Raw genomic sequence first — 72,089 nt, 5'->3', positions numbered from 1 at the left:
TTGGCTCACACGTTTTAACCATGTAGAATTACACCATATGTTATTTTTATAGACTATGTAACCACTGCGAACGTTTCAATTATGAATTCTAATTTTGTGTTATTTAGAACTACCATATAAGTATATATATTTAAATTAATTACCTAAATCTTTCAAAATAATTAATTGTAAGCCCCAGCCACGCACGAGCGATATGCTCATGTGGTAATGGGGTATTGCGTTACCAAATATAACAAAATGTTGTAACAAATTTGTCATCAATAAATTAATAATAATAATTAAGAGGTAGGTATTCAAAATCTGCACCGCCTAGTCAACTTCTCTAGTCCAAGGTTCTATGCTAGACCTTTACTTATGGGGATCTTATGATAGGCTTATGACTCGCTTATGATACTGTATATTACAATATTTTGCTACTAAAACCAAACATTCAGCTTTCTCCACTAATTAAAATCAGTTTCCACTACTAAACCAAAGAAAAACCCGTTACGACTTCCTACGTCTAGCAGACGAAATTATATGTACACGCTGTAAGATGGCGCTACAGGCTTAGGTTAAAGTCTTAGCTCGTGCTAAGCCTACGTTACCGTAGGGGTGACGGGGAGCCCGTATAGACGCTTCAATAAATCATCCGAAAGCCAGAACCGGCAAGTTACTGTTTATATAGTGCTAGTTATTAACATTAAAAGTGCCATTATGAGTTGAGTCGCAACTACTTCACTTATATCCAATAAAATGTCCAGCCCTATTTACGGATCTTGGAGAAAATAGTAAAATTCGGGTGCCACTGTGTCCCTTTAAACACTAATAACTTTTAATCAACTTTTTCATGTCTGGTAGTGTTTTACACGGAGAACGTCCACGAGAGAACTTGGCTATCTGGGCTGCTGGTGGTTATGGTTAGAAGCACCTTCAGCGTACTCTTGTTACGCGACTGAAAGCCTACGAAAACTAAAAAGGTAGCCTATTAGCGTTTATAGTACGCAATATAGTACTCGTAGAAGTATGGAGAAAATAGTGACTTTTAAAAGGTTAAAAATAGATTTTAATAATAAAACCAGGTATCTATAGATGTATACACTTGAATTGTTTAAAGATCCGTTGCCACCATAATGCGATAGCGGATCGAGAAACGACGTCGAATGTAGCACGCTACTCGATTTTACATTTGCGTTTATTAGCCAAAGCCGCCGTGTCGTTTATACCCGGGGGGCTATTCCATATGCATTCACCGAAGCATGCCACCATGGGCTGGCTGATCTTTATGAAATTTTACACGCTTGTTTGAACTACATTATGTTATGGACCATAGTATCGGAATCCCCGCCAAATATTCCAATATTCTTAACAAAACACGTAAAATAATTAGCCAATTTTTAACTGCACCTTCGTAGAACATTTGTCCTTTTTTTTGGGCAATTTAAATATGAAAGAATTTTCTTCAGTTACCATAAAATCTATTAGAAAGTCTTTTTCATCGTGATTCTTCGGTACGACTATACCTTCAATCGACTCTAGATCGTAATCGATATATTGTCTCACTGAATTATCATTAAAAGATACTGCGGTCAATGTTTTACTGTTTAACTAAACTCGTCTAAGGACAGCCTATAGATATTTAATTCTGTATTTGTTTGAGATGAAAATCTGTGATGAGATCTTATACCGACCATTTGTAGTCTTTCTGAAATTTGTGTTTTTGGACATCGACTTTAGAAACGTAGATTAATTTCACTGCTTTTACATTTTCATCAGCCCATTGAAACAATTGCAGTGGCGTTAATATTTCGTTGGCTTGGTAACTCTAACTTAGTCGTAACTCTACTGAGGACATTTTCTAATATGTAAAAACGGACGATCTTTCGCCTAATTCAGTTAAAAATTAAATATAATTTCTAGTTATGGAGATATTACAATTTAAAAAATATCGTATCTTGGTTACGATATTATTAATCCAGAAAAATGTTTAAAATTAATTTAGTAACTTCCAATTACGATATTATTGATCTAAACAACTGGGTTTAAAAAAGTAGTAACTATAAGTTACAATATTATTGATCTAAACAACTTGGTTTAAAAAAGTAGTAACTTCAAGTTACGATTTTATTAATCTAAACAACTGGGTTGAAAAATGTATTAACTTGATATTTTCTATTTTAACATTAGATTTTAGTTTTCTAACTCATTGCAACTTGTTTTTCATATATATTATACTCTAAAATAGTTTCTATTTTATACTTTTCTAAAATATCTGATTTAGTATAAGGTTCTAAAACTTTAAAGTTGAATTTCTCAAAAGTAAATTTTTCAAGTTACGACTTTTTTAAACCAAGCCAACGATTTGATCATTTTCCGGTTTTTGTAATGATGTTTTGGTCACTAGACGTTTTAATGAGCCACCGACACCGTCTCGCGGACTTTTTCCATGACTAGTATAACAAAAAAAGTTCCATTCTGCTGATAAGTCGAAATCAATCTGATGGTTATAAAGATTTCACAAGTTTTTACAATTTTTGAATTGCGACGCTGCGCCATCGCTAAAATAGTGAATTTGCTCCAAATTGAGCTAATTCGGCCAATATAAATTAAATAAGAAGGACGAACTAGCAATAAAGAAATCATTTCCTTTTTTTTCTAAATACACCTATTAAGATTTCAATCAAAATTAATTTTATTAATCTTAAAGGAATTAAAAAGCGATTTATCAACTCTTCTTATCAAGTATACTATATCAAAAGACAGTTCTGTAGTAAAAATACGCTGTTGGTCATTTCAAATCATATTAATAAAATACCCTAGAAAATATTTTTTGGTCGACACATCGCAATTTCGTATTTTTTATGCCAATGGACGCTTCAATAAAAGATACTCGGTTTTTACCAGGGTTGGCAAAATCCTTGTTTTTTTCAAAAAGAACAAAAACAATGTTTTCTATTGTTTTAAACAAGATTCATTGTTTTTAACTGTTTTTAAATCAAACAATAAAAAACAAATAATAAACAATAAAAACTATGTTTAAAACACGTTTTAAACTATTCATTATACTTATGTATCAGAATCACGAGAAAACTCATTTAAATAAATATTACGTATCATAAACGTATTATCATAAGTAGCATAAATACCCTCAGTGTGTCAATAAGATGAATTTTTCAATGATACCTTGTTTAACGAAGGTGACGTAAATTACGTAAATTTCGTCACTGGAAAAAATTACGTCATGTTTTTGCGAAGCAGCGTCTGCGGCGCGTGCATTAAAAATACCATACAGGGTACTTGAACGGAATTCGTGAGTCCTACGTTTCTTTCGTCTGTTTAGAACAAGCTCAAATTGAAGATTTTCTGCGGGAAAGGCTAGTTATCCACACATTGTTTTTAGTTTTGGTTTATTGAAATGTGCACGTCTGCAGTCATAAATCATCACAAATAAACAATGTTATAAAAAATAAGAACTTAGATACCTCTATAATCTTAAAACTTCCATCACGTCATAAAATTTCTAAAAAATTGAGAAAGGGGACCGAAATCCCTTGATTTTTATTTAGGAGTGCCGCCTAGTCGGTTTTAACCCGATCTGTCCACACCGGCCGTGTTTCTTGTTACTTAAAACCCGGCAGAACCCGACTAAACAGCAACCCTACTTTTATCTCGTGCATAGGTAGTGTCCCAAATAGATGTTTATTGGCAGCTATATACATTCTATTTAAACAAAAAGACAATATTCAATGCGTTCGTAGGATTTTTGCACTGGTAGGAAATTTATAAAATCATATCGAGCCCTTTCAGTAGCTCTTTTCAGAGAATCTTAAAATCAAACTACCCGTTATCAATAGAGTGTTGTCGTCTGAAACCCTGCGACGTCACCATTGTAATTTGCCTATTGATAAAAAACGGTAATTGTCATGGCGGCCACTATTAACACTACAGCTGTGACGTTACAAGTTTTCAAAATCGTATCAGACGACAACACTCTATACAATTCACCTTGGCTATTTTTAAGAATAGCACCTTTTGTTTTTTTTTGGTTTTGTTTATTTTTTTAGGTGTATTATTTGTCAAGGATTACAGAAATGCCAAAAGTTTTAAGCGCAATTTATTATTTAGAAAGAAATGATAAATATAAAATTGTTACTTACCGCCAATATTTATCTCGGAAAATACATAATATTTCGACATTTTTGTACGTATTGGGTGAGGTAGGACAGATGAAGAATTAGATTTAACGGCAAGATAACTACTAAATTAAAAAAAAAAGTGCTAAGTGAAATGTGTTTTTTTACGGCGAATTCAATTCGCTAGATACTAGGTACGTTTTCACTGGATATGATGTCCGTATGTGGAGTTAATAGAAGGAGAAAGTGCTAAGTGAAATGTGTTTTTTACGGCGAATTCAATTCGCTAGATACTAGGTACGTTTTCACTGGATATGATGTCCGTATGTGGAGTTAATAGAAGGAGGGAAAACTCCTTCGTGTGGGATCTATTCATCTCTCAGTCGCTATCCCTTGTTTAATTCGCACCACAAGAGACTATACTAGGTACTGTCCTCTAGGTTGCGTTATAGATGGCACAGCTTGATTAGCAAGAATGGGGCTGGGGTGGCGCCGCGCGCCCCCAGCGCTCGAGCGAAGCGAGTGCGCGGCGCCAATACGAGTCCAGTTTCACTTTTAGTTAGGAACTGCGCCCAAAGAATAATTCCCATTTTTCACATTTTCTAATTTTATCCTTCATCAGTCCTACTTTACCCAAAAGCTTTGTATAATGCAGTACCATTAAAAAGCCCATTTTTTCAAGATTCCAATTTTTTGGCTTCTTTTTTTTCTTGTAAAAACATGTTTCCGCAAAATAATTTTATTTTTTTAGATTCCTTGACCACTAATTAACAATTAGAAAAAAATAATAAAAAAAAACAAATTGAATTCGCCGTAAAAAAAACCTTTCACTTGGCACTTTTTTTTAAAAAAATTAGTAGTATCTTGCCGTTAAATCTAATTCTTCATCAGTCCTACCTCACCCAATAAGTACAAAAATGTCGAAATATTATGTATTTTCCGAGATAAATATTGGCGGTAAGTAACAATTTTATATTTATCATATCTTTCTAAATAATAAATTGCGCTTAAAACTTTCTGTAATCCTTGACAAATAATACACCTAAAACAATAAACAAAACCCAAAAAAAACAAAAGGTGCTATTCTTAAAAATTCCCTTTACCTTTCTTAGAGCCTTGGAATGGTTTTTCTACCTTTTCCCTAATATTAATTAACCAAAATCTTACAAAAAAAAACAATGAAAATTTACCTTATAAAAAACATGTTTAAAACAGATAGTTTAAAACGTTTAAAACAAATTGGTGTTTGTTTAAAATATTTGTTTTAAACATTTGTTTTAAAACTTGCCAACCCTGGTTTTTACTCCCCTCTCCAAATTCATCTGGGAAGGAACTATTTCCGGGGTCATTCCATGACAAAACGACCTTGTTTTTTTTAATTTTAACACCCGACCCCTTTCGATTTCGCCAAAATTTTGTATACAAGGTTTTTTGGGCCTAGGAAAACGATTTTGACAGTTTCATAACGATCGGTTCAGCCGTTTACGAGATACAGCATACGCGTTTTTTCAAAAGTTCGCCTTGACCCCATAAATGTTTTCTAGTATATCTTATGACATAATTATCGCAAAATCACATGTAATACCTCATTTTAAAGACAATGCGCACCCTAATATGAATATTTAATCAGAGTTGTCATTTGACGTAAATGTCATTAAAATCTGGGCCTTTGTATAATTTGACCTTTGACCTTGCCCAGACACCTCAGTCGTAGGTCAACGATTTTAGCATTTTTAAAATTCCCACTATCGAATACATAATAATCACTCAAAATCTCAAAGTAATATTTGTAGTTTTCGAGATATTAATTTTTGAAATTTACCCCACCACACACAAAATGAAATACCAAAACCATTTATTTTTATAGTTTACACACCAATTAATTTTTTATTTACACAAAACAGCTTAAACTTCTTTATACATGGAAAAGGCTTTGGTAATTTTATTTTTATCGTGTTCTTTGATTTGATAGCCTTTCGAATTTGGTAAACCTACAAGAATTTCAATTGCACATAGAACATTTTCACTTGACACCCAACTGCTATCGATCCTTCTGGGCCATGTGTATTTGTCCGAAATACCAGGGGGACGCAAAAAGTTTACAAAGAAGTCTCCAAACTCTTCTGATACTTCCTCAATTAATCCAACGTAAAGTTGGCCTTTGTAGACGCTGGCTACCAAATTTCCCACTTTAAAGTTTTCAGCCTCTTGATTTCGAGTATCTGACAATTCTAAAGTCGAAACCTTAACTGTGGTTAGCGAATCGTCATTAGATAACGGAGAAACCATGATTTCATTTAACGATTTCGGAACGAATTTATGAAACCCTCGAGTTCCTTTTACTGTTATGGCTTTAGAAAACCTTTCTTTTAAAAGTTCCTTTTGTCGCTCAATTTCTTCGTTTTTAACATAGATGAACTTGATATTTTCGAAGTTTGATAGGCAGAAATTAAACATATCTGTTGGAGTCAAAATCTGTCCAGTCACTGGTCGCTGAAGACTGACTCTTGCTGTTTTACGCTTCACTGTTCCGCCAATTCCGTCACAAGGTCCCTTGCCATGAGATGTGGCAAAAAAATGCCATTCAGCGTCCAAACCAAAATCTTGTTTGTGGCAACAGAGATTAGAAAAGTTGTATTTGTTTTTATACTGTCCAGCACATCCATCCGTAAAATAAATTAGCTTTCTAACATTAGGAACATGTGTTTTTATATTTGGAATTAGATAAGTTAAAAAACTGTGAACAGTATTGGTTGTATGTGTTCTGGTATCACTGATAATACAAAAATTTAAGTGGTTAAGTTCTCCGTTTTCGACTACCCTGAAGTAGATTACGAAGGGATGCACTGTCGCTTGAGAATTGTCCCAATGGAACCCTTGTGCTTCGTCTTGAATTACGAAGGAATAGTTCTCCGCAAAATCACCGAGAACAATTACGTCACCAGGTTTTAGAGTTTTTTTGAGGTTTTTAAGATAATTAGATTGCGACTTAGATGTGTAATGATGACGCGTTAGTTCAAGTAGTTTAATGGCCAAAGAGTCGAAAAAGTTTTCAACACTCTCGCTCAAGGTCATGAGCTTTGTGCTGTCAGTTGTCACCCATTGCATGAACTTTATATTTTCAAAATCTTCTAAAAGGTTCGTTAAATATTCATTTTCAAGTAGACCATTTTTCCCAGGACAGTCCTTGCACACCCTCATCATACAATTCCTGTTTTGAGTGTCACACACGGTGAGCGCCATGAAATCGATATCACATTTTAAAGGACAAGGAGACGGTAGAGCTGATATCATTAGCTTGACATTTTGGTGATAGGTGCAGACACACACTGAATGTGTACCTGACGAACCTGCTAATACACACCAAGGTGGTCGTAGATAACAAAATGACGAAAATCCTAACGTCAAATCATGCTCTTCCTTGAATTTGTTATAGAGCTCTCTCAGGTTCAGCAGTACAAGCCTCTTTTGATGATGTTCTTTTTGACCTGTCTCGTGGTTTCTAACTGACACAAACTCCTTTTGTCCAGGTGTCATACGACTGTTATCGTCATTTTCGTAAAATTCAACGACCTTTGATTTAACGTCTTCGGTCAATATTAATCCCTTCGATTGTTTCTCTGGTAGCGAAAGAATTCCTTGACTAGATTTAAGATTCCTGCTTCGTTTGACCATGTATTCTGGTGCTCCAAATTCCTCCATTGTGCGTTGTATTCCAAATGGTGACAAGGTCAGGATCTGAAGCTTTTCGCCGTATGATGTCTTGGAGTTATTGAATTTCTCTCTCAGTTCGTTCAAAATATTCTCATATAATCGATGTTCTTCGAGCTTTCTAAAAACATCGTCCGTAACCATATTATCGTCTGTTTCATCAAGAGAAATTTCCATTGACTCTTCTAATTTGCGTTTCAATGAATTGTTCACAGCGTTTAACTTAGTCCTGCTTAGAATTGTTTTTTGGCGAGATGACAAACCTTCTGTACAAAAGTTAAAAAATATATGTATTTATATATGTATACATATATAAATTCTTTCAAATTGAATATATTTCTTACTTCTTTTAACAGGAGATTCTCCCAAGTTTATTAGAGTTTCGTTAACTGCCACTAAAGCTATAGCTTTGTCGTCTTGCGTCGCATCTCCCGATGAACAAGGTTGAATAAATGAAAAAGAATCGCTTTCTTGTGATTCTTGTGCAGTGTGAACTTCTGAAACGTCCAACTGTATTTGGAGTTCATCCTTTACTTTTTTTCCAGCAGACATAAAACACTGGATGCACAACTTATTTCCAGCGATAACTTCAATTCCTCGTAACTTTAATTTTTTGAACAAATCCAATGAAATAGTTTTTAGTCCACTCTTTCTTTCAGCGTCGTGAGTCCCAAAAGGATTCATACACTTCTTTTGACTCGTTGAATACCTTTTCATAAAAAGTTCTTCATGGTGACGACATATGTTTCTTATTTTGGACATAGGTATAGCTGTTCGGCTGCTAAGAACTAATTTGTCATCCTCGGACAGATGGTTGTTGATACCAACTGTTTTCGAAAGTGTTTGCAAATGACATTTACTACTGTCTCTCCAAAACGAACAATTTCGATCCATTTCAGGGCTTTGTTCGAGAATATACAGTTAAATAAATTCTATTTCGCTACTCAATTATCGCTGTTAATATATTTAACTACTCAATTATAACTATTATATATTAAAAAGATATTAAAACATTTTTACGTTATTAAAAACGTAATCGATATGACTAAGAGCAATATTGGGTTTTCTTGAGATATCTAGCACATTTCCATTTTAGGGTGCAGTAAGATACGCTACAATAATATTGAACGCCAGACTATACTAAGGACAAGCAATTTAGTGATGTCTTCTGTCTACAGATAACATGCAAAACTAAAAATAATATGTAAATAACTCAACTTAATTTAAGAATTAGTGTATTTGATATTCTAAACTCAAAATTACCAAAATAATAATATTTTTAATTTATTTAGTAGGTCAACTAGTTTCGTGTATAAAATAGCATTTTCATTAATTTGAGGGGTAAATTTCAAAAATTAATATCTCGAAAACTACAAATATTACTTTGAGATTTTGAGTGATTATTATGTATTCGATAGTGGGAATTTTAAAAATGCTAAAATCGTTGACCTACGACTGAGGTGTCTGGGCAAGGTCAAAGGTCAAATTATTTAAAGGCCCAGATTTTAATGACATTTACGTCAAATGACAACTCTGATTAAATATTCATATTAGGGTGCGCATTGTCTTTAAAATGAGGTATTACATGTGATTTTGCGATAATTATGTCTTAAGATATAGTAGAAAACATTTAGGGGGTCAAGGCGTACTTTTGAAAAAACGCGTATGCTGTATCTCGTAAACGGCTGAACCGATCGTTATGAAACTGTCAAAATCGTTTTCCTAGGCCCAAAAAACCCTGTATACAAAATTTGGGCAAAATCGAAAGGGGTCGGGTGTTCTGTGGCAGGCGTTTTGTCATGGAATGACCCTCCGGTCAGTCGGTTAAACGGTTAGAATGGCTAGCCAAAAAAATGTCATATTTAAGCCAATTGGAGACGCGTTTTTGCCCTCATGAGAATTATGCGTCGCCTCGCGTGTATAAGGAACATACTTATGTTAATTTTCGATAATATATTTTAAGGTAAAATATATAATGTTACTAAATCTAAGTATAAGAAGATAATAATATTATTATTATTATCATCCTCTTATGGTATAAATAATTAAAATTATACAGAATATTTTTATATTACCAGGCAATTTTAAGGCTTCTCATGGAGGCAGAGTTAATTCACTTCGTATAAAATTATCTTTCGGAAAAAAGTTGAAAACTAATTCATTTAGAACTAAACGTATTACTTTTGCAGTACGGTATGCAAAAAGTCTTTCCTTTCAACCAGGTAACCTTTTTTGTTAAGGCTTAGCAAAAAACCGATGTTACGTTCGAGAAAGGTTTCCAGCTTTCTAATATTTCAACAAGCACTATATAAATAGTAACTTATGAGTCCTGGCTGTCGGAAATATTACTTCTTGGCAATTTCTGGGAAGATGTTTTATTTAAGCGCCTATTAAATACAAACCATCAACCAGAAAGGAAACGTATATCGTTTGAAAGATCTGTTTGTAGGTATTCCAAACCTTTCAAAAAATATTTTTTTAACTTTGGACTACATTATTTTATGGACCATAGTGTCGGACCCCATGCACGCTAAAAAAATTCAAATATTCATAACAAAACACGTAAAATTAGCCAATTTTTAGTTGCACCATCGTATTTCCCGCCTATTGTTTCATAAAAGTGAATGGTTTCAATAGATTTAATTGAAAAGAACGCGACTTATTACTTATAGGTCATTCAGTAAAGAGGCGCAAACGGTTTGCGAAAATCATAAAATTTGGGGGTTTACTTCAAAATTCACTCAAAAATTCATTTTTTAATATTTTTGCCTCAAAATCTAGCAATCGTGATATTTTGAACATGCATGCCCAGGGGCTAAAATAAGAATTTTTTTAGAACTGTAAAAGAAAAATATATACATTATACAAACTAAACCCCCAAAACATTATTTCTACGAGCTAAAAAAGCAGTTGGAATTAAATTTTATAAGAACTTAATAAATGAAATAGCTACAATTATTTTACAAAAATAGCACTGCCCAAATCCGATTTTAGAACTCCCCACTATATTAGGCCCTGCTAACCGTTGGGGCTATAAAGGTCAACGATATCTCGTTCGACGGTACATTTACGGGCCTCAGCCGGGAGTAGTTTCGTACTCCTGTAATCCCAAGCGTCTGGGAGGCAGAGTTTGTGGATGGCCATGTGAGGACGACCACCAATCCCCCAACGGGTGCCGCGTGGTAGGAATAGTTCTTTGTTTATATTTAAAGGGAACGAGAAATGCAATATTTTCATTTCAAGGGATCCGCCACTTACGTTGCGGCATTTCAAATTATCAGTCTGATAATGATGTTTCATATACAGCTTCTTCACTTTCCACCCATGGAAACAGTCGCAAACTTCGTATTCCTCACTCCAAAGTCAAACGCGATTCTTCTAAATTATCGTTCTTTCATCGCACAATTATTCCATGGAACAACCTATCTGAAGAGATTGTGTCTGTGGGGAAACACGAAATATACAAAAAAGAGAAAACAATATGAAGGAAAGTGACATACAATATGGGTATACAGCAGATATAAAAGTATATACAGAGAAGATTATATAGATATATACATTTTTGTTTTTTTTTTATTTATTTAACAGCCACAATGGATTTAAAACCTCAATTTGTTATCGTACTTAATATTTTGAAGTAATTATAATGTTCTTCGCGAAAGAAGTGTAGTGATACCTAATTTCAAGTATTTGTATGATTATAAAAGAGATAATCAGCTCAAGCTAAATAGCTAATAATAATATAATAACCATGACAAGGCTTAATGACGAGTTTTCGTCGAATCAGAGGTGGGCAAAAAGTTGCGAGCGTTCGGAAAAATGAGCATATAGAGTTTTAAACACGGCTTGCTCAAGTGAGCGAGTACTCAAGGCAAACGAGTTTATTTTCTCTATCTCTAATTGAGAAGCCTCTGGGCGAGCGCCGAATAGTTCGCTCCGGCGTTGATGGCTGACGGCGCGCTGAGGGAGATTCCCCCCTCGACGGGTTAGTTCCCTCACTTTTAAGCGCTCACCGCGCGCTGAGCGAGATCTCCCGATCGTCGGAATAGCCCCCTCACAGTAGAAAGCGCTGACGCAGCGTTGAGGGAAAATTACCGAGAGAAGGAATAGTTCGCTCAGATTTGAGCGCTAGCTACGCGCGGATTTTGATCACGGTGAGCGACGGTAAAGTTCGTTTACGCAAATCGCTCACAGCGCGGCGAGCAAAAATTTCAAAAATCAAACATTAAACTATTACTCGGCTATGGGTTTATTATTTACTTTTTTTATTAATAAAATGAAGGGTACTCTAAACGTCGGGAGTTAATGATATCTCCGATTGAATAAAATTCAAAGGTTCTTCCGAATTTATCCAACGATAAACTAGACTGCAAATATTCCGTTTAGTGTTAAAAGAGCTTTATTAAATATTAAAAGCCACAAATTATAACAATAGGCGTTAGTATACATTCTTTTGGTCTTGACAAACTTGGCAGGTGAAATGGGCAACGCGGTACGCGTTTCTTCATTTTTAGGGGATTGTGGCTCGCGCTACTTTAAAGGAAAATATTAGCGCGCTCTCAACTTAAATTAATGATCGGTACCATAAAAACAAGTGGACATTTACTAACCCCTAATCCAACTCATTTGTAAATCTCCAGAATTTAATAGACAGTTTTAGCAACTACCTACAGGGGCGGTGCCAGAAGATTCTTAGGTGTAGGCTAATAATGTTTATCATTTGTGGGCCCCCTGTTCCTCAATATTGGACTTAAAATTAAATTTTGCAAATTCAGGTAATTTATTTATTATTTGATATTAGTGCGGTTTTTAAAATTTTACAGTATTAACTATCATCACATATTTTATTTGAATTTAAAAATCGACTTGATGTGGCCCCATCAGATCGATTTGTGGGCCCCTATTTGAACACAAAAGTAGGCTATAGCTCGTGTTGCCTACCCCTAACGCCGCTCCTGACTACCTACACCGGGATTTTATTCACAGTGAACGACGACAGAGTTCGTTTACGGTAAATCGCGAAGAGCAAACATTTCAAAAATTAAACTTCACATTTGACGGTATGAACAAGTTAATAATAAGATTATTTTTAATGTATATATAAAATATAATACAATATCTTTGCATATAACCATCTTCGATTTTGTCCATTGTTTATGACATCGACAAAAATAACCATATCATCAAATGATCAAGCTAATTGCGAAGATTCACGGTTTTTAAATAATAATTTTTTTCAGAAAAAAAGGGAGGGGTTGGAATTAATATAATGGCCAGCCTGTGCCAATATTAAAACTGTTTTAGTTCCAAATTGAGGTAACTCGATTTACGCGAATTTTCTTTTTTGCCGTTTTTCAAACTTCCTTTACACTAAAAATATAAATATTACAAATAGCGGCCAATGTATAGTTACAAAGTTATCGATTATTTTCCATTTTTAAAAAGCATTACGTTATAATTTTTTTTCCAATTTAAATAATATTTTTTAGATACCTGTTTTGAAACTAATAGCGTTCTTTTCGTTTTTATTTCACACCGAATTTTAGAAATAATAAAAATGTTTGAATAATTCTAATGTCAACAGTGAAGAAGCTGTCAACGATCACCGTCAAGCTCAGCATGTGGGGAGTGGGGACCCGCAATTACATCATTCTTCCGAACTTCAAAAGGGCGTTATTTTATTTCTGGGGGGGGGGGGGGATTTCTATTTGAACTTGTAATAACTTACACACAAATATTTTCTTTACATTTTTCTGTTTTTATTGCTTACGATGTTACACTTTATATACAATATTGGAAGTATTTCAATAATTATTTAAATCTTCGCTCTTGCTTGATACCTACAAAGATTCTCAAAAAAAATTGTGTGGATCGTGTCATTTTCGCCTAATTTGGTATGCACATGTTTCTTAACAATGAAACGAAACCAAAATTAGTTACAGACATACGCCAAACGAGGAGGCAATGAACACCGCTAATGCCCCACAATGGAACATTTTGAAAAAAAAAGGATCCACCGTGGAACTTCGTATGTCATTAGAAAGTGTTCATCTTGTAAAATACGGAAGCGAACTTAAAGCCTGAAACTGAATAAAAAAACTCAAGCCACAGTCGAAGTACTATAACTCCAAAACTATGGACTCGAAAAAATTAAACTTCGAAGGCGAGAAAAATTATGAACAGCTAAAGCAAAAAACACGAAAAAATTAAACTAAGGAAGGACCGAAATACGAATCGAAAGACGCAGACTTGAGAAAAGTCGACAAGAAACTGTAACGAAATGAGAAAGGAACCTACTATTTATACTATTATTGTAGAAAGGATTACGAAGCGAGGTATAAGTATAGGAAACTTCGAAATTGCCCTAGCATTGGCTAAGACCCAAGGGAGGGGCGACTCATTGGCGTCAGTTCGGAATTCTGGCGTTGACCCCCCGTCATATGACGTTAAGAAGTACACGCTATTGTTGAAATTGAAAACTGCGAGAATGAAGAAAATGGGTTCGATGCTAAATAGAAAAAACCCTCCATCGACTGTCCCCCTATTTTAATATTTTTGTCAGGTGCTGTAACGAGTAAGTGGCGCCCTTGCTGTCTGGAATGGGCAGTGTTGAAAAAAAAAAGCCCAAGGTGGGAAAAAAGGTTTGCAGAGCCAAATAGGATTTTATGAATCGGGCCAAGCCGCCAATTCAATGCTTTTGAATTAACTAATATTATTCTAATGTCTGAATATGTCGGCTATAGATTCCAAGGTTCAATAATATCTAATCGGCCCGATTAGTCGCAACTTAGTAAATAGTAACACAGAATAAACAAATATTGTAAATAAATGTAGTAAAAATAGCTAATAATACCATTAGTTAATAATATTGTTACATAAGTATGACACGTCTTATTCTTTATATGCAAAACGTTTACTGATAACTAGCTACAAGAGACACTCTATATAGAGGGCTTCTCGTGTATGACGTGCCCTTTATCAGCATCTCGCTAGGGGCGATTTTTTACCGTGATGACGTCACTCTGTAAATAGATTTTAGTGAATTATTTCCATTAAATTATGGATTTATGATATTACGTAGTATTTTTATTTTTATTGATTAACGTTTTCATGTTAGTCTATCCGTAGTCCAGAAAAATATACTTTGGAGCTAACGTTCCGTAGACGCGGCCCGAATATACATGGTTTTCTCCGTTTTCCTATATACTTATTTCGGTTTCAGAAGGGCTAGTTTTGATCTAGTCTATCTATGAAGCTATACGACTCATTTTTAGGGGGAGTTCAGTTTAGCGAAAAGTATATTTATATATGTATATTATAAATTATAAGTCAAGCCTAAATTAGCGAGTGAATGCCTATTTCGGGGAAATATTTGGTTAGTCATGTCCCGCTGCGACTAAGAGACGTTTCCTATGAGTGGTCAACCTTTGCCTTTTCGTTAAGATGCCGAAAGAGACGCCTTTGTGTCTGGACTCCACCTGCGGGTCCCAAAATTGAAACGATTGGGATAGTTTGGAAAGGGGTTGAGGTTCCACCCCCCTTCCCCTCTTTTCAAGCTTCAAGTTGAAAGCCGATCGCTAAAACGTAAATACAGCAACTTAGTTTTACATATAGTTATTATTATTGTTACTAATTTTTGATAATTTTTGTTTTTTTATTTCTTAGGACGATTTACAGAAAAATATTTTGATATTTTCTGTAACGAACAAGAACTCGCCCAAAGGCCAGACGAGCTGATGAATGCCAAGTTAAAGAACGGGGCAATGGAATTTGAACTCCAGTTGTATAAGGAGCAGTTGGACAATGCCAACAAAGCCCCCTAAGTGGCTGTAGCTGGTTGTTCTTGCGTAAAGGTCTCAAAAATTCAAAAACCAGAAGAAGCCAAATAATTGGCTAAAACCAAAACGGTCCTTTTCAGGACCACCTTCGTTTGGTCTAAAGACCATTAGACTGTGTGATTCTAAAATGCTGAACTATTGAAACTAAAATATATTCGCTGTTTTAATTGTTCCGTATTTTACAAGATGAACACTTTCTAATGACATACGAAGTTCCACGGTGGATCCTTTTTTTTTCAAAATGTTCCATTGTGGGGCATTAGCGGTGTTCATTGCCTCCTCGTTTGGCGTATGTCTGTAACTAATTTTGGTTTCGTTTCATTGTTAAGAAACATGTGCAAACCAAATTAGGCGAAAATGACACGATCCACACAATTTTTTTTGAGAATCTTTGTAGGTATCAAGCAAGAGCGAAGATTTAAATAAATATTGAAATACTTCCAATATTGTATATAAAGTGTAACATCGTAAGCAATAAAAACAGAAAAATGTAAAGAAAATATTTGTGTGTAAGTTATTACAAGTTCAAATAGAAATCCCCCCCCCCCAGAAATAAAATAACGCCCTTTTGAAGTTCGGAAGAATGATGTAATTTTTATCGTAATCGTCAGTCGTTACATTTGGATCGCTTTCGCGCGACACAGTGATTATAGCCTACTGTCTATAGTAACTTTAAATAGGTTACCTTGGTAATGCCACCCCCCTTCCTCCTTGTTCATACTCACCGGCAGCCAGCGGGTCCCCACTCCCCACATGCTGAGCTTGACGGTGATCGTTGACAGCTTCTTCACTGTTGATTTTTGTTACCCGCACAAACTAGACATTAGAATTATTCAAACATTTTTATTATTACTAAAATTCGGTGTGAAATAAAAACGAAAAGAACGCTATTAGTTTCAAAACCAGGTATCTAAAAAATATTATTTAAATTGGAAAAAAAATTATAACGTAATGCTTTTTAAAAATGGAAAATAATCGATAACTTTGTAACTATACATTGGCCGCTATTTGTAATATTTATATTTTTAGTGTAAAGGAAGTTTGAAAAACGGCAAAAAAGAAAATTCGCGTAAATCGAGTTACCTCAATTTGGAACTAAAACAGTTTTAATATTGGCACAGGCTGGCCATTATATTAATTCCAACCCCTCCCTTTTTTTCTGAAAAAAATTATTATTTAAAAACCGTGAATCTTCGCAATTAGCTTGATCATTTGATGATATGGTTATTTTTGTCGATGTCATAAACAATGGACAAAATCGAAGATGGTTATATGCAAAGATATTGTATTATATTTTACATATACATTAAAAATAATCTTATTATTAAATTGTTCATACCGTCAAATGTGAAGTTTAATTTTTGAAATGTTTGCTCTTCGCGATTTACCGTAAACGAACTCTGTCGTCGTTCACTGTGAATAAAATCCCGGTGTAGGTAGTCAGGAGCGGCGTTAGGGGTAGGCAACACGAGCTATAGCCTACTTTTGTGTTCAAATAGGGGCCCACAAATCGATCTGACGGGGCCACATCAAGTCGATTTTTAAATTCAAATAAAATATGTGATGATAGTTAATACTGTAAAATTTTAAAAACCGCACTAATATCAAATAATAAATAAATTACCTGAATTTGCAAAATTGAATTATAAGTCCAATATTGAGGAACAGGGGGCCCACAAATGATAAACATTATTAGCCTACACCTAAGAATCTTCTGGCACCGCCCCTGTAGGTAGTTGCTAAAACTGTCTATTAAATTCTGGAGATTTACAAATGAGTTGGATTAGGGGTTAGTAAATGTCCACTTGTTTTTATGGTACCGATCATTAATTTAAGTTGAGAGCGCGCTAATATTTTCCTTTAAAGTAGCGCGAGCCACAATCCCCTAAAAATGAAGAAACGCGTACCGCGTAGCCCATTTCACCTGCCAAGTTTGTCAAGACCAAAAGAATGTATACCAGCGCCTATTGTTATAATTTGTGGCTTTTAATATTTAATAAAGCTCTTTTAACACTAAACGGAATATTTGCAGTCTAGTTTATCGTTGGATAAATTCGGAAGAACCTTTGAATTTTATTCAATCGGAGATATCATTAACTCCCGACGTTTAGAGTACCCTTCATTTTATTAATAAAAAAGTAAATAATAAACCCATAGCCGAGTAATAGTTTAATGTTTGATTTTTGAAATTTTTGCTCGCCGCGCTGTGAGCGATTTGCGTAAACGAACTTTACCGTCGCTCACCGTGATCAAAATCCACGCGTAGCTAGCGCTCAAATCTGAGCGAACTATTCCTTCTCTCGGTAATTTTCCCTCAACGCTGCGTCAGCGCTTTCTACTGAGGGTACTAACGCGTCGCTTAAAAGTGAGGGGGCTATTCCGACGATCGGGAGATCTCGCTCAGCGCGCGGTGAGCGCTTAAAAGTAAGGGAACTAACCCGTCGAGGGGGGAATCTCCCTCAGCGCGCCGTCAGCCATCAACGCCGGAGCGAACTATTCGGCGCTCGCCCAGAGGCTGCTCAATTTAGCCCTCTCGCTGAACAAGAGCAGCTGGAATTCGAATTTGAAGCGCTCGCTCATTACTGCAGGATTTTCAAAAACGAGTGCTCACTATTTTTGCCCACCTCTGCGTCGAATTAGTGTAGCGAGGCGCGAGAGTTTTTCTCGTGAGTTTTCCCGCTGTAAGACACGCCCGTTTCTACGAGATTCATCACGGCCGTAAAAATCTTACTTCGACATTCCATGGAGCTTCTATACATGGAGAAGAAACTAGCGGTCCCCCCTCTAGACAAAAATGTAACTCAGTTCTGCGCAACGCTTTTTGTTCTCCCGCGCATCCCGAGCCCATGTAAACAATATCTGACGTCATACCTCTAAACATGGATGTAGAAAGTACATCCATGCCTTAATTGCCATGTGCGTTCAAAGGCTTAGGTTTATTTTTAAGTTTGTATTACCGTCCTAGTCAAAAGTCTGTGATAATTTAAATGTACCTGATATAATGGATGAAATAGGTAATAATAAATCTAGCCAAAGAGAGTTGTCTCGTGTTGCCTATTCACGTCAAATTTATCCAATCTACCACAACGTTCAATCCACTTGAGGCATTTCTCTTGTTTTCCCAATTTTTTGCTTGGTTTCGGAAATGGTATAAACTTGATATCGTTGTTCTTAATATACCGGGAATCGCTCCTACAACTACCATACACGCTTTTTTTCTTTTTCCCTTTCCTAACATTACTATCCATTTTTGTTTAGACTAAAACCTTTAGTAATTTTGTAACGTAAAACAACGATACGAACTGAGGGTTAGTTTTAAACCGCACCAACCGCAGCCATCTTTGTTGTTTGTGTGGGCTCGGCTTTATCTACAGAAAAACTGGGGAGGGATTAAAATGTAGGCCCCCTTTATGAGGACAAATTCTGTCTAAGGTTTCTCAGTACTGTTCATAGCTAGAAGAGGGGGGCAGTTTCTTCTTGGAAAAGGGAAGTATTCTGGAGTGGAAAAGTCGGGCGCCACCTGCGGCTTTGTAAAATTCCCATCATGCTCTTTTTGGTCGGACGTCATCAAGCCAGAATGATGGCAGATAAAGCTGACGTCCGACCAAAAACCGGGGTAGTTTGGGTAATTCTAACAGCAATAGGCGGGAAAGGACGTTTTTATTACCGCTATGGGATTTTCCACTCCAGAATACGTCCCTTCTCCAAGGTTTCTTCTCCATGTATAGATTATTTTACGGAGAATATTCGTGGGGGAATCCATAGCTTGACTACATGGGGAGGGGAACCGTTAGGGGAAAAAAATTCAATAGTGGAGGCAGAGGTAGTACGGCGGTGGCGGCCGCCACATGGGAGATTGTAAAAGAGTGTATAGAAGCTCCATGATTTAACCAGTGGAGAAAAATACACTATTTAACCAAGGATCTAACATAAAGGATCTTTGATTTAACGCCGCCTCGGAATTCCCCTCCCTACTATTCCTTCATGCTTGAAGTGGCGGACCCGTCGGCCTAAAGTATAGGCCCTTCAATAAATTTTTTTAAGTCTCCGAACCTAGGATTATGAAGACTAGCTGTTACATCCTCTTAGTCCGAACATTGGCAACCATAGAGATAGAAAAGAAATAGAGGGAAGATTACTGCGTTAAAGCACTCCTATTTTTGTCCGGGAAAATTCATTCCCCCCCCCACGCATGTATGAAAGCGGAGATGGGCAGAATTTGCAACGCCATCTATCCTTCTTTTGCTTACATCAAATGACAGTTGATTTTCAAAAAGGAATAATGTATTTCATTTCACCGCGCGTCGATGGCGCCACGTAATCTGCCCATCTCATGGCTTCCTACATTGGCGAAAAGGGGTCGGCACTCGCGGTCAACTTCGCCAGATTCAATAGTGCCTCTATTTCTTTTCTATCTCTATGTTGGCAACACTGATGGTGACGGCATGACGCTATTAAATTGAAAACCGGCTTCAGTTTTATAACTTTTACAAAAAGTGAATAAAATAATCTCCTCCGTTCTAGTATGTATATCTTATTTTTAAATATAAATAAATATACGCTAGCCTATTGGTAACATTGAACGTATTTTAGTTGGTAATTTTCAAGTAGCTTATAGCTAATCAATAGTTTATTTTTAAATTAAGCCTTGGGTATTCCTTGGAAATATTTTCGTCAAACAATGAAACAAAGCCCCAACGTTTTTTAAAAATAGGCATAGACGAAAAACACTTATTCTTTCATAGGTATGCACTTTTAATCTGGTCCACTAGTGGTCTTTAAGTTCAACATGTCATTGCCTTCTAATTATCGACAAAGCTCGGGAGGATCTACACCCTCTGGTCAGGGTACACCTCGTAAGTATGAGAACTTTAATTATTACTAATTAATTCTAACTATGCATTCAATTTCAGAGCGTCCGAGAACCCAAGGTTCTAGTGGATCTATGGGCTCTCAATCTCAAGTGAGTACTAAATCATCTATAAGATTCTGTTAACTAATGTAATTTTTTCTACTAGTCTGCGGCAACTGCTGTTAGTCCATTTGTGACTTCACATCATGGACATCCGGCATTTAACCCTGTTAAAATTGGCTCAAGAGCTATTGGAGTGGTTAGTTGAAGTAAATTTCTTATTATTTGTTATTTATTTAAAGTTTTTTTTAACCAATAGAATGATAGTCGAGTACCAAAACCGCCTAAACCTCCGGATAAACCATTAATGCCCTATATGAGATACAGCAGAAAAGTGTGGGATCAAGTTAAAGCTCAAAACCCAGACTTGAAACTATGGGAAATTGGTAAAATTATTGGCCAAATGTGGCGTGAGCTTCCCGATGAATCAAAACAAGAGTATATTGACGATTATGAAGCAGAAAAGGTCAGTCATAACTTATCTACTACTTGTATTTTGAAACATATATATATATATAACATTATATTTACTTTCAGATTGAATATAACGAAGCGTTGAAGCAGTATCACAACTCTCCTGCATACCAGGCTTGGGTAGCTGCTAAAGTTCGTGGTACGTCTTCCATAATAACTTTTAAACTTGTCCATTAATTCTTAGCATCTATATTAAAGCTCAACAAGCAGCTGAAGAACGAGAAGCTCTTGAACGAACTCCATCAGTTAATTCTAAAGTAAATATTTGAGAAATATCAATTAATATTTGCTAATTGATATGTTCAATTACAGAACGTAACCACCCCTCAAAAAGCTGATGGGAAAATATGTATACAACCCACCGATGATGAAGATGGTACAAAACTTTATGTTCATTCTGCAATTTCAATAATGGTCTCGCAAAAGTTTTAAGCTATCTGTATGCTTAATAGAACCCCTTCCCTTAGACGTGGATGAGTTCTCAGTAAAGCACATTGCGGCTGCGCGTTACTTACGTAATCACAGGCTCATCAACGAGATCTTCAGTGACACTGTAGTTCCAGATGTTCGTTCAGTCGTAACCACAGCTAGAATGAGCGTATTGCAACGCCAAGTTCATTCTTTAACAATGCACCAGGTGATATTTCGCACGCGTAGCCTAAGTGTCTTAATTAGTTAACACTCCAGTTTTGGTGGTTTTCTAGAAAAAGCTAGAAGCCGAACTTCAGCAAATCGAGGACAAATTTGAAGCAAAAAAGAGAAAATTTTTGGAAGCCAGTGACGCATTTCAGGAAGAACTGAAGAAAGTTTGTCCTCTCACATGTTTTTAGTTGTTTCTGTTCTCTTGTAGTCTTATATTGTTGACTTTTCTGCTTTTGAAGAGAGTGACTAAAGCCGTTGACTCTACACTTTACCAGAAGATGGTTGAGAGGGCGCAAGAACAATTGAAGCAAGAAACAGCCGCTCGGGATGAACAAGAACGACGTAGAAGGGAAGATGTAGGGCATACTCAAATAGTACCAACAATAGCAGCAGCACCACCACCAAATCAACCTCCTATGGGTTCAGGCACAGCTCCAATTGCACCTCCTTTCGCAGGACCCAAACCTAAAGAAAATCGATTAAATGAAAATGGTAATGGAGAAGTGGTTAAAGAAACTCCCGATCGTTCTGGTCCAAAATCCACAAATACTCCGTGGATCGAAGATGAGTCATCTAGCAGTGACGCCCAAGTATGTGCCGTGTGCTCTATGTACAATGGAAGTTATCGTTAATGGTTTATACTTTGTACTGCGTAGTATAATGCATTGCAACGTGTTACTGCTGCTGAATCACCCGATCAACAGCTAGCTGATACTGAACAAGAGTCGCAAGATGATGCTATGGATGAAGATGATGATGATGTGGATGATGAAGGCGACCGAGAATCTGAAAATATAGCGGATGGTGGAGGTAAGAAACATTAACAATGTTTAACATAAGGATAAAGATTATGGCTTAACTTTTCCGCTATATTTTTGATTTTCAAAAATGCCGCTTTATTGAATTTTTTAATATGCCTGAAGATTAAATTTTTGGGTCAGAGAACTTGGTAATAGTATTTTTTGTTTACTGAGCTAAGAGTAATTTTTTTTTTTTTCTGAATTTTTTTGCACTATCCTACTCAGGCTTTCAGGCATTTGGGTAACTTTTTCATTTTGATAAAAAATCATTTAAGTGTTGTAACGCGAACTTGTTGGATAACGGATAAAGGTTCATCTTCAAATACATTTTTTCTATTACAAGAATGCTAAAATCATTGAAAAAATCTCCACTAGGATTTGTGACTATATGTGAAAAATGGAATTGCTTTGGCTTATGTTCAAGCTGAAAAAGATTTTTTGGAAAAGCATGGCTCGCACTAGGACCTTTACCCAGGGCCGTGCTTAGAGGTCTTGCGGCCCCGGGCGAAACTGAGTGTAGCCGCTCCGGCCCTCCGGTATATACATCCCTATGGTAAAAGTTTAGCGGCCCTGGGCGACCGCCCGGCTCGCCCCCCCCTAAGCACGGCCCTGCCTTTACCCATGGTAAAATTAGGATTTCTTCCATAAAGTACCCCAGGGTTGCCACACATCAGGGAATTTAAAAATTGGCCTAAAAAGTCAGGGAATTTTAAGAATTTGTAAAAATTCAGAGAAGTCTGGGAATTAAAATTTTATCTTGGCACTTTTTGAAGTTAATTTCACTTTAGATATATGACAAATTGGCAAAATTGAACTACAGCGGCCTCATGTAGTTTTGTTTTTTTTTGGCGGAGAATGTAGCACTTGACGCGTAGATTACGAAGTGATTTTTTTTGTGGGCCGCAAATGATAACGAACGACTGAAGAAGAGCCTCGGCTTGAAACGTCTTGTATAAAATAAGTTTTATTTTCTAATACCATGCCGTTTTCTCTGAATTAAACATAATTTCTAGTAATATTCACCATGGTAAATAATAAGTTTAATATATAGTAATTTTAGGTGATTAGTAACGTTTTTCTTAAAAATAGTTCCGTCGTGTATCCGCCGACACTACTTTTTAGGCGCGCACCAGCCCCATTCTGAGCATTGACGGCATAGAAAGCTCATAGGTAACTAGAATGCTGCCGCCTATGGCCGAGCTTGTCGCCAGTTCGTTTTGAACCTTCAGCCAATGAGAGGCCGTAGAGTGGTTCCGCCAAGGAGGATAATAATCCTGATTGGTTCCGCTACTATCGCCAGAGCTAGGTGACGTCATTCTCTCTGGTGACAATAAATTCTTGGCAGAACCACTCTTTGAGCTCTGATTGGCTGTGGTCTGGCTATCGTCTGCCACGGTGTTTGGTCCATTTGCCAGTTACACGGCAGCATTCTAATTACCTATGAAATTTCTATGATTGACGGTGGGCCTTCTGTAATCGTACCTAGTGGCTTCGTAATTAGTGAAGTCGTATCAACTTAAATAGTAACAAAAATGAGAACAGGTTTGAAGCATTTAATATAGACCTACAGGAAAGTAACACGGCCTCAAAACTAAGTCGAGTAACACTAAAGCCGCGTTCACAAAGACGTTAAAAATGGCAAATAGCTGAAGTTGAAGAATTTCCAAAACTTTGAAATTCCCCGTATTGGCGTCTGACGCACTTTAAAATTCCCCGTATTGGCGCTTGACGGCGCCGCACACTCACTTCGCTCAAGCGCTGGGGGCACGCGGCGCCTCCCCAACCCCATACTAAAAAAAAGCGATGGGCCATCTATAATGCGACCTAGAGGACAGTACCAAGCATAAAGTATATAATTTTAATTATCAACAACAACCAAAAACGTGAAAAGGCCCAAAAAAGTGCAAGCTTTTAAATTAAATTAAACTTGAAATAAGCGTTTGTGGCCCAAAAATACAAAACACCTCGAAAATGAACAAAAACTTTAATTGATTTTATTAAATACCGAAATATCACGTGGAAATTATTAGGACACCGAAACTGTGGTGTCGGCGAACACACGACGGAAATAAGTACAACCAAAAACGTGAAAAGGCCCAAAAAAGTGCAAGCTTTTAAATTAAATTCAATTAAATAATCATTTGCGGGCAAAATAAAAATACCCTCAGAATCTACGTGACCAGGTCTATCAGGCGCAAGCAAAATTAATATAAAATTCAATGAGGCCGCTGATTGTCATTTATTTCCTTGAAAGTTTAGCTAATTTTTTCAACATTGCAATAACCTTTTTACCCAAATATAAGTCCATTTAAATTTATTAACTTCTGATAAAAGTGAAATATAAAATATAAATTTTGACCTTAAAAAGTCAGGGAAAATTCTTAAAATGGTCAAGGAAAACGGAATACGAATCTCAAAATTTGGTGGCCACCCTGTACCCTATTTTCAATAAATTTCTGGAAATACACCAAATTACAAAATGATCTAAGAAGTGAAGATTTTCTCATTTGTTTTGCAATTCAGTACCATTGCATGAAAGTCTGCTTTTTTCAAATCTATTTAGATAGTTGTAACCACATCACTAACTGTTGCAAAGTTACACCACCAGTTTAATGACCCACTATTTTGTTCTAAGCATCTCGAGATGGTGATGACAGCAGCTATGTCATGGAAGGTCAAGTTGACACTTGTAGTTCCCAGGAAGCAAGCATGAATGAAGAGCTTACCACCCCATTATCTTCTCAACATAGTGTTCCCAATGTCTCTTCCAATAATTCATCAACTGAAAATGTCAGTGAAGAATTGTCAGCAAACAAGAAGCCTGATCAAAATAATACTGGAAGCATTCGTCGTAAAAGTACATCGGGCAATAACATTGGACGGGAGAAAACTAACGAATCTTTGTAACATTTTTTTGTTCTAATTCTTCACTAAATTGTTTGCGCATTATATCATTTCAACCATTGTATGTATACAATAAAGTATTTAACTCTTAATATCAAAATTGTTTAATGTCATGTCTCTATACATAATCCAAAATATCTAAAACTACAATGTATTTTTTAGTGGTGTGCGAGTACTCGAAAATTGCGAGTACTCGTTATCGAGTCCGAGTCCGAGTACTCGGAATACGTAATTTGATTACTCGCACGGGTACCCGATTCCCACGAAAAGGGTACATAATTACTCGAAGCGGACTCGAGTAAATAGATAATTTGAAAATTACCCGGCGAGTCTAATATTACTCGGCGAGTCCATTATTACTCGGCGAGTCCATTATTATTGGGCAAGATTATTTAAACAGCGGCAAATAAATTTCAGACGAATTTGCCACGATAACTTAGGACTCTAATTGAACTCGATAAAAATTAGGACTCGAATTGGACTCGTTAAAAACATTCCGGACTCGTATTGGACTCGAAAGCTTTAAACCTAATTCTTTAGGACTCGAGGACTCGATCAAGTCCTTAATATTTGGACTCGAGGACTCGCGAGTCCAAGTTTCTAAGACTCGAGACTCCACTCGAATTTCAAAAAAAAGGACTCGCACACCCTTAGTATTTTTGCCACATGGAAAAAATATTAGAAAAAATTTATTAAATTGCTTCAATACTTAATGATTGATTTAGTTCATGTGTCCTCTCATAAGTGTATAATATTGCTACCTCTTCACATGCAAGACAGCCGTTTTGCGTCTGCTTGCTAGCGCGTCACACGTAGCCTTTGACAGTGCCTCGCTAGGAGGAGATTTTCATCTTGTGATGAAATCACTCCGTTACTAGCTCTTAGTTAAATATTCCCCAATGTGAAGAACTTATAGAATAAGATTATAGACTTATGATCCTCTGGACCACTTAATTAAGTTGTTGCACAAGTTTGTTTTGGCGGAAGCTAGACCTTCCCTACTAAGGTTATACTCCCATTAAGAAAAATTTAATTCGGTAACCTTGTAAACACTTCCCTTATGTTCAGTCTCTTAAGGTATCTCAAGAAGCAGATTTATTTATAACTAGAAGAGCATTGGTTTAGAAACGATCACTTATCTGGAGCGACTTTATATTAACAATAATATTGTACATATAACAATAACAGTATTTCGCCCGACCTGGCGTTCCTCGAAGTAAATCTATAAAGACGGCACTGAATACTACTCGCCCCTCCTAAATTAAGGTTCGCCTGGTCTACCTCTAAAACCTGGCTACGGCCCTGTTGGCATCCCCTTACCTTAGTACCTCTTCCATAGACCCTGTCTAGGGGTTCTACTCCTTTAAGGAAGGTTGGTTGGATTCCAGCGGGACAGACAGATCTGATCATTACATTGGGGAGCATGTGGTTTGGAATAAGCAGGAGACGACCCAAGTACTTGAATTTTCTTGAAGCTACTGCATGGTACTCCAGCCAAGATACATTCGCCATACAGGGGTCTGCTGTTAACTCCTTCCAATCAGCTGGCCTCTTGGCATAGTCCTGAGTCGCAATCGTTTTTCCTTCGATAGGGACAAGACTTCATTGCCACTGACTTCCATAGAGTTAAACCAACAGAGTATTATAAAAGTTCTCAAATAAATGATTTATGCCCCACCTAAGACTATTAGCCTTTGAAGTTAGCTTCTGTTCATGAGCAGACATACATGTTTAACTGTCACCAGCCATTGAACCCAGGACTTCTAAGTAGGTGTAGGTGTTGACCAAGTCAATTGTCTTTCTGTGTAAGGTAAAAACACTTGTTGACTTATTGGGTCCCAAAATGAATACGGTTTTCAGCGAAGTACTGAGATCGAGGAAATCCTGAAGCCCTGCCACAGTCCGCCAGTTGGATAACATAATCTGGAAAGAGCAAGCAATAGATGCGAGAGCCAGAGTCACCGTCAATAACCGCACTGCAGTTAGAAGCCTCCAATTGGTTTGACATATGGAAACTAAGAAGACCAATTGGCGTAGTAGTAATCCCATGGGTATTAGCCTAGCTGATTACTATTATTATTGTATATTTCAATGTATATTGTATATTTAACATTAGTCATGTTTTGTAAATAAGATATTTATTTCTTTAAAAATATTGTTACAGGGTTTCATATAAAAATTATAGATAATTAATACTATAGCGAATTTAAGAGTTAAATGTGGTAAAAAATGGAATGAACTAAGGCATTGTTATATGTACAATATTATTGTCATGTTTAATAAAATTTAGTATTCTAAAACTATGGGTAAGGTAATTAATCTGAATCTTCAGAACTTCCATACTCTTCATCAGCATGTGATATAGACTGTTTCACTGGGATTAATTAAAAAAATGAGTAATTTTCTTTGATAAATAAGACGATTGGCAAAAACCTACAAGTTGACCTTTTCCTTAGTAACGCAGCACATTGAGGGTCTCTAGCTAGATCGAATGGCATTTTCTTCTCATTGTTTGGAATATCAACTTTGGCTCCTATGCAACACAAAAAACATTAATTAAAAACAGGGATGCTTAATATTAAACTAGTATCGCTAAGCTTACCATTTTTTAACAAAATTTCAATTAAGTTAGAGTGACCTTTCCACGCAGCATTGTGTATAGGGGTATCACCCAATTTATTCTAAAACAATGTAAAAGAAGGCATTTACTTCTTTCTTGGTAAGCATTTGTGGCACAAGTGTTTTTTAAGATTTACCTGTACATTGACTTCAGCTCCACTCACTTTTAAAAGTTCTAACACGCAATTTTCATGCCCTCCATGGGCTGCCCAATGTAACGCTGTACAACCAGCTTTATCAAGACCATTCACTGATACCTGAAGTGTCAAACAATATATTAAATTCAAAATTGCCAATAACCCGTAGCATTCGTAAAAAAACAGATTACTTTATTTTTAAGGCATTCTTGTAAAAATGTGAGGTTTCCCCTTTTGGCAGCATCGTGTAATGGGTTTAATATTTCTTCCATGCTATCTTCCACTATTTATAGAATAATTAAAAACTTTTCATACCAGCATTTTTTTACTAAATTTAAAAAAAGTTGTAAAACCATAATTGCTAGGAATAAGACCAGATGAATTTCCACATCGGGCTTTCCACCAATTTTGATTCGTTGTCATGTCTAAAATGTATAATATATCGCCTTCATCGAACGTTAGTTCATCCGTGTTTTGAGCTTTATAATAATACAAAGCCCTAACAACTTTCACGTGGCCTATAAAAAGTTATTTTGTATGTATATGCAGACCCGAAATATCAGAATTTCATTTTTATAACGTTTACCAGGTTTTGGTGCAGGTCTAGGTGGAACAGGGGCAGGTCTCGTTGGAACCAAAGATGCCATGATAGTTTCATGTATTTAACAAATATTCTTAATACTTTTTCTTAGCTCTGTATATGTAGATTCTACAAAATTATAAAAAATTAAATATTTAAACTAAAAAATATATACAGTTGTAACATTGAATCAATAAACTAAGCACAACTACATTTTCTTTTATGTGATGATTAAGTAACTTATCGAAAGCTAAGTTTAACGTTCATTCAAAATTGAAATAAAAAGAGCTAACTTTAACATACTACAAGACTAGATCCCAATACTGGTGGCATAAAATTATATTAATGTAGCTTTCAATTATGGTACCTAAAACTTTGGGGCTCTAGTTAAATTATTTATATCCTGCATTTACTAGAGAACAGGATTTAAATGATAATAAAATATGGTAAGCAATAAAAATACTGTTAGATATGATGGAGCTATTTTATAGGAGCAGTCAATGGTCCTTGTTAATTGGTTGCATTAGCGATATAATTGTTTTTAAAACAAATAAAAACTTTGAATTACCGGCTTATTCCATGAATTGGGGGTGTTTTTCAATTCATTTCCAAACGGTCGAAACTTCCAAAGTATCCAAACATTGAGTTGGGAATAAATAGAGGTACAACTAAATCTGGCTGGCGCGGGACCAATTTAGTTCCATAAGGAGACTTTATCAACATTATCGTTCTACCGTGGTGGCATCTGTCTCTAGTGATGGCAACTATATTGCAATTGAATTTTATCGCGAATCTGATGCGAAATTGAAATGTATGATTACTCGTAACAAACAAACCTTTGAAGTTGTTTAAAAATAATTTTATGCTATCAACACGATCCTTTTCAACTCATGTTACGGTGAGTTAGCTAATAATTATTTATTTTTAGCTATATAACTTTACAAAATAGAGATGGCGCTACCGCCTAATTATAAAGATGAATTTCGTACAGTCTTATCAGAACAGGGGGGCGATTCTGTAAAAATTCGAATGGGAATTCGATCTCGATACCCTATACCATGTCGAGATCGACTTTGACAATTTGCATTGATTTATGCTAATTCGAAATCTTTACTGAATACCATTCATCGAGATCTCGAAGTTCGAAATGTAGTTTTCGATCGAAAATTGGATTTCGAATATTTACAGAATAGGCCCCCAGGTCCCGCGTAGCCATGGCAACCGAAATCGTAATTGTAATTCTAGCAGTATTATTCCCAATTCAATGCTTCCAAATTACATGTTTATATTTATGTTTATTTTATTATTTGGTGTATGTGGCAGAGTGGCCTGCACACCATCGTCAGCAAGGTGCATGACAATAAGTAATGACAGCGGTAAGTGAATGGAAATTGAATCTAAATAACAATTGGACAAAACTCCGCAAAAAATAAAAGAGGACACAGATATTATCTTATATGCACAGCACGCAGTAGAGTACGGTCCGTGATGACTGGGAGACGGGAGTTCACCTTAAATTACTGGATAGCCGCCTTTAATCCCGACATGTTTGAAGTAAACACGCCACGCGACAAGGAGGACAACAGATTTACACGAGGCTCGGCCACAGCAGCGCGAATAAAGATTAAGTGTCTCAACGTTTCAGTTTGATTGTTACGACAGCCTCTGCACAAGGCATCTGTCCTCAGTTTAAAACGCAATAGCAGTCCATTGTGTTGGTATCCGATCACAATCGATACGGAATAATAGTGAGTCCTGCCATCTGGACAACCGTAGCACTGCCAGCCTTTCGAGCGATGGATCAAGCTTGAACTGCCCATCGGGCCTGTTGTTCACGAACCATAGTCACGAACGTTTGCCACTCGCGGTGCCATTGGTTTAGGACAAAATCTTTCTCTCTGGCTATCAGGGCAGCCTTAGTGTGTGGTAAGAAAACGTTTACTATCGGGAGACCAATTAATTCGCCCACATTTGCACAGGGGTCAGTGGATTCGTTGTGGTGCGTAGGAAACCGTCTTATTAATTGCGAACATTTCGGCTGTGCTGATGGGATGTCCAGAGTCGACTATCGTCTGATTCTTGACCTCTATAGCTCAGGGATGGAAGAAAACGGCACCCGTGGGCCGCGCGCAGTGCCCCCGCCAGCAGTAGGCACAAGTAGGCACGTGCCTATGTTAAAAAAATTGCCTCTGGAGCCTCCAAATGTGATTTTTAAATTTTATTTATTTTTAAAAATTGATCATCTAGCCCCCTAAAAAAAGAACTCCCATTCAATTCCAATTTCCAAGAGTCCTAAATGGCCCTAACAAAACGTTCTCTTTTGAACCACCTATACTCGAAATCAATATTACTTGAGTACACAACCAAAGGCAGCGAACTCTGGGGTTTCTGCTTTTGGTAGTGTACTCTGTTAACATTGATATAGAGTATACGACAAAAGACTGGCCCGGGATGGGGAAGTCCGTCGTGCAAGGAAAGCAGCAAAAAAAAACCACCTGTTCGCCTCAGTGATAACTTAATAATATTAATAATAATAATCTTTATTTGGTTAGTTCAAAAAAGTGTTATTACAGGAATTATGGGCTAAGTCAGTGAGTGACTTTTAAGCCGCAACACAGGCTAGCTACATACAACTATTTACATTTTACGTTAGTTAGCTCCAACCAACACAATAAACATAAACTTAGTTTCTAGGAATTCTACAAAAGGGGGCATAAAGTGAGAAACTGGATTTCTTTAATACGACTTAAATCGTTGCAACGCTTAAACGAAGGTAAATTCCCGCGGAGCTGAAGTCGAAGCGTAAAGCATCGTACCAGTCACTACTTTGAATAGAGAGCGTCCTGGGGATTAGGGTTTTTTCTTTTTTACACTTTGTCCCTTTTGCGAAATCACGTGATATCAGTGACCACTGATCGTAGAGAAAGGACCTAGACCTTCGGTGGTCGGACTTGTCCCAGATAACGCACATTTCTTCATTTCGTTTTCTGCTCCTGATTCCTGAACAAACAGGCAGTTCTCAATTTCGATTCTCTCCCAGTCAAATTTTTTCAAAGTCTCTTCCGAGACTAACTTTGCCAAACAGCCTTTTTAAAGGCTATTTAGCTGTTTTAAGCTAATTTTTAAACAGCCTTTTTCAAGGCTAATTAGCTATTCTAGCTAAATTATTCAAAAAGCCGTTTTTCAAGGCGAATTAGCTATTCTAGCTAAATTATTCAAAAAGCCTTTTTCAAGGCTAATTAGAAAATATATTCAAACAGCTTTTTTCAGGGCTTTGATATTATTATTAAAAAGTCTGTTTGAAGACTACATAGCTTTAACTAAGCTTTATTTTCTTAAACATTTTTAAGGTTATTTCGCTATTAGTATATAATAGTAGCATTTTGAAATATGAGTACCAGAAAATTTTTATCTGGGTCCCAAAAACGAGAAAAACGGAAAAGGGAAGATAGTTTCGTTAGTAGTCAGAAAGGTACCGCTGCCTACGTTAACGTAGGCAGTGAAGGTACAATGGCACGTTTTTTGAAATCGTCGGTGCAAAGCCATAACTATAGTTCTGAGAAAAACCTAGTCAAAGAATTGGGAAAGGGTTTAGAATCCTTGGGGACTGATAACAGTCACTGTTTTAGTAATACTGCTGAAGTTCTTCCAAACGTCAGTACTGATATGGAAATGGAACTAACTCATGAAGGAGAAATTGCAGAAGTAATTGCAAACCCCAACTCTAACCATGCACAAAATACATCAAACAACGTGTCCAATAGAATAGAAATGGGCTTACACGCGTTGAATAACTTGGATATTAGTCTAGATAAAGATTGCCTTCCACTTCCGCCTAAACTAAATCCTTTTCCTAAAAGATTAATTGGAGGAAAAAATCGAGGTTTCAATTCTTCTTGGTATGACAAATATCAAATGATTGAATATTCAGTTGCAAAGGATGCAGTGTATTGTTTTTGTTGCCGTCATTTTTTAGGCAGTAGAAACACTGCATTTCTAAAGGGATTTTCGGATTGGAAAAACATGGGGAGACAATTCGAAGAACACTTTACTTCCAACAAATCTTCTCACCAACTAACCTACAAAATGTACTTAGACTACATGGAATCCAAATCCCGTGGATCAATAGACTAGACGTTATTAGAAACAGAGAGGCAGTAGCGGCGCCAGAAATAGACCGGGGTAGGCCTGGGCCTACTTTAAATTTTGGTAGGGGCCTCCAAAAGTCGTCTTAAAGGCCAACTACATAAATCTTCGGTTTACTCTGTCTTTCACTGGAAGTAGGCTGACTGCATGGCATATGTGTATTGCAGTAAGCCTACTTCCAGTGAAAGACAGAGTAAACCGAAGATTTATGTAGTCGACCTTTAAGGGGCCTCCAAAATTTAATATATGGGCCTCAAAATTATTTAATATAAAAAAATTCTGCAATTTGTTTGCGAACTAATTTATTTATTTATTAATTTTCCAATATTCAATGCGAGTTATTGGCTTAACGTACGACACTGATGTTTTTATTCCTTTCAAAGGTACGAGTAACTTTTATTGGACAGTAGTTTATTTTTTAGTTTTAATTATTCTTGAACGCTACTATATCGCAATTGTATCTTTAATTTTATCTTTACAAGTTAATGGTTCTTAAACTTACTTTACTTAGTGTACCTACGTACATTCATTTTCGTAAAGTTGTAAGTTTTGATGTAAGGGATGTACATGCGAAGTACTGAAGAAATGAATGTAAATTGATAGACTGGAATTCAGTGGTAAAAATAAGTAAATAACCACTCATTTGTTAAGTGTTATCGGTACACAAAAAAGGATCAACACACACTCAGTTTTTAATAATGTTTAAATTCATAAATAACTCTACTTTTTTCGTCGCGTACCCATTTTAACCAAAAATTTCACCACTTGCTTCAAAAACCAATTAATATACCACGTGGACGGATTTGAAAAAGTTGTGGTGGGGGGCCTCCATAATTTTGGTGGGGCCTCCAAATGGTTGGCCTATCTCCCAAAAACTCCTGGCGCCGCGGCGCTACTGCAGAGAGGTCCTATCTACACACGTGGAAGTGATTATTTTATGTGCCCAAAAAGATTTAGCACTTCAGGGGAACACTTACACATCCGCCGACAATATTGGGAATAGGGGAAACTTTATTGCAATATTAGATCTTTTAAAAAGAAAATATCTTGATTTAAAAGCCAAGTGCGATAATATGCTGAATAATGCCAAATATTTGCACAGCACCATACAAAACGAAATAATTGGCAAAAGTTTAGTGATAAAAATTATTGTTCAAGAGGTCAACGAATCCGGTGGATTCTACTCTGTAATAGCTGACGAAACACGAGACAACGCGGGAGTAGAGCTGTTAAGTCTTTGTATTCGATATACTAAAGCAGAAATAGGTGTCGTAGAACGATTTATAGGGTTCACAGATTTACACAAGTTTGATTCTGAGAGTATCAGCTTGGCAATTATAAATCTTTTAAAAGAGGGTGGTTTCAAACTGGAGAATTGTGTTGCACAGACTTATGATGGAGCTAGTGTAATGAGTGGACACGTAAAAGGAGTAAGGGTTAAAGTAGAAGAAGCAGTTGGTGGCCATTGTCCGTACGTTCATTAATTGCTACGCCCACCGCTTAAATTTAGTTTTAGTTGACTGTTGCTCCCAAATATCGACAGTTAGGGAATTACTTGGTTTGGTTCAAGCCATTTACAACTTTCAAAGCAATTCGGTTATTAGAAGTGAATATTTTGAAAACTCTCAAGAAGATCTAGGGTACGACATACTGAAAATGCCACAAAGCTGCGACACTCGATATGGTGGACCAAAAAAAAGGGATTCACTATTTTAGAAATAGACTCGATTCCGTAGTTTTAACTTTAGAGAATCTGATTGAAAACGGAAAACCCGACGAGGCTGCTGAGTGTCGTGGGTATATATCCCAATTACATAACTTTAACAACAAAATATTAGTCGTTGCATTAGACGAAGTATTAGGCGTAACAAATTCCCTGTCGGAATATTTACAAAGTTCCAAAGTTATTTTTACGGAAGCCGTTGCCATTTGCCAAGCTACTGTCAAGACCTTAGAAGATTGTAGAAACTCTGAACGCTTTGATTCTATTTGGGAAGAAGCTACTAAAATCGCGGGATCGGCTTTTATTGCAATACCTGACCGTAACAGCGAACCATTAGCTTTACGTAAACGTAAAATTATCCCTAACAGGAGATTAAAACATAGTGTGGTAACAATTACAACGGGAACCAGGGAAACTGAAGCAGAAACCCTAATAGACCAGATGAGGTCCACCTATTTCGAATTAATAGACAAATTTATTTCTGAAATGAAAATCTGGCTATTAGAAAACTCTGGTCTATATAATGGTATCATGGCGTCTGACCCTAACTCTGAGAACTTCCTAAACAAAATCGATATCCTAACACATTGTAACACATACGATAGGTTTCATTTCGACCTTGATTTCTTAAAAAGTCAAATTAAAATTGCGAGAAATCTAATTATCCCCAAAAAATTTAACAGCGTAAGCGACTGCTTCCACTATTTAATGCCCATGGAAGATGGCTTCCCTGACCTTGTTAAGTACTACAAGGTTGTTCAATGCATTCCTGTCGCAAACACCATTTCAGAAAGAAGTTTCAGTTCCCTGAAAAGAATAGAAACACGTCTTCCAACAACTATGGCAGAATTTAGACTTTCAATTGTTTAAAAGAAAACCCTAATTTAGTGGTTGACGAATTTGGTAAAAGCTCTAATCGAAGAGTATCATTCTTTGATAAAATTGCGAGGGCAGAAAATTTTATCTTTCCGAAGAAAACGTTTAAATTAACATATTAGTGTCATAATTTAAAATTTTTAAATATAGTCAAGAAAATTCTTTAAAATCGGACATTTCAAAATTAAAATATATAGATAGGGGGGGGGGGGGGGGGGTCTTTAAATCAGACCGGGCCTGTGTGTTAAAAATTCCTGGCGGGGGTACTGAAACGTGGTAGGGAATTGTTTAATTTTTGGTAATGCAAAATATTCTTAATATCGTCCGAAAGCAGCAATTTTATTATATAACACATCACATTTTCATTTTGTGTTTACAATTCTTTCATGGTCGAATCGATAGAGAACTGGGTTCAAAATAAGAGTTTTTTATTTTTGTTTAGTCGATTTTTCTTTTATTCAATGTTTTTAAATGTGGTTAACTACGCACTAGCTTAAGCAATACAACTGTAATGCCATAAGACTCATTTTCTCAGTCAACATACTTTTGACTCTTCCTCTTGAGCCTTCCTTTTATATACACGCTGACAGAGGGTCACAACTTGTCAACCCTACTAGTCCAGGGTATTTATGCATTTTTGGGTCGATAAAGGAACTTATAGTCCTATATAACGTCCCAAAAGTCCCCAAGCGTCCAACGATGCGGCTCACCGCCATCTTGGAAAATGGTCACCGTGCCGCAAGTGTGTAACAATATCTCGCGATCTAATCGACTGATTTCGATTAAAATTGTGTCAAACGATGTGGTTTGAAGAGTTAAATAGAAATAACACACTTTTGAACACCATACTTTAAAGGGCAACGCAAGTGAGCTGACAAAAAAATAAAAAGAAGCATGCTTTTCATCCCCCCTAACCCCCCACTCGACCTTTTCAGACGCGGGCAGAGTCAACCGTAAATTTCGCACTTTACTGACTTTACACACATTTTGCCACCGAACTTGCGTTGACCTTTAATAATACGGGGTAAAATATATTTTAAATTAGAAATAATCTAAAATATTTTTATTATATTAATCGTTTTTACAATGGTATACATATTTTATTTTTTTCAACAATACATTTATTTAGCATAATTCAGGCTTAACCTAACAGTCGGTAAAATCGGTTAATTATTTGCCGAGCTACAACATGAAGGAATAGTAAGGAGGGGAAATTATTGGTCTGAACTGGCTAGGCAGTGTAATTCCTGTTACCTGTGGGGGCCGTTAAAATAAAGGTGGATCTCGTGGTAGACGTTTAACACGTGACACGGAAAACTGAACTCAGTGTAGCCATCTATCGGACGGTGTTTATTCTGTTCTTGAAAACAAGAAAAGCGTGGGAGATCCGGTAGAAAATTAAGACAATGCTTATGTATAAATATTAAATACAAGAAAACGTGAAACATTAACAAAGTATATATAATTCATTTCTAGAAATATGTAAATTGTTTTAGCGCCATAACAAGTGGTTTTTTAATTACAAAAATCTGAATGGGAAGGTACCTTTATCTTTCTTTTCTGTTGGGCCTTAGTTATTTTCTTAACTATTAATTTTACAATAAGTGTGATCAGGAATATGTATTCCTGGTGTGATCCATTATCATGAAAGATTCAAACTTACCACGTGATTTCCAACGGTTTTAAATGTACATTCTTAATAATAGAGGACGCGATCTACCGATCGAGTGTAAAAAAAGTCTACCACGACCATCCCCCTTTTCTTCAAGCCCCCCCCCCTCCCGGCAGCGGCGAGTTTTCACTACTAGTCCAAGAGCCCATGCTAAAATAAGCAAGTGATAAGGTACACGGTGGGTAATTACATTTTTGAAAAACCCTTCTGACGGGTACCCAATATCTGCAAGTCTTACGGGCCGGAGTGGGGGCTTTTGGGAAATATAAGCTACGTGACGTCACATTCGGAGACCCATTAAGCAACCTATAAGGTACACGATCAAAACTTGGCCTATCTATTAGCCATTTGGGTATACAAGGAGAAAGCATCAAGTCTTATAAAGAAAGTGGGGGCATACGTCATATAAGACTGATGACGTCATCACCGAAAACGACTAATAAGCGACCTATAAGGTACAAAGTTGAAAAAAGCACCATTCGATAGCTCTGAACCATTGAGTTGGGAATATTAATCTAGAGATCCAATCAAATCTGCTCCCCGCGAAACAAGTTTTTGAAAAATACGAATGTGCCGTCTGCTCTAAAATGACGAGCAAACGTTATCATATGACCCGTGGCGCCATCCATTATTTTGAAGAAAACAATCTTTTTGCTTGAAAACGCGTCTTATTTGAACGAACCATTGAGAGATAGACGGCGCCACCGGTAGAATGATAACGTTTTCTCGTCATTTGGGACGCCGATGGGAGCAGACGACAGTATTCTTATTTTTAAATACTTGTTTCGCGAAATACTGAAATCCGACGTTTTGATTGGACCTCTAGATTAATATTCCCAACTCAATGCTCTGAACTTGTTCTTTCCGAAATATATCAGTCTTATCAGTATAAGACTAATTTTGTAACACCCCACCCAGTAAATTGAATTGCACGCGCGTTTTCCGAAATTGCGCTGAATTTTCGTGAAGATACTTACGGGCACAGACTTTTGTGTCGTTTCTACTATAACTGAAGACGCTGATCACGAATATTTAGGTTTAAGCACTATAAATTATGTTTTAGTTCATTAAACCAACGTTTTAAAATGCTAGTAACAACTATTTAGCAATTTTGTTGTCGGGTGGTGTACAAAATTACACTGCACTTTGTGATACAAACACGGGACTTTCCACACATGTTCTACAATATATATAAAGCTATTCCAGTAGAAAAAGAAGAACAAAAAAAAAGTTCATTTAAGATCAAAGATGGCCGGTAATTACGGTTTGACCGCTAAAGGTCAAAACGTGAGTTTTTACTATATTGAGATACAACGTTTGGTTTTGCAACACTTAACTGTAATAAAATTGTTTTTTTGTTTAACGTTTCTAATGGCGTTCTTCAATGCCATTCGTTTAAGATATTAGACACCATTGTAGAATAATTAAACTGGAAATTAGTAAACCAAATATGTAACCTCATCTCCTTTCTATGTATAACAAAGCAAATAGTTATATTTTGTCGGCTAACAAGCAAATTTAAAAAAATTGGTGCCAATTCGGCAAGCAAAATTCTTTGTACCTTATGATCCCCTTTTAAGATTTTGATGTGTTGGCAATCTTAGGGAAGTAGTTTAAGAATGGGAAAGGGGTCGAAATGTTTGGATGCGAATATCTCATTGACCTTCTGATTGATGGAGTCACGCGCACGGGTAACGTGTAAACAGTACACCCCTAAAATCCGTAAGATGGAGAGCCCACCAAACATTTTCAACAATTTCAGCGAGAAAGAGCTTACTCTGAGTACCAGCATGTTAGATTGGGAAGTACTTAATTTTGTGTCCATGATGGAAGTTCGAAACAATGCTTAATCAAAGCTGAATTCAATGTAATTCCCTTTAAGTATACTTTGGTGATGCTTTTATAATAACATCAGTATATTGAGCCTTATTTAAGTAGGTTTTGATGTTATTCATTCCTTCAGTAACCTGTTTCTCTAGCTGATGCAGCTAGAGCTCCTCCGGAATGCCCGGGTTAAAATCACATTAAGGTTATAACTGTCAACTACTGACGCGACCCCGATGGAAAATGCATTTTGGTTTATTTAAATTTCATAAACCATTCTGTCGATAAAATAAAACCATTTATGTTTTTCAATTTAGTAAAAATATTATAAGCACAAAACGGTTTATATACAATGCATTAATGGTTTCCAATTAATAATATTGTGATGTGAGATGGACAATCTTGTACCGTATCATAAGATCGACCACGCCACGCGTATATAGGAGCTGGCGTATTCGAAGTCAAGGTCATATTCCTCGCTCTGCGGAGGTAGCCTTTAATACGAACTTAAAACAGCACAAGTTAAGCCCGTTTAGGGCTTGATAACGCATGTCGTCAGACTGAAAAGCTTGCTGCGTGTAATCAAGTTCTCTTATCAAGATCTAAAATCTCCCCTCTCAAGTGTTCAGCAGCGACAGAGCCGTTACCTTGCTCATTTACCAGCGTCCGTCCGTCAATGTGGTCAGCGAAGCTGACCTTGTTTATATTTCTTGAAATAATGTTCAAATTAAGTCTAAAATGATAACCGTTTTGCTTCTAAAAACTAAAAAACTTAAACCGTTTCTGAGTGATGGTGTCTAATATCTTAAATAAAAACTATTGGGGAATGCCACTAGAAACGTTAAGAAAATAAAATTGCTAACCATTTGCAACTGAAAGCTATTTTGCTAACGGATATTGTAAGAAAGGGCGTGTTTCCTGTTACAAAATTTCAATTTTGCCAACAGCTTAACCGAAATCGATCTGTGTCATACTTATGTTTATTATGTTACTGAAGCTACAGTCTGTGGCAGTTTCAGGCAAGTGCAACCGGTGCAAAAGCACAGGGCCTCGCGCCTATAGGGGCCTCGGTTATCTATCCAATCTAATTGAAATTCAGCAAATTAATCCACTTTAGGTATATTGTTTTCACACAATATAGTCCATTTTGAAAATTTCATTTCCTTTTAATTTATACTATATATAAGGGACGTCGGGACAATGGTTTAGCTCTCTCTTGGTTACGGACTCCGACCTAACCAGTCATATCTTTTGTATTATCTCTTCCAGATAAAGTTTAGTGCCATGCCTTGTAATATTTGGTAAATATATATATTATTAATAAAGAGTATTTTATAGTATAACTCTCGTACATGGTTTATACATAAGCCGACAATTTCCAGGCTTCACAAATGGCGCCCAACGTGGGGCCTGAGTTGTTGAATGTACGAGAGTTTATGTTATTTTAATTTTTAAGTGTAATTTTTGGGGTATGGGTTAGTTAAATTTTAGTGTTAGTGTATTTTTATATTAGTGTATTGTGGGTACATTTGTTTCCCAGTGGGTTTTCCGGTGGGGTTTTGGGTTAGGCCGCTCTAGGGATTTTAGAGTCGCGGTTTAGGTCTTAAACATTAAAACCAGGTCCGGAATGGTTTTGGAAAATGAAGGGGGTACTGGTGCTGGAAACCCAGCCCAGGAGGATATGGCGCAAGTCATGGCTCGTGCTTTGCGCGAGGCCTTGGACGATTATGCGACCAGCCGGGATGCGGGAGCACGCGCTGCTTAAATCCCGAGGGTTAAGTTAAATGTAGAAGCGCCGATCTACATGGGTCCGGCCGACGAGAAGTCTCCATTGGAGTTCCTGGAGGCTCTCGACCGGTATCAGGTGGTTACGGGGTACAGCGAAGGGGATATCCTCTTGCAGGTACTACCGTCGTGCATGCGGGGACCCGCTGCACTTTGGTGGTCGTTCCAAGGAGTGTTTCCCTCCTTGAACGGTTTTCGTCAGGCATTTCGCCACGAATATTTAGCCACCGATTACGGCAGGCGTATCCAAATTGAGTTGGATACCCGAACTCAAGGTGCGGATGAACCCCTGACGCAGTATATTCACTGTATAGCTGAATACTACCGGCGTATTGGGGGAAACGCCACCGAGGCTGATAAGGTAGCTCGAGTTTTACTGCAATGTCACCCGACATACCGTCATCACTTAAGGGGAAAGGCATTCGCCACCCTGAAAGAGTTGTCGCACGAGGCCAAGATTATTCAATCTGACCTTCTCGCGCAAGCCATTTATCGCCCCCCGCCCACCGCTTTAGAATCCCTAGAGCCAACTCTGGCTTACGGGGGAACTTTAGGACCTGTTACTGGTGGCGCGGTGAGTTTAGCAGCCACCGGAGTGCCGGCTAATTCTAGCCAGGTATCTCTGGGTGTTATGGGAGTAGGCCTAGCTGCTCTGGATCCTTATTGGCATTATAGGATTCAGAGGCAGTCTGCTAATTGGTCGAGCGCGGCAGTCGCCCCTCAACCAATGCAGCAAATTTTACAGCAGAATCCCGTAGAAAGGTTTAGGCCGGTGCGCCAGAATTTAGTTTGTTATGGTTGTCGGAAACCCGGACATATCAAACGCCAATGTCCCGAGCAGGGAAACTGGCGAGGGAGGCCTTCCAATTAAATGGATGTACATCCAGGAAAGGGAGTGAGCCTCGGCAAAATTCTGACGTTTGGAAAGCCGGTAACGAGGGAGAGCTTCCGAATACTCAGAATTGCACTCCCTTGGTCAACCGGTGTGCTGACGGAACATTTGGCGGGAAAAATCCCCCATTGTTACGGTTCCGAGCTTTGGAACATTCGTTTCTAGGCTTGTTAGACTCTGGTTCCTCCGTCTCTCTCTTGGGTGATAATAGGTGAATATGAAAAATATCGGGGGTCACGTGATTTGGTTAAGTACTACCAAGTTGAAAGTATCAAAACTGGCCCTTATTGTAAATTCGTCTGGCTAGTTGGGCCAGGGTTAGCGAGATTTCTATTATTTCATTGTTCATTGTTCAATCGAAAGGATTTTTCGTTTTTCGTTTTGAGAGAAGTTTGCAAAGTCGTTACATTAAGGTAATTGATTTATTAAATGAAATATTCTTAAATTCTATCCAAATAGATTTTAATTCATTTTCAGGAATAATGGAAACATGTATGTAAATATAACCTTGTGCACGGCCGTCTCGAGATCTGCTTCGCGCTCATAGCGGCCCAGGCAAAGATTTCCTCTCCTATGTATTTCCGCGAATACCTTCTTTTAACACTAGGAGCGCTGTCTGAGCCCCCCCTTAAATGTAAAAAATTAGCGGGATATTTAATAGTTTTCTATGGCGGTAAATTCAACTAGTTAATCCTTTTTGCATTGTTTTTCAAAAACTTCTGGAAAGTTTGGGATATACATCTTATGATTTGATCTTTATCTAATAAGTTTTCATTTAAATTATTTATTTAATTAAAGTAATATGCTTATATTGAGTTTTATTAGTTAATTGCTAAGCCTAACCAAAGTTTCTTTTGTTTTTCACAATTTTCAAACCAGTATTCGCATTTTTTATCAGAATTTTAAATAAATAACCACAATATTATTCATATTATTTAATAAATACCTTTATTATTCTTTAAATTAAGTTCACATTTCTCAAACTTAAGTTTTAAAATATTGCCTATTTTTAATTTGCAAAAATGCTCACCACAAAAATTTGTTGTGTTCCATTCTGTGAATCTAAAGGCCTTTTCACACTAGCCAAGTTTTTGACCCAACTAGATGAGTCAACTTGAGTTTAGTCAACTAGTTGGTTCGTGTGAATAAACGGTCGATGAGTGGATCCACCAAAACAGTATGCGAGAAAAAAATGGATAACTGATCCATTTTTGCTGACTCAGCAGTTTGATTGGAAAAGTTGGCTCGTGTGAAAAGGTCTTAAGAAGAATATCAATGTATAATTTCATCAGTTTCCAGTTGATGAAAGTTTATGCAAATTATGGACTAAGAACATATCTAGAAAAGATTTTGGGGTCAATGAAGCTTACGCATCACGCAAGATTTGTTTGTAGTGGGACATTTTAAGGAAAGTGATTACTATCAAGGTCTAAAGATCCGCAAATATTAGAATAACTTCATTGTCTACAATATCTTGCGTGTCATACCTCCTTAAATCTGGTTTCCAGTTTGTCTTGACAAGAAATTTAACGAGCGATGCTATTGAAATGTTTTTCAGCATTCTCAGGAAAATGGCTGGAGGGAATGACATGCTTGATGCAAGATAAACTATATTCAGTTTGGAATCCTACCTTAAGAGAGGCACTATATCATTAACAAAACCTAAAACATCGAACGTTCCCCAAGACAGCTTCACAGATCTATCAGCCATGATTGATACTAGACTCGATGGATTTTCAACTATTTTTAACGGCAATGAAGTTACGTTACCATCTGAAGTTATGAGTACCCAGATACACAGAGATGCACCTTACGGCTAGCAAGTATCGCATACTTGGCTGGTTATGTAGTACAAATCCTAGAGGGAAAAACATTTTTGCGAATTGTGCCTTGAAAATGTATCACAGCCTAATTCTGACTCACCATTAGTTGGATTGATAAAATTGTCCGACAGAGGAAACCTTAGGTATCCGCAGCAAAGCTTTATCATGTTAATGGCTATAGTAACAACATTCATAGAGAGAGCTGTACCCTATCTCCGGGTTCACCTGCCATTTTAAAAAAACATTGAAATCCACTTGTGGCCAAAAATTGCTCTATGCCCTTACATCCAATGTGATTTGAATAATAATCACCGAATGAAATTGCTGATTTAATTTGTTGAAAGGTCGTACTTCCAATTATCACAAATATTACCAAAACTCTGTCCGCAAAATTTGAGAAAGTGAAAGAACTTGTGCATAAGCCTCTTTCTTGAAAAGTACTCAAGTTGTAAATTTTAGTTTTCTAAATTTTTAGTTGTGTATCATTCAGTGGGAAATTTACATAGGTTTATTATATTTATCAGATTTAAGTACCTTCCAAGTTTCCATCACTATTTTCATTCATAGTGATCTTCCAAGTGTCAGTTAGTTAATTAAAATTCATTTATTTCACTACTTTAATTAAAATAAATTTTTAAACATTAATACAAAACAAAGGCCTCTGTAAGTTACTACATAGCAAAAATACAGCTGTAAGGAGAACCACGTGTTTATGTTTACATTTATATACAGAAAACGTCGACGGCGACTTCTGGCTCCAGAATGACCAAATTTTAATAACGTTTTTCAAAACTTTACTTTGCGTTAAAAAATCTCACGAGGTGTTTAACTTTTTTATTATTAATTAACTTAAATATTACTAAAAAAATATTTTACAAAAAATTACACATTACGCGATAATAATTGAAATTCCAAAGTTCCGCGCAGTTCCTCCCATTCGATAACATGGCTGCGAATTTTCTCAAGGGGGGGCTAGACTAGCGCCAGAAAACGATGTGAGAAGTTTTTGAACTAATTTCCCATACGCGATTTTCGTACGATCGCCTGGGCCGCTATGAGCGCGAAGCAGATCTCGAGACGGCCGTGCCTTGTGTCTTCTATTAAAATTGGGCTTGTTTCTTTGTCAATACTTGGTCTAGAACTATAAGAAATAAAACAAGTTGGAAGGCCAAAATATACCTCTCCTCGGAAGAATGATCCCTAGTGGTATTAATTTCTCGACACGACCCCCAAAGATATCTCCGCAATTCAGAGTTATTTACGAAAAACGTATTCTCGGTTCAAACCCTGCCCGGTATAAAATTTTAATTTTAATTTAAATAATTGAGACGAAACAATCGAGTTTAATTTATTCAGAATATTATAAATTAAGTAGTTACAACAGCGAATTAGACTTACTAAAACAATGCACAATTGAATTTAACCCTTTTTACAGTACATGTTTATCAGTTGAATATAATACTAAGCAAATTTTAATGAAAGAAATATCTACAGATGGTAATTGTATTTTTCTCGCTTACGAAATACTTGCCGCATCTTTAACGCTCATTTTATTTCAACACTCGTAGACTTCCAGTTGACGTTGTGACACATACCGCATGAAAAAGACCAATGCCGTCCAATTTCCAATATCATATAATGACTCGCACACCCAGGAAATCATTGACTGCGTTAGAAATCGTAGATATCCAAATATCCACACCAAATATATTTACAAGAAGCAAAAACCTTACCATCAACAAAGCACAGAGAGCCACTTGACTAACCGCCAGCTCTTAAAGCAATAAACGTTAAATTATCGTTTTTGAATTAACACAACTATATATAGGTCGTTAATAATACCCGTAAATAAATAACAAACAACTAACACAGGGTCTACCCTTTAACCCTCTTATCTCGGCTGACTGCGCTAAAACAAGATTTAACCTTTAAAATTTCATTCGTAAAAAAACCAGATTAGGCCTTCATAAATTCATTAATAAAAAAAGACTTTATTACCTATTATGCTTACGATGCGTGTCTTAATTTCAGTGAACCTAAGCAGCTATCGGTGGTTCTGTGGTAGAGCGCTCGACTGTCAAGCCGAATGGTCTGGGTTCGAAACCTGGGTGGCGCATTTGTTTTTAATCAATAGAGAAACGCTAAATTAGAATTTCTTCGATGCAATAATTTCAATTTCAATTCTATTTCAATTAAACCAAAATTTCGAACTCCATTAAATACGCTTCCGATAAAGCTGAAGGTCTAATTTTCAATAAGGCGCAACAAGTGTCGGTGGTTCTGTGGTAGAACGTCCGCCTGTCAAGCATGAGGTCTCAGGTTCAAATCCCGCCCGATGCGATCGCAAATTGATACTAAGACGAATACCGTGTACAACTGGTGGAAACCCTGCCATTGGACGTTGAGAGGTAGCATTACACTCAGCATCGGTCCGTCCCAAAGTCATTCAGAAGAAGTTTGAGAGAAAACACTCATAAAAACACAACAGACTCAACATGCACAACCATCAGAACACAAACCCAACAAATTCAACACTCACAACCTACGCATAAACATTACAAAAACGTAATACACCAAACCGTCACGACGGTGAGCGAAAAGACACCATCCAAACCAAACCGCAAATGAATCCGTTAACGCTCACCGTCACACGCTGGTTTTGCCAACCCTTCGAGAAACTGCGAACGCAGAGATCTCGAGAAACTGCGTACGCAGTGATTACACTTTGCACCGAAAATGCGAACGCGTTCGCAGGACTGACAGACAGACCCACAGACCCACAGACAGACACGGTGGTTGTATAACCCCTCCTAGAGGACTTTGTCCCCTCGGAGAGGTAAAAAATATATAATAAATTTGTTAACTTTATGTATTTTTAATAATTTTAGAAAAATACTAACTTTTCAAACAATCAATCCATGGTTGGTGCTTTTTACTAAACGCGGACGACCGCGGGCCTCGGTAGGTGCAGACGAATTTAAGCAGCCGACGCTTTGTCAAAAAATAACCAACTCCCGTGAGCCTCTGCGCGTAATTCTTTTTCATAATCACCTAATTTATCCCCATTTTTGAGAAAAAAGGGAGGAAAATGAGCGAAAATAGCACTACAGTTAGATTTGGCCGTGGCACGTGTCGTGTCGCGGGCAGTATCAGGCTTTCCATAAAGTGGGCCGGCGGCATTCGCCGCCAGCGCTTTCTTGTAGTTCGAGGTCTGACCCCCCTGTTATCTTGGGTACAGATTTTATTGGGGCGGAAAAAATAGACCTAAGAATGAGCGAGGGAGGGTGGTCAATCGGCCCCCTACCTCAGCGCGTCGTTCCCTTCGATTTCGATGAGGAAGGCGAAGGGGTAAATTATTGTCAGGTAGACAATGAGAGTCTCGGCGCCGTGGGAGCCCCCGCAGCGTTGGAGAAGTTAGTTTCAAAGTCTAAGTGCACGGATGGGGAGAGGGAACTTTTGTTAAAAACCATCTCGGATTTCCGAGAAGTGTTTACGAAACGGCCCGGCGAAACTAGTTATCTCGTTGTTTCGGGCCAACGCTGCTGGGGAAGGTAGGGATGACTCATCCCCGCTCGCGTTGTCCACCTTTGGAATTCTCCGAAAGTGGCGACCTCTGACTCGAAGGGTTAAGAGCGGGGTAAAGTTACCGGTGACGCTTACTATTGCGCGCTTTCTTCTCTAGCCAATTAGGTTGGAGACCGGTAGCGTCATCCGAGGGGCCCGCTATATAAGGGACGTCGGGACAATGGTTTAGCTCTCTCTTGGTTACGGACTCCGACCTAACCAGTCATATTTTTTGGTTTCTCTCTTCCAGATAAAGTTTAGTGCCATGCCTTGTAATATTTGGTAAATATATATATTATTAATAAAGCGTATTTTATAGTATAACTCTCGTACATGGTTTATACATAAGCCGACAATTTCCAGGCTTCACAAATTATATTATGATATTATAAATATTATTATTTTATAATTATATTATGATATTATAAAAATTATTATTTTATAATTATATTATGATATTATAAAAATTATTATTTTATAATTATATTATGATATTATAAAAATTATTATTTTATAATTATATTATGATATTATAAAAATTATTATTTTATAATTATATTATGATATTATAAAAATTATTATTTTATAATTATATTATGATATTATAAAAATTATTATTTTATAATTATATTATGATATTATAAAAATTATTATTTTATAATTATATTATGATATTATAAAAATTATTATTTTATAATTATATTATGATATTATAAAAATTATTATTTTATAATTATATTATGATATTATAAAAATTATTATTTTATAATTATATTATGATATTATAAAAATTATTATTTTATAATTATATTATGATATTATAAAAATTATTATTTTATAATTATATTATGATATTATAAAAATTATTATTTTATAATTATATTATGATATTATAAAAATTATTATTTTATAATTATATTATGATATTATAAAAATTATTATTTTATAATTATATTATGATATTATAAAAATTATTATTTTATAATTATATTATGATATTATAAAAATTATTATTTTATAATTATATTATGATATTATAAAAATTATTATTTTATAATTATATTATGATATTATAAAAATTATTATTTTATAATTATATTATGATATTATAAAAATTATTATTTTATAATTATATTATGATATTATAAAAATTATTATTTTATAATTATATTATGATATTATAAAAATTATTATTTTATAATTATATTATATTATAAAAATTATTATTTTATAATTATATTATATTATAAAAATTATTATTTTATAATTATATTATATTATAAAAATTATTATTTTATAATTATATTATATTATAAAAATTATTATTTTATAATTATATAATTAATTAATAATTACTTATATTTTTATATTTATAAATTGAAAAGGTCGAATAAAGTTACCACTTTAGCTCTTCAAATTACATCTGTAAAAATTCGAAATAAAGTTTACCGATTAATCCAAATCAATTTTTCAATAGAATAGTGTGCGTTATCAATAATAGGCCAAGTGACCTGGCCAAATACGAACTTTCACCAAAGCCAACTGCTCTATTTGAAAACATCGCAATGCGCAAAACTAAGAAATCTGTCGTAACCGAATTTACCGAAATACTCGAACCTCTGTCAGTGCCCAAAGAATCATTGCCACTAAACGCGTTGTTGATGGTGGGTACTTGTTACACAAAGTGGTATGGATGAGACCAGCAACGTACGCGCAGGCCCGGACTGGCCCGGCCGGCTAACCGGCGATCGCCGGTCAGATCGGGGCCAACTCAAATTGGGGCCAAAGTGGAAAAATTTGGCATTAATGGGAAATGGGGCCAATACGATTGCATAGCCGGTGGGGCCAACTACTAGCCAGTCCGGCCCTGCGTACGCGGAAATATGTGACGCCTACTTGTCATATGTTTTTAGCCATTTTGGTAGTAATGCAATAGTATTTTTTGTTGGTAACGACACAGCGTCTAGCACAAAGGTAGTCGAACAGAGCAGGATAAATCAAGATTTATTGACGTTTTGTCTAGACACCTCAGTAATTCTGCAATTAAAGTTCTACGAACTAAAGTGGATACATTAATCGCATTACCGCGCTCGAGTTATCTAAAAAATGAAATAGCGTTGTAGACTTGTAGTTGTTGGAAATGACACCGATATTCTTGTCATTTTAGTGACGTTTTGTCAATCTTCCGTTTTTCTTCAAATAGCAGGAGTTGGAAGCAAACCGGATAAAATATTAAACGCAAAAGCTATAAAATAAAATTTACCTGGGCTCTAAAAATTGTCAGGAACGAAATAGAATTAAGAAAGAAACTGAATATTTTTACGAGTAACGGGGCTTCAAAGATCAAATTGCAGAAACAGGAGAATCTTTTATATTGGCTCTCAACGGACAAAATCAAATGAAATCGCTAGATGAAGCGAGATACTACTCCTACAACCGAATTATAGCCACGCAGTCCTTATCTGCAAAGTTTTCTCCCGCGGACTTACCACCAACTACAGACAGTGCTAGACAACATTCCGTGACGGTATACTTGCTGGTGAATCGATGTTCATTTATAAACACTCGAAAGCCACAAGCTAATCGTCAGTTATTCGCTTGGAAAAAACTAAATGCCAACAGAGAAGGGGGTGGGAGAAATCTAGCGATGGTCTTCGTCCAATTCCTTTTTTAAAACCATGCGCTCCTGACAATCTCTTGGAAATCATTAGTTGCAAGTGCCAAGCGGGATGTACAGGAAGATGATCTTGTAAAACTGCAGGCCTGTACTGTTCAGCGGTATGCTATCATTACATACGTGAAGCAACGTGGAAGATATTTCACACGAAGACAACGAATAATTTTTTTTAAATATGGATAACATTTAAAAAAATATTAATATAATGAAAATATTTTCGATAATCCCAGAAAAGTCTAATAGTTCGAAGAGCGAGAATAATAAAAAAAAATAATAATATAAAAATATTATACTACATAATTAATTCTTAATTAATTATATATAATTATATTTTATAATTATAAAATAATTAAGATTATAATTGTAATAATAAAATACAATGTGAAGAGTGAGTATATACTCCTAACAGGCGATGGAACGACTGGTTCAAGTAAGCATCATCGTAAAGTGCGTAGCTAAGATAATTACATAAATACTAACAATTTTTCGTTTCCTTTTTATCTAGGACGAAATACTCAAGCAGGGCCATAGCAAGGGCTGGGCGGCCGCCCCGGGCGCCGTGAGCGCGATAGGGAATAGGGCCGCAAAATTGGTCCATATTATTATATTACGGGGCGCCAAAATTGCAGCTCGCCCCTGGCGCAATTTTCTCTAGCTACGGCCCTGTACTCAAGGCCACTTTCTTGGAAGCTGGAGCGTTTGACGATCAACTTTAAATCTGGCTCTTAGCTTCCGCAATTGATAACCGCCAGATGTCGGTAATATGGAGATAACACCACCCGTGTGATGTCAGCTTGCTAGTATATTGCTGCATTTAAACGGTGGCGCGTGTGATTTTTCAAACGTTTTAATACATCACGCTAAGGCTTATTTGTTTACTTTCTATGACAACCATAGGTACACAGTCCCGATCAAAAGTTTCTGGCCGTTTTCTCTTGGCAGCCATTTTGTTTCTATTTTAGGTAGAGAGCCGAATGAGGGCTTCTATGAAAGAATGCCCCCACGAAATTAATATGCGTTGAAAATTAATGCCTATATACCACCATTAGGGTGTGAGCAAAGTCAGAACCCCTACAAAATGACGTCATGAAAAAAGGTTTACGCTTGTTCGAAGCGTCATAAAATTCAAAAACCAAATCTGGTTTCATTTTTCAAATCAGATCTGTGGTTGTAACGCGTTATTGAAGAAATAGTGATGACGGAAAACATGCAAATTAACCCTAATTTAATTTTTAATTGAAACCAAGCAACCGTGAAAGTAGTATTTAAAATAATATCGCTCTAGACCATGATATTTTTTGCTTCACCCCAAATAGTGGCGTCGAAAGCTCATAGAATTGTGTATGATAAAAGTTGCACTTCTAATTAATAGAATTAGCGGATGTGATTGACCGGCTGTCAGTTTTTATTATAAAGGGCATAATATTGATTTTGATAACGGTGATATTGTTTTTAAAGAACAACATTATTTTAAAAGGGATTTTAAAGAGGCAGTAGCAATTAAAAATATGGGGGAATTAAATTTAGACAAAGGTAAAATCTGTATTAAAAATTGGGGAGACCTAAAAATTAAATCTTAAAAAACGTTTTGTGTGAGATAAGATAATCATTGTATTGAAAAAGAAAAAACCAAATTTCCACATTTGTAATTCAATCTGTAAATTATTTAGAACAAAATACCGAAAGCTCCGGTAAACGTGTAAATAAAATTTAACTGTTTTTAATAAAAATAAAAATTAAATTAAACTAATATTTAAAACCATGGTAATAAAATGTTTTAACTTATACGAAAATAAGTCTAATTTCCTCAATTCTATACTTTTTCAATTTTAGTTTTTAGAGAGAATGAGAGAGGTTTCTGACCGCGAAGGATATTGGTCCCATTATTAGTTTAGTTTTATTTGATTGACATTATTTTTTGGATTGAAACACACTTACTTAATTATAAAGAATCTGATTAATTTCTTAAAAGTTGCGATAAAATCTCACCAATTCCGTTTTCACAATTTAGGCTCCCCTACAAAACTTTAGTTGTTTTTACTCTCATTTATTTTAACTTATTCATAATTATCTGAATTTATTCGTATTTACCTAATTTATTTGAGTATGTCCAATTTAGTATCAATTAACCAACTTGATTTTAGCGTATATTACTCTCATTTAGTATTACACAATTCCTTGACCTCACTTACTTTCTTTAATTATATCTAATTTACCCAAAAATTAGGGAATTCACCCAATATTAGTCTAAAGGAAAAACCACAAGTTTACCAAGATTTAAAGAGATAGTGTCAGAATTTTTTACGTATATGAAGTTTTTTCATCAATTATTTAAAAATATAGTAAAGAAAAATATAGCTATAAAACATTTGGTATAAATATAAATATTCACGATTAATTTAAAATTTTAAAATAGAAAGATAGCGTAACTTTTTTTTATCTACGTCATAGATAGGTTGATGTTTATTGGTTGCTACTAGAGCGAGCTGGAAATATAATTTTTAGGGGATTACAGGAGGAAATTTTACTCCCATCGCTTTCTTTTGATCCGAGTTTCCCGCTTTCGCACGCTTTAAGACCCTCATTCGATGGAAAGTAATGGAAAGATAAGCCACTTTTGTTGTTATTATTTCTGCAGGAAGGAACTGCACAATACACCAGTGGCGTAGCTATGGTGCAGCAGACCCCGCGACTGCGGGGGGGCCCTTGAGCTTTAGGGGGCCCTTTTCATTTTGGGTTTCATTAGCCCGAGACGGGCCGAAAGGCAAGAACTCAGCAAAGTGAGTGAGGTTGCTGAAAGTTTAAAATTACCCGAAAACCCATTCCGAAATCGTTAACTCGATCGCAATTGTCCAAACACTCATTTTGCCTTCGTGTATCCGTCTGTAACGTACTATGTGTGGTTTCGAATATTTAGCATTTTAAGGCGGCAATAAAAGCCTATTTATTATTATTATTATTATTATTTAGTTTTCCTAGAATCTAAAATTTGGAATGATTGGGTCGAGATATTAAAATTTAAATAGACGACGACGTTTTCAATAAATATTTTCTATAGATGTTTGGTTTTCCTCTAGAAGTGGGCTTGATATGAAGTTATTATGAAGATGCTAGCGTCCATCTCTCGGTTATTAAGAACCTTTATGAAATTTCACAAACACTACAGCCGCTATTACAAAGACGATATAATAATACAAAAATGAAGTCCAACACTGACTATTTGTCTTTTCTGCTGTAGAATTTTGGAACCAAATAAACAAATAGTTTTGTAGTCGTGTACAGTGTTTTTACCTCTCCGAGGGGACAAAGTCACCTAGGAGGGGTTATACAACCACCGTGTCTGTCTGTGGGTCTGTCTGTCAGGCCTGCGAACGCGTTCGCATTTTCGGTGCAAAGTGTAATCACTGCGTACGCAGTTTCTCGAAGGGTTGGCAAAACCAGCGTGTGACGGTGAGCGTTAACGGATTCATTTGCGGTTTGGTTTGGATGGTGTTTTTTCGCTCACCGTCGTGACGGTTTGGTGTATTACGTTTTTGTAATGTTTATGCGTAGGTTGTGAGTGTTGAATTTGTTGTGTTTGTGTTCTGATGGTTGTGCATGTTGAGTCTGTTGTGTTTTTATGGGCGTTTTCTCTCAAACTTCTTCTTAATGACTTTGGGACGGACCGATGCTGAGTGTAATGCTACCTCTCAAGGTCCAATGGCAGGGTTTCCACCAGTTGTACACGGTATTCGTCTTAGTATCAATTTGCGATCGCATCGGGCGGGATTTGAACCCGAGACCTCCTGATTGACAGGCGGACGCTCTACCACAGAACCACCGACACTTGTTACGCCTTATTGAAAATTAGACCTTCAGCTTTATCTGAAGCGTATTTAATAGAGTACGAAATTTTGGTTTAATTGAAATAGAATTGAAATTGAAATTATTGCATCGAAGAAATTCTAATTTAGCGTTTCTCTTTTAATTAAAAACAAATGCGCCACCCAGGTTTCGAACCCAGACCATTCGGCTTGGCAGTCGAGCGCTCTACCACAGAACCACCGATAGCTGCTTAGGTTCACTGAAATTAAGACACGCATCGTAAGCATAATAGGTAATAAAGTCTTTTTTTATTAATGAATTTATGAAGGCCTAATCTGGTTTTTTAAAGGTTAAATCTTGTTTTAGCGCAGTCAGCCGAGATAAGAGGGTTAAAGGGTAGACCCTGTGGGTGGTCCACTTTGTTAGTTTTTTGTTATTTATTTACGGGTATTATTAACGACCTATATATAGTTGTGTTAATTCAAAGGAGATAATTTAACGTTAATTGCTTTAAGAGCTGGCGGTTAGTCAAGTGGCTCTCTGTGCTTTGTTGATGGTAAGGTTTTTGCTTCTTGTAAATATATTTGGTGTGGATATTTGGATATCTACGATTTCTAACGCAGTCAATGATTTCCTGGGTGTGCGAGTCATTATATGATATTGGAAATTGGACGGCATTGGTCTTTTTCATGCGGTATGTGTCACAACGTCAACTGGAAGTCTACGAGCGTTGAAATAAAATGAGCGTTAAAGATGCGGCAAGTATTTCGTAAGCGAGAAAAATACAAATACCATCTGTAGATATTTCTTTCATTAAAATTTGCTTAGTATTATATTCAACTGATAAACATGTACTGTAAAAAGGGTTAAATTCAATTGTGCATTGTTTTAGTAAGTCTAACTCGCTGTTGTAACTACTTAATTTATAATATTCTGAATAAATTAAACTCGATTGTTTCGTCTCAATTATTAAAATTAAAATTAAAATTTTATACCGGGCAGGGTTTGAACCGAGAATACGTTTTTCGTAAATAACTCTGAATTGCGGAGATATCTTTGGGGGTCGTGTCGAGAAATTAATACCACTAGGGACCATTCTTCCGAGGAGAGGTATATTTTGGCTTGCCAACTTGTTCGAAATTACGTTCTTACGTTTTAAAAGTGGAAAGTATGGAAGACGAGGAATCTGGTAAGTCTAGTACCAAAACTAAAGTGAAAATCGGCGCTCAAAAGCGAAACGATCGTAAAAATATCGAAGAAAGTTTAGATAAGCAATTAAAAACTATTCCGAAACTAACAACATTTTATACCAAATCAAAAACAACTGATAATATTCGTGAAACTACCTTAAAATCTCAAGACACACTTTTAGATGAAAAATCTGATTGGAGTAATCATTATTTGCAGCAATCGTGAAATTTTGATGAAGCTATAATTAAAATATGTTTAAAACAACAAACGCTAGAAAATTCCCCGGAAAAGGATTCTTTGATGACTTCTAGCTTAATTATGGACGGTTTAAAGCGGGCGGGGGGGGGGGGGTGCTGTTAAGACCCTTGCCTAGGGGCCCTTTTTGATCTTGCGGGGGGGGGGGGCCCAAAACCTATCGCTACGCCACTGCAATACACTGTGGCGCCCACGATCTTCGGTGCTTTCGGTGGCATCTTTCCGTAGAATATAAATATTGTTATAATGACTACGTATCTATATAATAACAAGACGTATGACGGTCGGAATACACACAATCCTTCTAATGTGTTAAGTTTGTTTGAGCTATTCACAGCAACGCCGGTATCACAACCAAAATATATCCACGGTCACACATATATACATATTTACACTTATTTGTTACTTCTAGTCATACTTTGAAAGCATCGAAGATTCCTTCGATCAGTGTCACTCTTATTTTTTACTTCTGATCACACCTATTTGTTACTACTAGTCAGCCGTTGAGTGTCACACTTATTTCTTCTGGTTAATAATAATAATAATAATAATAATCAGCTAGGCTAATACCCAAGGCACCACCTTAGGCAAAGACTAGTTCGATCAGTTTCATACTTATTTTTTACTTTTGATCACACCTATTTGTTACTACTAGTCAGCCGTTGAGTGTCACACTTATTTCTTCTGGTTAATAATAATAATAATAATAATAATAATCAGCTAGGCTAATACCCAAGGCACCACCTTAGCCAAAGACTAGTTCGATCAGTTTCAAACTTATTTGTTACTTCTGATCACACTTATTACTTCTGGTCATACGCCGAAGACTAGGTCAATCAGTGTCATACTTAATTGTTACTTCTGGTCATACGTTGAAAGCGCGGCGCACTCTGAACGGCCTTGAAAAACGCCGGAGGGAAACGGGTGCGTAGACCTCTATAAACACGCGGATTTACAATGTTGGAAATTGCGGGGCTCCGTATACGCTGCCCAAAAACCCTTACTTAGAATTAAAATTAAGGAACGTATTTGCAACTCTTGGTTATATGTAAACCACAGCTATTCAAAAATTTAAATTTCATGAAAATCGAACGTTATGCCGACTTTCAGGCGCAAATATAAGTGTCACACTTATTTGTTACTTTTGGTCATATTAGAACGGTCTCCGATAAGTGGCACACTTATTTGTTACTTCAGGTCACACGTTGTAAGCATCACGTATTACTCCGATAAGTGTCACACTTATTTGTTACTTCAGGTCATACGTTGTAAGCATCGCGTATGACTCCGATAAGTGTCACACTTATTTGTTACTTTGGGTCATATTAGAACGGCCTTGGAAAATGCCAGAGAGAAATTCGCGGAAAGTCTCTATAACCACACGTATTTCCAGTGTTGAAAGTTGATGGGGGTACTTATACGCTGTCCAAAAACCTTACTAAGAATTAAAATTAAGCAACGAAATTGCAATTCTAGGATATATGGAAACCACAGCTATTCAAAAATATAACTTTCATGAAAATCGGACTTAAATTAAGGAACGTTATGTCGACTTTCAGGCGGAAATATAAAACCACGAACATTGGGGTCCCGTAAATAACCCCGAAAACTATACTTAAATTTAATATTTACTGATATAACCGAAGTTGTAGTTCAAATGAATCCTAACCTATCCAATAATATTTTTTTTAACGTTACCGGACTTAATTTTTAACAAAATATCAACCACACAAAGCCAAACTACTGAAAACAGTAAATTGGGCAAATGCCCAACTTCTTCGGCTTCGATTTCAAAACTTTATGAAAGGCTATCAATGGCGATGCATGTACTTTTGAACGAGATATCATTGACTCTTCTAGCCCTAACCGTTGAAGAGGTATGCGCGACACGGCGGCATCGGCATCGGCATCGGCATCGGCTACACTGTAAGTGAGACTAATACACACAAATCTTTAGGATTGTGTGTAAAAAGCTGTTGGTTGGGTGGTAGGTAGGTAGGTTCGTCAACCAATTTTGGCGACTTATTTCTCGATTTTCTGACGCTTTTCGCGCGCGCGTTACGGGCGAGAGCGTCGCGTGGCATTTTTTTGCGTACACTACGATTTGCGTTTTCGTATCGAGTCGGCTTCGATTTCCGATTTGGTTTTTAGTTTATTTATTACAAATTTTCTAAAGTGACGCAAATGTCAGTTTCTAAAAATGCTCAAAATCTGTCGCCCCTGAGAGTTGGGCCGTGTTTGTCCCAACACGCAATACACCCGAAAATTATCTCTCTTGCAGCCGCGAATTTCGGAGGGGGGGATCGTGCGGGGGTAGTTTCAGAAGGACTGTGAGTTTCGGAAACGGGGGGGGTTTCGAGTTCGTTCCGATTTGAAAGGCCCAGGCAGAGAGAATTCATATAGGGAGTGGCAGGTGGGGAGGAAAATGTAGCTCCAAAAATTCGGGCCAGGTCGGTTTCCGGCATAATTCCCTCCCTCATGGGCGTGTCAAGATCGTGAGCCGTTGGCGAAAATTTTAAACTTGGAAATGGCTACTCCCTTGAAAGGTAAATTTCTTAACTTTCAAATTTATTAACAATTTACTATTAATATTGTTTTAACTTATATTATCAATTATTTAGCTGCTGTAAACCATTGTTTAATTCTGACTTTCAAGAAGCTGGGTAGCAAGAAATTTGAATTCAGGTTAGATAAAGATGCTGTTGAGCCTGTTGTAACATTTTTAACAAGCTTGAATGATGGAGATAAAGAAGCTCTTCTATCTTATCTTCTGAGTAAAGTGCAATATTTAAAATTAAAAGACACCACAAGGGATGCTTTTTTAAAAGAAACGCATCAAATAATCAAAAATGAAAGGAAAAATCTAGGTTTTCTACATCTGTTACAACGAATATACCCAATCTTTAAAAACATTTTGGAGACAATTAAAAAAAAATTATTAGTCATATACTAGATTTGCTTTTCCATGAATTAATGGTTAAATTAGAAATAGGGGTTAGAGATAAGTGAGTGTGTCTACCGATAAGGGGGCACCTGCGGGCGGGGGAAACGGGGGTGAAACGGGCCCCTGTAGGGGCCCCATTTTGCGTACATTTTCGGCAGGTCAAAAGGTTAGGTCAAAAGGTTAGCTGATTTACGATGTTACCCTTATAAAACCTAACCCTGGGTCAATAGGTTATCTGCCCCTATGGACACGATGCAAACAGCCGTTAAATAAGGGTGAAACAGGCCCCTGTAGGGCCCCCATTTTGCGGCAATATTCGGCAGGTCAATAGGTTAGCTGATTTACGAGGTTGATTTACGATGTTAGGTCAATAGGTTATCTGCCCCTATGGTGGTGACACGATGTTATGCAAACAGCCTGCCCGTCATAGTTAATAGCTGGAGGCACCCCATTTTAGGTCAAAAGGTTAGCTGATTTACGAGGTTGATTTACGATGTTATAACCCATAAAACCCAGGTGCTAACCCATTATAGGTCAATAGGTTATCTGCCCCTATGGCGGTGACACGATGTTATGCAAACAGCCGATCCGTCATAGTTAATGTCGGGCACAATTCGAGTTGGTTTTCGCCGACAAACACTTTCGGGCCCCTAAGCGTACCGTAAAATAGCGGGCGGTCATCGGTAAAAGTGTTTTGGAAAAAAAGAGCAGAGTGTATACAAATTATAAGGTTTTATTAAGATATTTTTCGAGTACAGGCTGTATAATACGATTTACATTGAAAATACGTCTTTGGAAATGTATTTTATTTATATCATGGTAATTACGTCGATCTTCGTAGGGTATATACCAAAGTTCACTCAAAGGGTTGAAACGAACCATCTGAAATTAGCGTTTTTACGAGCATTTTCATTAAATGTTCTACCTCGAGGCGTTTGATGGTAAGAGTTACGTTGTCGCCGGGTCCCTCGGGGGTGGTTGTAGGTCCGCCGGAGATGTATTTTTCGGATGGCGGGATATCTTGGCCCTCCAAAGCGGCGGGTGACGGACAGTTGGGATAAAATTTGTCGTGTTCCGTTTGGGGTACGTCGCCGGTTTCCCAACTGCCTAACTGTCCGTGGCAGAGGTAGCATTCGACTATGCCGTCCGAGTCTACGGCGAAAAGTCCTGCGTGGGCCAAGTCTTCCTTGTTCACGTGTACGTTGTCCCATTGCTTGAACGTTTCTAGCCGACCGGTTACGGTGCTGAGATCCTCGTGACTAGCCATCCCGATTCTCTTTGAGCTACGGAATAATATTTCTGGGTCTAACCCCCAAAATGACGTAATCTATAAAAATGACTCACTAAAGATGACGTAATCTACACCATGAAACGTAAAGATTACGTAGATGCGTTGTGGTTTTCATAAGCCAGCCGCTATGGAAAAGAGGAAGATGTCTCCGCTTAGAGTACCGAAGAAATGCTGGATATGCGCGGAAATATACCGGTCCGTGAGAGGTTTCAAACAACATTTAATGACACATTTATCTTGTAATACAATGAAAGAAGATTCGGATCTGGCGTGTGATTGTGATGCGAGTGAATCTCTCCATTACACGGAGGCCGAGGAAATGTCAGATGATAAAATTATCGATTATCTTAACGAACTTATTGTGGCATGTAAAAAGCGCGGTGCCACAATGGAATCAACCGAGTCAACTACATCTAACCTGCCAGCCGAATTAAAAATGCCGACTGAAAAGGAAATGGCTGCTCTGATTTATTTTCAAGAATATTGTAAAACTAATCAAATTCATAATATTAAAACCGCTGTAAAGAAAATGTGAATAAACGTTTTTATATTGAATACATTGTTATTTTTAAAGGTGACCGTATAAAGTGAATTTTACATTGATAAATTGACACTCAATATTTTTAAAATACGTTTATAATATTTTTCCAACGTGTGCGAATGAATGGACACAATGAACTATTAATTACGTAATCTAAAAAATGACGCGCTGACATGATGTTATGCAAACAGCCAGTAGCTATAAATAAATCCAAATAGTTCAGCCTTTTGTGTTTTCGCCGACAAACACTTTCCCCCGTGTAACATTATTTTCAAACACTTTCACGATGCGCAAAGCTACCCGTCTTACGGAATATCGGCCCTAAGGGGTAAAGGGTAGCTAGAGAATGGCCCTTACCCTCAGCGCGTAAAATAGACACAGCGGGTGTCCCCTCTCGCTAGCTAAAAGTGTCGTTTTGGTAAAAAAGAGCCGAGTGTATTATAAAAACGGTTTATTATTCTACGACATTCTATGATTTGTAGAGACCATGGCGAATAAATTGAAAAAGTGGCCCCCAACTTTTTACATCAGGTGTGGATTCTTAGCGCTAAAATGGTTATAACAAACGAGTGGTCCCACCAAAAATGTTTTTTTGCGCGTAGAATTTTATGGAGGCCCATAAACTAGTAGCGGGAATAGAACCTCTTAACTGTTTCAGTTTAAACTACGAGGGATTCTCATAGATTTTTGTTTTTACATCCCAAATGGCCCCTACGTATGGGGGTGCCCCTCAAAGTGTGTATGGGGGGGGTCCTTTTGGGTATAAAAACCCAGGGATTTGGTCCCTAAGACATCACAACTCTGGTCTTTTTTGTATCCAACCAAGTCCACTAGAAATCCATCTCCGCTGTTCTCGGATGAGGACGTAGCCATGTAAGTTTTTATCAATTTTTATATTTTTAGCTTGGTGATCTATTCCAAAATTAAATGGTAACCCTGTATGCGTAACAATTTCAATATGCAATATACTCGAGAATGGTAAAATAGTCTATATTTAAATTTAAAGTGCGAAAACTATATTTGTATAGTCGAAATGTATTTTAACGTATTAAAAGCAGAATTCACCTTTCTGACAAGAGTCTTACCCATCATACATACACCATCTAATCTGGAATCTATGTTTAACAATTGGATGAATTCATGTTTACGAAAGGTTCTTTTTAAACGTAACTTAGTATTAAAAGTAGAGTTAAGATGCTTTTATAGTATTTTCGATGTATTTGCATATCTGAACTTGCGGTTCAATTTTGGGTACACGGACCACTTACACGCTAATGATATTAAAATGAAGTTTAAAAATATTTCCATTTAAACGAGTCCCTCTTTTTATATCCGCAAAGTACTGAACGATTCTATCTTATGGATTTAAATAGTTCTAACAATAGTACAATTACAACATTTGAGAAAGACACTTTTCCCATTGTGAAAGTGGAATCCAAAATAAGAATCACTGTAAATTTAAATATAGACTATTTTACCCTTCTCGAGTAACTCTTTTTTTCTTTAAAAGCTGAAGAAATATTAGAAACGACATCAGTGATCAATTAATTGTTTCCGAGTATGACAGACGATTTTTGATATTAAAGAGTCATTTCTCAAAAGTAAGATTGTTTTAGGTTATTTTTTTTAAAGCTACCTTAGAAATCACATTATTTTTATATATAATTATTTAGTTGTAATGTTAATTCTTAATTACTGGTAGCCTTCACTAGAAACTATTATACTAAATATATATGAATTTATAACCAAGCGTGTATTTACCACTAGTGAATGCAATATCAGTCGAAGAATTGAAGAAAGACGGAATCACGTCATTATTAAGAACTGGTGACTACTTCTGTATATATTGTGACGGTTCAGTTTTTCATGTTCCAACTGTCGGAGGGCTAGCATGGTACTGTGACGGATACTCAATCTGTTTGAAGTACCGTAAAGCTGTTTATTTCCAATCTAAAAGAATTCTAAGTATAAGAATTCCACCAGGTGTATTAAAAGCGTTACCACGCATATATTTGTGTTTAAATTGTGATATGTTAGGGACTAAGAGAGCAGCCAATTTGTCATATTGCGAAGTAACTGGTGGATGTTGTGTATTTCCAAAAATTAAAAAATAATAATAGTATGTGTGTTTTCTATTATTTTTCCACCTATATTTGGCGTATTGAAAGCTATTTTAACGTATTGAACGTAGAGTCAGGGGTTTTTATAGTATTTTACTACCTATATTTACATTTTGGAAAGCTATTTAAACGTATTGAACGTAAAGAGTATTTTTCAATATTTATAAAGGGTAATTATTGTAGAAAATAAAAGATATTTTAATTAAAACATTTCGGTGATCTATTCCAAAATTAAATGGCACCCCTGTATGCGTAACAATTTCAATATGCAAGATACTCGAGAATGGTAAAATAGTCTATATTTAAAGTTAAAATGCGAAAACTACATTTGTAGTGTTCAATTTAAAAGAAAATTACTTCAGCTTTTAAATAAGATTTTTTTTTGTATCTACCCTATATCATTTACATATTATTTTTTTTATTCTAATTTAACAATCACTTTAAAAACTTAGCACGTCTGAATAGCTGTGTAGAGTACTATTAACAGAGATAAATATTTCTGGGTTCAGTTAATGTGATGATTCGAGCGAAAAATTTGCATATGTTAAAGTTATTGGATTGAAGGAAACTTCAGTGTTTTCAGAGTGATAATTAAGGGAAGTTGCATTACAATATAGTTGAAAATTATCTTTTTAAGTCTGTGTCCACCCATTGATTATGTTAGGAAGTGAAAAAATTTCATTTAGCAAGCTTTTCTGAAATTTCGGTATCCACCCTGTATCATTTAAAAGCTCAACCATTGTTTTTATCAAGTTAATTTTAAACATATCTTAAAACAAGCTTCCCTAAGTCTGACTAGCTTTGTATGGGTAATAATAAAATAGCTAAATATTTTTTGGGTTTAATAATTGTGCTTCTTAGTGAAAATTTTGCATATATTACAGTATTAGGTTGGGTAATTATTTTTTTCACCTGCTACCATTCTCAACGGGTGAACATAGAATAACAAAGATAATTTTCCACTATATTTAAAGCCAACTTTCCTTACATTTCACTATGAAAACACTGAAGCTTCTTTCAATGCGATAACTTTATTACATGCAATTTGTTCCACCCCAGAATTACATTTATTGAATCTAAAAAAATATGTAACCCCCCTTAGAATTAACCAACACAGGTATTCAGAAGAGATGGTGTTCAATTAAAAAAAAAAATTACGTTTTTTTTTTGGATCCACCCCTATATCAGTTTAATTTTTGTAATATATCATCTTATAAAATGTTTTGTAAAAAAATAAATATTTTTATTATCTTGTAAATCAGACTCGTTATTTTTCCTTGCTCGCGTCATTTTTGTTTTAGATTACGTAATTAATAGTTCAATGGGTCCATAATAACGTAGAAAATGTTTTGGGTTCATTTGACCTGATGAATACTGGACTGATGGAAGCTTCAGTGCGAAGTCTTAATTACATGTTCTAAGTTTTTTTTTTTTTTTAAAAAAAACAAGTTTATTTCTAAAAATGAAAAGGACATGTTTTATCGAGGCAAACTTTTTCCGTGTGAATGGAGAAATGATAATTAAAGAGTTAGCTATTTACGATACGGATTGAATGATTAGCGAGATATTTTGGAGATATGATAATGTACCTGCAATGCGTTAACCGACGCCTTGTGAAATACCTTGTTTATATACATTATACAGAGATGCTAATATATTAATGGTAAGTTGCGAAAATCACAGTGCGCGTAAAACTCAGACATTATATAGTGACTAGTAAAACAATATAGCATAGTGAACAAGTTGGCCTGAAAACAATATGTTGATATACGAAGCCCTCCCCACCTCGCCGTCTTGCGCGCGTGCGCTGATTTCCCCTGGGGGGACGCGGTCTGGGGCGCGGATTTCTCGGGGGGCGCGGTCTGGGGGCGCGTCGCGGTTAATTTAAAAATCAAATGAAAACATAGATTTAAGTGTTTTGCGCGGCTAATTTGACTTTGAAACATGGATTTGAGTGTTTTGACGTCATAGAATATTCGTTGTTAAAGTAACGTAGAATGGAAATATTTTTAAACTTTATTTTAATATCATTGTAGTACTTAATATATACTTGGCACTGAACCTATATCACGAGTATTTCTTAAAACGACTATACATCTAAACTCTACTTTTAACGCGGGCAAAATACAATTCCGATATTCAAATATTTAAAAATACTTAGTGAAAAGAGACTTTAACCGTTTTTAAAATTAACAATATATTTATTTAAAAAATCGAACGTTTCGGAGGAACTGTTCCTCCTTCTTCAGGGATTTTTACAAGTCTGACAGTACGATGGTAAAACTTTGGGACGAAAAAATATTTATGCATACATATAGTTGGGGGGCTACTGTTCTTTACCCGCGAGCGTTTTTTCTCAAAGGCGAGTCGACCCCGTCGACGTGTTATATGAGCACCGGGGTCGATATCTTCGTTCGCGCTCGATGCTTTTATTGTCGGAATGGTGGATTCTGCGAGAGGATGAATTGGTTTGTTGTGTGTGTTTGTGAGAGGGTGAGGACCATAAACACGTTTTAAAAAGTGGAGAAAACGGGGCTACGTTAAAGGGAACCATCGTCACGGTTTAAACATTGCGCAGATTTATTTTTTTAAATTTCGATGGATTCGCGTACATTGAAATGAGTTTTATGTAATTTTGGGTTGAGCTAGTATGTCTATTGAGTCCCATCTAGCATTATGGCACCAAAAACACGAAGGTGTTCGCTAAGGGGGAGAATTATTGTACGGGTTGTTTATAATTTTGGGGCTCTTTACGCCTTTGATGAAATGGGCTACGGCATTGCCCCCCCATGTAATAATCACCACAATCACGGGAGATTTTATAAATGATGGCCTTGTTGGTTCTTTGTTATTACATAATAAAGCTGACAATTTGGGCGGTGGGTGATAAATAGGATCGAGACCTACTGATTTAAGATTTTTGGCTATTTTTTGGAGAGAAAACATGATAAAAGGGGAAACATGCTGAGATGAAAGAAGGAGGAACAAGGGGAATCCCAAAATAGGCCTCACTTCAATTTAAATGCACATTTTGAAACTTAATACTTTCATATGCTACACTGCCGAAACGTTGGATTTTTTAAATATATATATATTAAGATTTTTAAAACCGTTTAAAGTCTCTTTTCATTTGGTTTTTCACAATGTGTTTTCTCTTCACTTCTAAAAATACTTAATTAAGTTAGTTTGTATGAAATACTTACTAATACCCGAACGATGGACTTTAGATTGGATAAGATTTGTAAATATCATTTCGAAACTAATAATTTTCACGCTTTATTTAAATCAAGCAATTACATTTTTAAAAATGAAAGAAATTAAACAATACACATGTAGTCAGAAAGATATTATAAAAACACTAAAATTAAAATTAAATGAAAAACTCTTTATTCAACTTTAATACGTTACGCTATTTAAGAAACGTAATTTTAGAAAACAGACATAACGTAAAACCAATGTGATGAAATAATCTTAAAACGACTTATATTTTCTTACACACGATTTTTCGGTACCACACAGCGATTTTGTGAGATTTCACAACGGCGAAATTATTAGGGTCACGGTGAAAATGACAATGTTTAGGAGCACTTATACAAAGAATGGTAGATAATATAGGGCAGTCTAAATCCTCGACGTTCTTGACGTTAACTCCTATGAAATCCGATAAAACTTTGGCCTTTACTAAACCTTTCCAAAAAAAACTTTAACCCTTGTTCTTTTATATAATTCGCGATGGCTCCTAGGCTGTTGTAGTCTTCCCGTCCGTCGTCCCAACGGAGATCGCAAATGTTCCAATACAACCATCTACACTGCCATTTATCTTCTTCCGTAAGACTGGAATATGGATATGGTGGTTTAAGGGTCCAGACGTTATGCTTCTCCGTTTCCGTATCGTAAATAGCTAACTCTTTAATTATCATTTCTCCATTCACACGGAAAAAGTTTGCCTCGATAAAACATGTCCTTTTCATTTTTAGAAATAAACTTGTTTTTTTTAAAAAAAAAAAAAACTTAGAACATGTAATTAAGACTTCGCACTGAAGCTTCCATCAGTCCAGTATTCATCAGGTCAAATGAACCCAAAACATTTTCTACGTTATTATGGACCCAATGAACTATTAATTACGTAATCTAAAACAAAAATGACGCGAGCAAGGAAAAATAACGAGTCTGATTTACAAGATAATAAAAATATTTATTTTTTTACAAAACATTTTATAAGATGATATATTACAAAAATTAAACTGATATAGGGGTGGATCCAAAAAAAAACGCAATTTTTTTTTTAATTGAACACCATCTCTTCTGAATACCTGTGTTGGTTAATTCTAAGGGGGGTTACATATTTTTTTCGATTCAATAAATGTAATTCTGGGGTGGAACAAATTGCATGTAATAAAGTTATCGCATTGAAAGAAGCTTCAGTGTTTTCAGAGTGATAATTAAGGAAAGTTGCCGTACAATATAGTGGAAAATTATCTTTGTTATTCTATGTTCACCCGTTGAGAATGGTAGCAGGTGAAAAAAATAATTAGCCAACCTAATACTGTAATATATGGAAAATTTTCACTAAGCATCACAAGTATTAAACCCAAAAAATATTTAGCTATTTTATTATTACCCATACAAAGCTAGTCAGACTTAGGGAAGCTTGTTTTAAGATATGTTTAAAATTAACTTGATAAAAACAATGGTTGAGCTTTTAAATGATACAGGGTGGATACCGAAATTTCAGAAAAGCTTGCTAAATGAAATTTTTTCACTTCCTAACATAATCAATGGGTGGACACAGACTTAAAAAGATAATTTTCAACTATATTGTAATGCAACTTCCCTTAATTATCACTCTGAAAACACTGAAGTTTCCTTCAATCCAATAACTTTAACATATGCAAATTTTTCGCTCGAATCATCACATTAACTGAACCCAGAAATATTTATCTCTGTTAATAGTACTCTACACAGCTATTCAGACGTGCTAAGTTTTTAAAGTGATTGTTAAATTAGAATAAAAAAAATAATATGTAAATGATATAGGGTAGATACAAAAAAAAATCTTATTTAAAAGCTGAAGTAATTTTCTTTTAAATTGAACACTACAAATGTAGTTTTCGCATTTTAACTTTAAATATAGACTATTTTACCATTCTCGAGTATCTTGCATATTGAAATTGTTACGCATACAGGGGTGCCATTTAATTTTGGAATAGATCACCGAAATGTTTTAATTAAAATATCTTTTATTTTCTACAATAATTACCCTTTATAAATATTGCAAAATACTCTTTACGTTCAATACGTTTAAATAGCTTTCCAAAATGTAAATATAGGTAGTAAAATACTATAAAAACCCCTGACTCTACGTTCAATACGTTAAAATAGCTTTCAATACGCCAAATATAGGTGGAAAAATAATAGAAAACACACATACTATTATTATTTTTTAATTTTTGGAAATACACAACATCCACCAGTTACTTCGCAATATGACAAATTGGCTGCTCTCTTAGTCCCTAACATATCACAATTTAAACACAAATATATGCGTGGTAACGCTTTTAATACACCTGGTGGAATTCTTATACTTAGAATTCTTTTAGATTGGAAATAAACAGCTTTACGGTACTTCAAACAGATTGAGTATCCGTCACAGTACCATGCTAGCCCTCCGACAGTTGGAACATGAAAAACTGAACCGTCACAATATATACAGAAGTAGTCACCAGTTCTTAATAATGACGTGATTCCGTCTTTCTTCAATTCTTCGACTGATATTGCATTCACTAGTGGTAAATACACGCTTGGTTATAAATTCATATATATTTCGTATAATAGTTTCTAGTGAAGGCTACCAGTAATTAAGAATTAACATTACAACTAAATAATTATATATAAAAATAATGTGATTTCTAAGGTAGCTTTAAAAAAAATAACCTAAAACAATCTTACTTTTGAGAAATGACTCTTTAATATCAAAAATCGTCTGTCATACTCGGAAACAATTAATTGATCACTGATGTCGTTTCTAATATTTCTTCAGCTTTTAAAGAAAAAAAGAGTTACTCGAGAAGGGTAAAATAGTCTATATTTAAATTTACAGTGATTCTTATTTTGGATTCCACTTTCACAATGGGAAAAGTGTCTTTCTCAAATGTTGTAATTGTACTATTGTTAGAACTATTTAAATCCATAAGATAGAATCGTTCAGTACTTTGCGGATATAAAAAGAGGGACTCGTTTAAATGGAAATATTTTTAAACTTCATTTTAATATCATTAGCGTGTAAGTGGTCCGTGTACCCAAAATTGAACCGCAAGTTCAGATATGCAAATACATCGAAAATACTATAAAAGCATCTTAACTCTACTTTTAATACTAAGTTACGTTTAAAAAGAACCTTTCGTAAACATGAATTCATCCAATTGTTAAACATAGATTCCAGATTAGATGGTGTATGTATGATGGGTAAGACTCTTGTCAGAAAGGTGAATTCTGCTTTTAATACGTTAAAATACATTTCGACTATACAAATATAGTTTTCGCACTTTAAATTTAAATATAGACTATTTTACCATTCTCGAGTATATTGCATATTGAAATTGTTACGCATACAGGGTTACCATTTAATTTTGGAATAGATCACCAAGCTAAAAATATAAAAATTGATAAAAACTTACATGGCTACGTCCTCATCCGAGAACAGCGGAGATGGATTTCTAGTGGACTTGGTTGGATACAAAAAAGACCAGAGTTGTGATGTCTTAGGGAACAAATCCCTGGGTTTTTATACCCAAAAGGACCCCCCCCCCATACACACTTTGAGGGGCACCCCCATACGTAGGGGCCATTTGGGATGTAAAAACAAAAATCTATGAGAATCCCTCGTAGTTTAAACTGAAATAGTTAAGAGGTTCTATTCCCGCTACTAGTTTATGGGCCTCCATAAAATTCTACGCGCAAAAAAAACATTTTTGGTGGGACCACTCGTTTGTTATAACCATTTTAGCGCTAAGAATCCACACCTGATGTAAAAAGTTGGGGGCCACTTTTTCAATTTATTCGCCATGGTCTCTACAAATCATAGAATGTCGTAGAATAATAAACCGTTTTTATAATACACTCGGCTCTTTTTTACCAAAACGACACTTTTAGCTAGCGAGAGGGGACACCCGCTGTGTCTATTTTACGCGCTGAGGGTAAGGGCCATTCTCTAGCTACCCTTTACCCCTTAGGGCCGATATTCCGTAAGACGGGTAGCTTTGCGCATCGTGAAAGTGTTTGAAAATAATGTTACACGGGGGAAAGTGTTTGTCGGCGAAAACACAAAAGGCTCGACCCATTGAACTATTTGGATTTATTTATAGCTACTGGCTGTTTGCATAACATCATGTCAGCGCGTCATTTTTTAGATTACGTAATTAATAGTTCATTGTGTCCATTCATTCGCACACGTTGGAAAAATATTATAAACGTATTTTAAAAATATTGAGTGTCAATTTATCAATGTAAAATTCACTTTATACGGTCACCTTTAAAAATAACAATGTATTCAATATAAAAACGTTTATTCACATTTTCTTTACAGCGGTTTTAATATTATGAATTTGATTAGTTTTACAATATTCTTGAAAATAAATCAGAGCAGCCATTTCCTTTTCAGTCGGCATTTTTAATTCGGCTGGCAGGTTAGATGTAGTTGACTCGGTTGATTCCATTGTGGCACCGCGCTTTTTACATGCCACAATAAGTTCGTTAAGATAATCGATAATTTTATCATCTGACATTTCCTCGGCCTCCGTGTAATGGAGAGATTCACTCGCATCACAATCACACGCCAGATCCGAATCTTCTTTCATTGTATTACAAGATAAATGTGTCATTAAATGTTGTTTGAAACCTCTCACGGACCGGTATATTTCCGCGCATATCCAGCATTTCTTCGGTACTCTAAGCGGAGACATCTTCCTCTTTCCCATAGCGGCTGGCTTATGAAAACCACAACGCATCTACGTAATCTTTACGTTTCATGGTGTAGATTACGTCATCTTTAGTGAGTCATTTTTATAGATTACGTCATTTTGGGGGTTAGACCCAGAAATATTATTCCGTAGCTCAAAGAGAATCGGGATGGCTAGTCACGAGGATCTCAGCACCGTAACCGGTCGGCTAGAAACGTTCAAGCAATGGGACAACGTACACGTGAACAAGGAAGACTTGGCCCACGCAGGACTTTTCGCCGTAGACTCGGACGGCATAGTCGAATGCTACCTCTGCCACGGACAGTTAGGCAGTTGGGAAACCGGCGACGTACCCCAAACTGAACACGACAAATTTTATCCCAACTGTCCGTCACCCGCCGCTTTGGAGGGCCAAGATATCCCGCCATCCGAAAAATACATCTCCGGCGGACCTACAACCACCCCCGAGGGACCCGGCGACAACGTAACTCTTACCATCAAACGCCTCGAGGTAGAACATTTAATGAAAATGCTCGTAAAAACGCTAATTTCAGATGGTTCGTTTCAACCCTTTGAGTGAACTTTGGTATATACCCTACGAAGATCGACGTAATTACCATGATATAAATAAAATACATTTCCAAAGACGTATTTTCAATGTAAATCGTATTATACAGCCTGTACTCGAAAAATATCTTAATAAAACCTTATAATTTGTATACACTCTGCTCTTTTTTTCCAAAACACTTTTACCGATGACCGCCCGCTATTTTACGGTACGCTTAGGGGCCCGAAAGTGTTTGTCGGCGAAAACCAACTCGAATTGTGCCCGACATTAACTATGACGGATCGGCTGTTTGCATAACATCGTGTCACCGCCATAGGGGCAGATAACCTATTGACCTATAATGGGTTAGCACCTGGGTTTTATGGGTTATAACATCGTAAATCAACCTCGTAAATCAGCTAACCTTTTGACCTAAAATGGGGTGCCTCCAGCTATTAACTATGACGGGCAGGCTGTTTGCATAACATCGTGTCACCACCATAGGGGCAGATAACCTATTGACCTAACATCGTAAATCAACCTCGTAAATCAGCTAACCTATTGACCTGCCGAATATTGCCGCAAAATGGGGGCCCTACAGGGGCCTGTTTCACCCTTATTTAACGGCTGTTTGCATCGTGTTCATAGGGGCAGATAACCTATTGACCCAGGGTTAGGTTTTATAAGGGTAACATCGTAAATCAGCTAACCTTTTGACCTAACCTTTTGACCTGCCGAAAATGTACGCAAAATGGGGCCCCTACAGGGGCCCGTTTCACCCGCCCGCAGGTGCCCCCTTATCGGTAGACACACTCGCTTATCTCTGGGGTTGACAGTTCTCTTCAAAGAGAAAACTCCAAAACTGAAAGAGTTCAAAAGAAATTAGAGCTTATTGGAAGAGTCAGTCATAGACCACTGTCAGTTATAACCAACACTAGCGCTCAGGAAAACCTGCCAGTCACTAAATATGTAGCTGGCTTCACAGCTTTTTCGTTAGTTAAAAGACAATGCCCACCTGAACTGGAAAAAGCCATCTTTACAGGGAAGATGCCAAGTGATCAGAACTTCCAAGAGATTGTTGCCAATGACCCAGCAGATGGTTGGACTGCCAAAATATCAAGAGGTGGTCTAGTTTCTGTTACAGACCAATTTTTTAGAATCGTCAAAATGGTAAACTCTATTGCAGATTTAATTTATGTGACTGATATAAAAAAATACGACACACAAACTTAAAAATTAAGACCATTAAACATGTGGTCCAAAATGACAATATAATGAAAAGATGGACCACTATGTATGGAAAAGCAGATAGTAAAAGGTGGCTGTTAAAACTTCTGGATGTTTTTTTAAATGTCAGGGGGAAATGCCTAGTCAGAGATATATTGGAGCAGTTCCAGTATGAAACCAAAGAAGCCCTCAAAGCTAAAAAAGCCTTACGAAAGAGTCTAAAGGAAAAAGTCCAAGAAAATGAGAAACGAATCTCGCCAAATAAAAAAAGCCCTGGGAAAACTCGAAAATCTTCTCCAAAAAAAGAAAACAAAAATAAATCTACAGGTAAAAGCTGTTTTAGCCAATTTTTACCTTTAAGAAGTATTGCACAATCCCAGGGCCCCAAGAAATTCATCTACCGGAAGATATGTCACGCCAGAGTACATTGCACAGCGAAAATCATTCCGACTACAACTTCTTAAATAAGGACCCTGATCGAGACCTTTTTGAGCAATTTA

The 72,089-nt window shown here is 36.3% G+C and overlaps 2 protein-coding genes across 10 annotated transcripts; one reads left to right on the top strand and one right to left on the bottom strand.

Annotated features, from left to right (window-relative positions):
• Positions 1-20,049: 20,049 nt before the first annotated feature.
• On the top strand, positions 20,050-25,485 carry LOC149921144 (SWI/SNF-related matrix-associated actin-dependent regulator of chromatin subfamily E member 1-like). 5 transcript variants are annotated; one of them, XM_090163298.1, is made up of 13 exons: positions 20,050-20,184; positions 20,407-20,517; positions 20,575-20,624; positions 20,680-20,772; positions 20,833-21,039; positions 21,111-21,186; positions 21,246-21,304; positions 21,360-21,423; positions 21,500-21,684; positions 21,752-21,853; positions 21,965-22,279; positions 22,346-22,499; positions 25,125-25,485. In XM_090163298.1, the coding sequence occupies exons 2-13, from the start codon at positions 20,451-20,453 to the stop codon at positions 25,394-25,396; spliced, it is 1,644 nt and encodes a 547-aa protein (XP_090019424.1). In that variant the 5' UTR covers positions 20,050-20,184; positions 20,407-20,450; the 3' UTR covers positions 25,397-25,485. The 5 variants fall into 5 exon arrangements, with proteins under 5 accessions (XP_090019424.1, XP_090019423.1, XP_090019421.1 ...); XM_090163297.1 differs by having other exon boundaries at positions 20,051-20,184; positions 21,515-21,684; positions 21,929-22,279; XM_090163295.1 differs by having other exon boundaries at positions 20,051-20,184; positions 21,929-22,279.
• Positions 25,486-27,535: 2,050 nt separating this feature from the next.
• On the bottom strand, positions 27,536-29,379 carry LOC149921143 (osteoclast-stimulating factor 1-like). 5 transcript variants are annotated; one of them, XM_090163115.1, is made up of 8 exons: positions 29,298-29,379; positions 28,736-28,858; positions 28,596-28,667; positions 28,341-28,432; positions 28,150-28,269; positions 27,996-28,074; positions 27,831-27,926; positions 27,536-27,767 (listed from the first exon to the last, which is right to left on the bottom strand). In XM_090163115.1, exons 2-8 carry the CDS (start codon positions 28,794-28,796, stop codon positions 27,709-27,711), a joined length of 579 nt encoding a protein of 192 aa, XP_090019241.1. In that variant the 5' UTR covers positions 28,797-28,858; positions 29,298-29,379; the 3' UTR covers positions 27,536-27,708. The 5 variants fall into 5 exon arrangements, with proteins under 5 accessions (XP_090019241.1, XP_090019239.1, XP_090019240.1 ...); XM_090163113.1 differs by lacking the exon at positions 29,298-29,379 and adding an exon at positions 29,193-29,212 and having other exon boundaries at positions 27,539-27,767; positions 28,503-28,667; XM_090163114.1 differs by lacking the exon at positions 29,298-29,379 and adding an exon at positions 29,033-29,087 and having other exon boundaries at positions 27,539-27,767; positions 28,503-28,667.
• Between the last annotated feature and the right edge of the window lie 42,710 nt (positions 29,380-72,089).

The sequence above is a fragment of the Leiobunum rupestre genome, chromosome 11 (assembly GCF_980474605.1).
Source record: "Leiobunum rupestre chromosome 11, qqLeiRupe1.1.hap1, whole genome shotgun sequence".
Classification (NCBI taxonomy): Eukaryota; Metazoa; Arthropoda; class Arachnida; order Opiliones; family Sclerosomatidae; genus Leiobunum; species Leiobunum rupestre.
This window is presented reverse-complemented; position numbering and strand designations above follow the sequence as displayed.

What these genes read in the sequence shown, in the direction of transcription:
- LOC149921144 (XM_090163295.1), top strand. Translation starts at nt 20,451, where the DNA reads ATGTCATTGCCTTCTAATTATCGACAAAGCTCGGGAGGATCTACACCC. An exon ending in TTCAGGAAGAACTGAAGAAA is followed by an intron (nt 21,854 to 21,928) that starts GTTTGTCCTCTC and finishes CTGCTTTTGAAG; the next exon opens with AGAGTGACTAAAGCCGTTGA. An exon ending in CATCTAGCAGTGACGCCCAA is followed by an intron (nt 22,280 to 22,345) that starts GTATGTGCCGTG and finishes TGTACTGCGTAG; the next exon opens with TATAATGCATTGCAACGTGT.
- LOC149921143 (XM_090163111.1), bottom strand. Translation starts at nt 28,796, where the DNA reads ATGGCATCTTTGGTTCCAACGAGACCTGCCCCTGTTCCACCTAGACCT. An exon ending in TCTTATTCCTAGCAATTATG is followed by an intron (nt 28,433 to 28,502) that starts GTTTTACAACTT and finishes TTCTATAAATAG; the next exon opens with TGGAAGATAGCATGGAAGAA. An exon ending in TGAAATTTTGTTAAAAAATG is followed by an intron (nt 27,927 to 27,995) that starts GTAAGCTTAGCG and finishes TGTGTTGCATAG; the next exon opens with GAGCCAAAGTTGATATTCCA.